Source organism: Rhinopithecus bieti, unplaced genomic scaffold (genome assembly GCF_001698545.2).
Source record: "Rhinopithecus bieti isolate Rb0 unplaced genomic scaffold, ASM169854v2 scaffold_4640, whole genome shotgun sequence".
Classification (NCBI taxonomy): Eukaryota; Metazoa; Chordata; class Mammalia; order Primates; family Cercopithecidae; genus Rhinopithecus; species Rhinopithecus bieti.
This window is the reverse complement of record NW_016804643.1, coordinates 2,397,973-2,449,324: the sequence shown is the minus strand read 5'-3', so window position 1 is coordinate 2,449,324 and position 51,352 is coordinate 2,397,973. Positions and strand designations below refer to the sequence as shown.

General features: G+C 36.5%; 1 pseudogene; it reads left to right on the top strand.

Annotated features, from left to right (window-relative positions):
* Nucleotides 1-8,327: 8,327 nt before the first annotated feature.
* On the top strand, nt 8,328-37,371 carry LOC108527942 (keratin, type I cytoskeletal 18 pseudogene; annotated as a pseudogene).
* The last annotated feature ends 13,981 nt before the right edge of the window (nt 37,372-51,352 follow it).

Here is a 51,352-nt window from a genome sequence, read left to right as displayed (position 1 = left end):
TCCAAAATATGAATTGTATTTTCCCAGGTTTCATTTTTATTTATGCACATATGGAAAAATAACTAGAAGAATCTACACCAGACTTTTAACAGCTGTTATTTATGGAGATTCTATTTGCAAAAGATGGAGAAAGGGTAAAATTCCCGTTGTCCTTACTGAGAAGAGTTATCCTCAGTTCTCGCTGGAGAATTCTTAGTTCTCATTGGAACTTCTTACAATGAGAATATATTACTTGATTTTTTTTTTTTAATTTCTAAATTAGCATTATAAGCAAAATAAACACCAAAACTAATTAAAACTAAAATACCAAATAGGAAACTGTATTTTCCTTTTGCTGATTACTCAAGATCAAATTACATTGTGTGAAAACCATATTATTTACTAAATCTACCTTATTTACTAGATTTGGTTCAATAACAGAAAGATTCAAGACAACTTTGGTTAACCCAAGCCCTTAAAAAGTAAACCAACACTACTCTCAAATGTTGGGATGTATTTAATAAATTTCACTGAAGCCTAAATCTGGCTCGGGATGTGTCTATTCACTGTTCACAAGTATTTGAGCATCTATGTTTATAATAAGATTAGACATGGGTACAAGAGCCTTCATTTATTTATAAGAAATCAAGCTTTTGGCATGCTGTCCTTTTTCCGCTGTATTATTTTGGTCAAGGAAGTCAGAGGCCTAAATCTAAGGAGAAAAAATTCTCAATTATTTAATATATTTTCATAATATTATCTGTATTAGAGATGTAAATTTTTGTTGTTTTATAACTATATTAGCTTAAGTAAATAATTGTAATAAATTGAATACATAAATTCAATAAATTAATTTATTGAAAATTATTCATTTAGACTAATATAACAATATTACAACAAAATGCTCATAAATCTATATTCTGTTTGAAAGTCCAGATGTTTCACTGATAAGCATTTAATAATATAGAGAAAAATATATATGAAAGATATAAGCAGGAGAATAGAACATGAGAATCTCATTAAATGGTGATCATCCTAGTCAATTGAATTCTTTTTAGGAAAGGAATATATTTATTTAAGCAAGTGTAGTGGAAAGGGGGATCGCAGTCTAAGTGTGTGGTAGAAAGTAGGACCCCAGTAGTTTTAGGTATAGGAGGGGAAGAATTTTCTGGTTTCTGCAATAATTCAAGGTGGAAAATAGAAATGAAACTGAGGATTGAATTAGTGAGATTGGAAAGACTATAAGCTGTGTGATATAATCATATCCAAAACCACTTTACCCAGGGCAAAAAAAGATCCTTCAATAAAATTATTAAATTAATTTATTTAAGAGAATTGGTGACAAGGCTAGAATTTACACCCAGATTGATTTGTGTTGGAATAGAGGCAGCAAATGCTTACTGATGTGAGAGCACCAAGAAAGAGAAAAATAGAAATGATTTCCTAGAATTCACAGAATTTACAAGGTAGAACTCTGGATTGCTACAAGATTGTGAAATGTCAAGTCACATCAGGTTTAACCATGGCTCCAAAGGCCAGGAGATTCCCAGCCAGCATACGTATATATTATACTCATATGTAATTTTACCTCTTCCTACCACTAGAACATTCCAAAGTGATTTTTCATCAAGCACATATCTAATTAAAATAGCTGTGTGGTTCCTGACCATCCCCAAATATAAGTAGTACATTTATTTAAGTAACTGTTAGCTGTAGTCTACAAAGCCACATGAGAAGAAATGGACCCAGGTCAAAATAAGGTGTTTAACAAGATGATTTCATGTTTTCGAGTAACCTCCATAGTGTCATTCATAATGGTTGCACCAAGGTATATTTCCACTAACAGTGCATAAGGGTTCACTTTTTCTGTACACCTTACCAACACTTGTTACCTGTTGTCTTTATGTAATACTCATCCTACCAGGTATGAAACAGTACCTAGTTGTGGTTTTGATTTGCATTCCTCTGATGATTAGTGATGTCGAGCACCCTTTCATATACCTGTTGGCCATATTTGCGTCTTTTGGGAAAATACCTATTCAGGCTCATTTTAAATTGGGGTATTTGTTTTATTACTATTGATTTCTGTGAGTAACTTACATATTTTGAATGTTAAATCCTTATCAGATATATGGGTAAAAAGGATTTGTTCTCAATCCACGGACTGCCTTTTCATTTTATTGATTGTTTCCTTTGCTTTGCAGAAGTTTCTTAGTCTGACGTAGTCCCACTGGTTTATTTACTTTTCCTACTGTTGCCTGAGATTTTGATGTAATATCCAAAAAAATCATTACCAAGACCAACATCAAGAAACTTTCTCACTATTTTCTTCTGCATTTTATTATTTCAGGTCTTATGTTTAAGTCCTTAATTCATTCTGAGTTGGTTTTTGTTTATGGTGTAAGATAAGGGTTCTATTTCATAATTTTGCATGTAAATATCCCTTTTTTTTCAGGAAAAATATCACTTATTGAAGAGACTATTCTTTCCCCATTGTGTCACTTTAATGACTTTCTTGAAAGTTAGTGGATCATATATACTTGGGTTTATTTCCAGGCTCTCTATTTTATTCCATTGTTCTATTTGTCTTTTTGCCAGTACCATACTGTTTTAATTAATATAGCTGTGTAATATAATTTGAAAGCAGGACATGTGATGCCCCCAACTGTGTTTACTTTTCTTAATATTGCTTTAGCTATTCAGGGTCTTTTGCTTTTCTATATGAAATTTAGAATTATTTTTTAATTTCTGTGAAAAATGCCATTGGGTTGTTTTAGGAATTGAGTTGATTCAGTATATTGCTTTAAGTAGAATAGACATTTTAACAATATTGATTCTTCCAATCCATGAGCATGAAATATCTTTCCATTTATTTGTGTTCCCTTCAATTTCCTTCAATGTTTTATAGATTTCAGTGTAAAGAGGTTTCACTTCCTTGGTTAAATATGACCCAGTAGTCCCTCTGCTGGGTATATATCCGAAGGAAATGAAATCAGGACTTTAATAGAGATATATGTACTCCCATGTATATTGCAGCATTATTCACAGTAGCCAAGATATGGAAACAACCTGTGTCCATTAATAACTGGATTAAAAAATTGTGACATATATGTATATACACAAACATACACACGCACACATATACAATACAACATTATTCAGCCTTTAAAAAGGAGACTCTTTTACTTGCATTAAGATGGGCAAACTGGGAGAACATTCTGCTAAGTGAAATAAACCAGAAACAGAAAGAAAATACTGCATAATCTCATATATATGTGGAATCTAAAAAGAAAAGTTGAATACTTAGAAACTGAGAACAGAAAGGTGGTTTCCAGTGGCTAGCAGGTGAAGAAAATGGAGAGACCTAGGTCAGAGGGTAGAACTTAGCAGTTACATAAGATGAATAATTCTAAAGATCTAATGCATTGCAAGAAGACTATAGTAAATAATATTTTATTGTATATTGAAAATGTGTTGAATGTGTAGATTGTAGGTAATTTTATCAGAAAAATAAAAAGGTAGCTATAGAAGGGGATGAATAGGTTCATTTACTTACCTGCAGTAGTTATTTTATTTGTATATGTATATCAAACCTGATGCTGTATACCTTAAATATATGTAATAAGGAATAGATATATAAATGATTAAGTGTTGTTTATAACACTATTTTATGGGGAGTTGCTATCTTCATGTTTCATCCGTATCTGTTTTATCCGATGGGTAGAGTTCTACCCAAAAACCTCAAACCATCCTGGCTATGATACTGGAGTCTGGGACAACACTGAAAAGAATGAGTCATCTGCAGGGTTTAGCGCGAGTTAACAAATCTAAGGAATATGCTAGAAACATGTTTTCTCAGTCACAGGATTTTCTAGAACCATATTAATGGCTCTTGGCCTACTCCAGGGTCTCTTATAATGCTTCTAGTTCTGTGCACATCCTAGATACTCATATGCAATGAAATACAGTAACGACAGTTTTCACTTAGAGCTTCAGTCTGAATCCTACTTTGCCATGGACTATTGATGTGACCATAAACACGTTACTTTACTTCCATAAATCTGAGTTTTCTCATCTGTAAAATGAAGACAAATTACCTATGTTACAGGGATATTGCAAGATTTAAATGAAAGAAATTTAATATAACTGTTTTATAGCACCTAACACAATGTAGTCAATAAGAAATAAATATTATGTGTTTGGTCAAGTCATGGATGGTATAACCAGCATATAAACCCGTGCTTTCCTGTTCATTTATATTAGAGACAGTCAAACATTTTTAGTAGTGTCAAAATAAAAATACAGTTTATATTATATACCTATGGTCTTCTATCATTTATCTATCTAATATCTCTTTTAACCTATTATTTATACATCTACCTATTTATCATTTACTTGTTTAACTCATATAACTCAAGCATTAATCTATGCATGTCTTATTCTACTTTTTCTAGATTTCTAAGAGGTGACACTGGCTGTTCTCAGGCTCATATTTCCCTGGTCCATCAGCTTAATGCCAACATTGGTAGAAATATGAAAGGAGACCAGGAAACACATGAAACAATTTACTTGGGAAACATTTATTTTGGCTTGATTCAATTGAACTCTATCTGGAGTTAAATTTGCATTGATAACATTTATTTCAATTGCAAAGCATGCATTTTCATTTTTAATCAATTGTTACACTTAGAAAGAAAAGAGGAAAGAACATACCTCTTATTTTTTATAGACCATCAAAGCTTGAATAAAGTCTGTGCACTTCTGAGGTATAGATCTTTAGCTGGCCAGCTGTTCCTTCTATGTGGGTAGTCAGGTAATGACTCCCGAGGTTCCATCAACCCAAACACACACACATACACCACTAATTTGCTGTCATATTAACATGACACCTGCACTGTCAAATATGTCTCCAGCCATCTGGAATGCAGCATAACCAAGTCCTTGACTCAATATTTTACTTATTCCACTTTCACGATAATGAACATAAAAACTAAACTCCCCAAAAAAGATTTTTCTTTGAAAGTAGTATATATTTTCATTTTTGGAAACTATTTGATGTCATTACAGATGTCACGAATCATAAAAAAATGCATATAATAAACAGGTATCTAAATAATCTTTGTGATGTTTTTCAGAAAGAGTAAATATTTCATTTTTTCAAGAGCATTCTAGGCTCTGAAATATATTTTATTATCACTTTCTATAGTTTTAAAATTTCATGAAACATATTCTAACCATACAGTAGATAAGCTTTGTGAGCACTCAGGAAAATGTCATTTTCTGCCTATGCACAGAGCAGATATTGATAATTTATCATTGCAATAAAATATGATTTTTGAAGACATGAGGTGTGTATAGAGGCAGATAATATGCCTAAAGTTTTACCAGCTCTAGCTTATGTGTGTGTATATATATATACACACAGATACACACACACACACATATATTATATATATACATGTATATATATATATTTTATATATATACATATTTTTTTTTTAACGGAGTCTTGCTCTGATGCTTAGGCTGGAGTGCAGTGGTGCAATCTCAGCTCACCACAACCTCCACCTCCCAGGTTCAAGCAATTCTCCTCCCTCAGCCTCCTGAGTAGCTGAGATTACAGGCACGTGCCACCATACCCTGCTAATTTTTGTATTTTTAGTAGCGATGGAGTTTCACCATGCTGGCCAGGATAGTTTCGAATTCCTGACCTCATGATCTGCCCATCTTGGCCTCCCAAAGTGCTGGGATTACAGGTGAGCCACCGTGCCCGGCCCTATATTTTATCAGTCCAGTATTCAGTGAAGATATCTAGCATTTAAACAAATTAAGCAATACAAATTTCTGAAATTTTCTTTTATTTTGTAGTACAGAACATGCTAATTCATTTTAAAAAANCAGGATAGTTTCGAATTCCTGACCTCATGATCTGCCCATCTTGGCCTCCCAAAGTGCTGGGATTACAGGTGAGCCACCGTGCCCGGCCCTATATTTTATCAGTCCAGTATTCAGTGAAGATATCTAGCATTTAAACAAATTAAGCAATACAAATTTCTGAAATTTTCTTTTTATTTTTGTAGTACAGAACATGCTAATTCATTTTAAAAAAGGAAAATTTAAGGGAAGCATGGATTTTTTTAGGTTAAATAAGCAAAATAATTAGCTAATTAGTTTAATTTCTTTGTTACATTACTTGGAAAAATCCCTCAAAATTATCCTAAAGTATCTTGCATTGTGCAATATGTAATTCTTCCCTTTCAAAAAAGAAACTCAAAAATATCTTCGGATTTATTTGTGTGAGCTAATGTTTTTGAGGGGCTCAAAGGGAGTACTGGTGGTAGCATAAATATCTGAAAGTACAGTAGACATTATGATGGATGAATGATGCTACCATTGTTGATAAAATGCATGCTCATCACCTTCACTACTTAACGAAACTAGCAATGAATGGCGTAATTTTTTTTTTTTTCTTTTGAGATGGAGTCTCACTCTGTCTCCAGGCTGGAGTGCAATGGCGTGGTCTCTGCTCACTGCAACCTCCGCCTCCTGGGTTCAAGTGATTCTCCTCCCGAGTAGCTGGGACTACAGGCCAGTGCCACCATGCCCACCTAATTTTTGTATTTTGAATAGAGATGAGGTCTCACCATGTTGGCCAGGATGGTCTTGATTTCTTGACCTCGTGATCTGCTGGCCTCAGCCTCCCGAAGTGCTGGGAGTACAGGCATGAGCCACCATGCCTGGCAGAATGGCATATATTGTAACTGTAAGTGTGACATGCTAATGTCTAGAGTAGATACATACGTGCAATATAAACTGTGCGCCCCAGACAAAGAAAATACTGTGAATTATACCCACAATTTCGTTACATACCCTTGGTGATACCACAACTGAAAAACAATATGTATTTTAAAAGCTACATTCAATGAAGCACTCCTCTTTCCATCAGTTTTGTGTCAGCCAATCATCACATTCTAGCTGATGTTAGAATCCCTTTTCTTTCCATAGTCAAAATGTTTTATAGATTTTTGTCATTTTATGAATTTCCTGCTTTGGGAGTAATTTTACTGTCATTTCATGAGAATTTTGAAATGTCATGAAACTTTTGGGAAGTAGAGTACTAATAATTAAAATTTAACCAGAAGTATCTCTGACAGTATCATTTGAATGTGCAATTTCTTCATATAACATATGTGAAGGCAAATGAAAAAATTCTGCAAAATGAATAGAGTTTTGACAGCAAATACACATACTATACAGCGCATACTTATACATGTCACAGTGGCAGCTTCTATAACATAGAAATACATTAGAAAATGAAATGCGCAGGGACACGAAGCCATTAGGAGTGCAGACTGTCATTTTTCATGTTAACAAAATATTTTGTCAGTCTTATCCAGCAAAAACTCTGATGTATAAGACAACATTGCTAACTGATCTGTCACCCTCTGTCCTTTTTTTTATTTTGCCTATACAGCTCACAATTCTCTGAAGGACTTGCCTACTCATTTAGCCCTTCATGAGTCCCCGAGCTGCCTTTTTCATCTGGAGTCTCCATGCACAACGGTGAAGACTGCATCTTTTATCTCACCTGATAGGTAAGCTTTCCCCAAATCCTAAGCAACTGTTAAAGGACTTGAGGAATGCTCTGCGAGAAGGAAATCATGAGAGCAGAAGGATGTTCTGCTCTCAAGGGAGGCCAATGAAAGAGAAATCAATCACATGAATTAAGAGCTTTTGATGAATAAATAATTCATACACACTAAATTAATTAGCCGATTTCCAAGTCAGGCTTAGTATTGCATTCTAGAGTTAGCAAGCATTGCATCAATTGAAATGTAACCATTTGGCTTTGCTTCATATGAATTTCAAATCCAAAATGACTGTACCTGGTTGAAGGCTACCATTTAAGAGAATATAATGGCCAAAACCAGGTGGTTGAGCCCTCACTTCCTAGTGCACAACTAAAGACTAAAGCAAGTATTTCTTTATAAACATCTTCTGATCACTGTATTTAATAGTGTTGGCATTTACATAAATGGAATGCAGTGTAGTTGCTGAACATATACTGGGATGATTCCATAATCCTGTTTTAATTAGATGGATGTTGCGAGCATACAAAAATCACAAGCTGCACTCCCTGTGGTGATGCCATACTGGCAAGGAATCAATCACCACGGCTCTGGTTGCCATAGAAACTGATAGCTCCTGCACCACCATCTAAGTGGCAAATGATTGGTGGTGTACTCATAACACAGGGAGAGCAATGAGTTTTTCTATCCTGTCCAGCAGCTGTGCCAGAGAGTTAATTAAAAGCAGAGAACATGAAATAAATCTAAATCTGTGAAGAAATGAAATGTACAGTACAAATTGAATTCCCGTGTCGGACAGAAATTAATATGCAGCGCAAACCACAGAGCTGCCTGAACAAGCAGCAGCTGGGAATCTTGGGAAATGTTGCCTCTCAGGCGGTCAGAGCTGAAATGTGGAGAGGGCACCTCCTTATCTTATTACCTAAACAAGCACTTTGTTCAGCATTTGTGTTGACTGATGCATGCAAATTGCAGCCTCAAATATTAAGAGTTCCTGTTTTCAAGCAGGAAGGACAAAGCTTAACTAAGATTTAATTAACAAACTGTTAGCAACTGCAGTTTATCAGCTGTGAACACAATGTAAGTAAATGTTTCTACTCCTGTACTAGAATACACCAGTCAACCTCTGTGAAAGTCAATGTGTTTTTATTGATAAGCCATGAATTCAGAATTCATATTTCAAATACCACAAGTTGAGGAACAAGTACCTGAAATGCTTTCTCCAGAAATAAAAGAAGCTCAACCTAGAAATAAATATTTTTTTTTATTTCCATAGAATAAGCTACAACAGATCAGGCATGAAATATTTAACTAGAGAGAACCAAGTGTTTTTGGTTCAGTCTATCCCCACTCTGATTTCGGCTTTATCATCTAGGGAATTCAGCATTCAAGCAACTTGTTGTATGTGTGAAGCCAACCACTTTCCTAGGGCAAGTAGAACAACTCAGGGGCCACAACTATGTCTCTGCGGCTTCCAAATATGCATGAGGTTTAGGAATCAGAGGAGAGGATGACACCTTAGATCATGCAATTCACCCCCTCCCGCTCCATCACTCCACCCCTTATTTCCATCCCTAATAAGGACATATTGGGTCCAAAGACAGTGAGCATGACTGACTATAGAAGAGTGAAAAATTTTGGTGGGAGTTCAGAATTTATATCATAGTGACATATTTTTATGCACTTAATATTCATCTAATGAACTATTAGAATTTTTCTCCTATTAAAATGTATTTTCATCTGGCTAGCCCTCTACTTTTGATGGCAATTGAATCATTCATCTAAGGAGAATGTATGCAATTCCTCCAGTCATCCATTTTAAGTAGTTTTCAGTGTGATAAAACAACAAGAAAGCAAACACCAGGCTTACATATACTTGTTTATGATGATATGTCTGTATGAATCAGATTTTTATGGGTGGTTGAGAACTGCTTGATTTGAAATATCACATAGATGTCCATGACATATGGAATAAAATCCTGAAGTATCTTTTACAAAGAGAGTTTTTTACACTTTGCAGACCATGAGTAGACTTCTAGTGACTGGTAGAATTAATACTGTTGTAACAGAAAAAGGCTTCAATTTGAAATAAGATCAGAGGGATGAATAAAAATGTTATTAAAGTCAAGGGAGGAGAATTTTCAGTATTATTCTAAGTGCACTATGTTAGACTTTAAATACACTCCAGTTAATTATACTACACTTATTATCTCTGAGTAGAAATATTGATAATCGTTAGTGGGAAAACTGCTTGATGATTTTATGGGAGTAAGTATCTGAATGCATAAAAAGAATAATTGTTTAAAAGTATATAAAATGTTCAGCATTAGTGAAATAACTCATGAATGTTCAAAATAAATTTGTTTAGTTAGTGTGTAAGAGTAAACATTATCATGTTAAATATATCTAAGTGGGCCTTTCAGAATGGAAAAGTTCAGGATATCACTGATTTTTTAAATGCCTTTCAAAAATGTCCCTTTAAATTCACAGACATAAGAGCTTTTGAGGTCAATGTTAATTTTCAAATATTCTATCTAATTTGAATGTATTATCTCTGGCACTAGGGTTATATAGTGGGATGTTACAGATATTGAAAATTTAATTTCTAAGATTAATAACACTGTAAATAAAATCTTGAATAATCATCCTTTCTTTCCCATTCTCATTGCCTTACGTCCCTATATACTCTGATTTAAAATCTTATTATTGGCCCTTAACTGATCTTCTTAGAGTGCCTTTTTCATCTGTTGGTAGAGTAAGGGGATTGATGGGTATAATTTTAAAAGTTATCGTGGTATTTCAGTAATTCTGTTGCTTTTCTTTTACCTACTCTATACAATTGAGAAATAGGACTCTAAAAGAGTAGTTCTTAAACCTATTTATTTATCAAAATCAACTAGAATATTTGAGAGAGAGAGAAAGAAGTGATTCCTAGGACATAGTAAATATTGATTTAAGGTTTCTGCTTAGCAACTGAGCATTCAAAGTTGTAATAACTTTCACAAGTAAGTCAAAAGTGCAAACTCACTTTTACAAGAAGAGGCAGAAATTTAGCTCCAATCACTTCTGACATCTATTGATCTTTTGACTATTTTTATTGATGACCATTTCATCTACTAAGAATTATAGTGAGGCTCCATAATTTATATAAGCAATGCTGATCCTGACATCTTTTATTCGAGGTTTTATCTATTTTATCCAAAGCAAAAGGCCCTTTACTCAGAAAATACACATAAACATTTATACACAAAATTTGTAAAGAAATTCCAGGGCTTTACTGACTTCCCATACCATCACCTTTCATGAACTAACTCCTGTTTTTACACAACAGGGTATACATTTGGACTTCTAAAAATTTCTTCTGATTTGTACTTTTACAAAATGTATTTGGCTAAATGTTAGCTGCTATTATTAAAATCACTGTCATTTTTACTGACTGTACAATCCCTTGTATGAAAAACTGTGTTCTATTTTTAGACTTTAGGGTCAGAAAACAATGTTTGTTTCTCCTGAAAAATCAGCCTCATGCATTTTTAAAAGAAAAAAAACTTAAATGCAATTATTTCATTCTCAATTTCAAGTGAAATCCCAATACAATATATATCCCATATTAAATTGAAGTTCAAGATCACAAGGGATGACTTACAGAATAAATTTTTTAAAGTCTGTTTCACAACTCTTAACTCCCTCATCACATTGAGGATATGAAGAGGTTGGGAAGTTAAATGGTAAAGGATAATTCTTTTGAGAGAGTTTGTAAGAAACCCTATTCCATTAGTGAGTTTTCCCTTCATCTCAATTCAAAAAAGAAAACTTTAAGGAGACCTCTGGGAGAAATAAATGTTTCTCCGGAAATGTGGAAGCAAAAGTCTACTGGAGTTTTACCTAGCCAAGGAAATCTGAAGGACAAGAGACTGAAAGGCTAATTATTCTGTCTTGAAACAGCAGAGAGATGGCCATGTTAATCCAGATGTTGTCAGAGCAAAATACATATGAAAGTTTACTGTGGACCAGATGTGGACCACCTATAACAGAGAGCTAGTATGGAGCTGTATTAGAGATTGACCAAGAACATCTAGAGGGGCAAAGTAACCCAATTATTTCTTAACTGGAAATATGCATATACTGTTCATCACATATCTGTCCTTTACCCAGTGATGCAAAGGTTCTGAGAACTCACAAATTGTCCCACAAGAAAATCTGTCATTTTGAAACACCTGTGAGAAAGAATCACAGAGCTTGATATAAAATTACCGTTTTAGTCAAGTAAGAAACTCTTCGTTGTTTTTCCTTTTCTCTAGTACACCTATTTCAACTGACCTTGGAGCCAGACTCACTCCTACTGTTTGAGGGACCCAAGCAACATCCTATGTCTAAAGATTTAGCTATGAATTAAACACTCTCTCTCTCTTTCTCTTTAAAAAAACAATGCTCTATTCTCTTACATTACAAATAATGCCTTCCTAAATATCTGCAAGGCTAGAGTTGAATTTAAAATTTTTAGATCCTTTTTAGTCCAATGCTGGAAATTAACAGCATATGGAGAGCTCACTGTTGGCCTCCTGACCTTTGGAAGAGCTTGTAGTCTGTCTCCCTTCTTTTCTTACTCCAGCTTCCTTCAGCACCACGTGATGTCCAAGTTTCATACACAGTGCCAGCAACAGCTGGCCCTTGGCCACCCATCAAGCCAAAGGTGTTCACACCAACAGAGCAGCCCTGTACTTGGGAGGGCAAACCCCAGAGAGGAGCACTGTATAGAACATGGAATCAGGGCTGGCATCACTTGGGCAAAGAATGCCAGGGTCCTAGGTATTCCAATTATAGTGGTGTTAGAAGACAGTCAATTCTGAAAATGTGTGTTTTTCCTTGATCTGCATGATTTCTCTGTCCCATGTGACAGAGCAGGATAAGAAGACAGCCAACACGAGCCTCTCAAAAGCATGGGGTCAAGGGTAAGAGCTCTCATACCTGAGTCTAAGGGTAACACGGTCTGGAAGAATCAATGACCATTATTAGCATGATTGAGAAGAGAGAAAAACACCATACAGGTGAAGAAAGAGAGCAGAAGGCAACTGTGACCTCCTTCCCACTGCATGGGGTTAGCCTATGGTTTGTGCAGAATGGTGAGGGGCATAGCTATAACTTTGAGAAGGTTTAGCATATTAACTCCTTTAGGCATTTAAATTACTAGACTAGACATTTAAATTACTGACTGGAGGACCTTTTATCACCTAGTTGTGTTTCAAAATTAATGAGACATGTCCTAATTTCCATTCAGGGGAAAATAAATAATTTTCCTCACAGAAAAACAAAACAAAACAAAACAACATATTGCTTATAAGTAAACCTACAAGTCCTGTTTATTTAATACATTTACTACAACTTTATTTCTATAAACAATAAAAGTTTTAGCTAATAATAACTTTCTTTGTTTTGCTTTTGGGAATCTCAGAGCCAATTTTATGTATTAGTTTATTTGCCATATTGGATCTAACAGACTGCATTCCTGCATATTACCTTTTTCTCTGGTCTTATATTTTCTTCTCTATTGTCCTAATTCTAAAGTTGTTAGTGTTTCTGTTTTTTTGTAGTTCATCTATTTTATAAAAAAAAATGGACTATGTATCAAGTATAATACATACACATGTAATTGTGTGATATATTCTGAATTGGCTACAAAATACGGATGGAAAATGAGAGAAAAGTAAGATCAGAATAGACTGGTACTAGGACAACTTGAAAGCCCCCAGTCTAAAGAATAATGGAAAATTCAGGCTTCATTATTCAGATGATGCCATCTAAACATCCTCTCCCCCACTTCATTAGTAAGTTGTATGTGATAGGTAAAGTATAAATTATAGTCAGCATATTTATTTATTTAGCAGATATTTGCTGAGTGCCTGTTCTGTGTCAGTCCCCATGTGTTTAGACAAAATAGACTTGGTTTTTCCACTAATGGATGGGAAGGACAGTGGCAGTGCAGCTTCCCAAGCTTATGGCTCCATACTTAGGACTCTGCACTTGGTTTAATGCTCTCCTATTGACATCTTGAAATTCTTAACCATTTTTGAACAAAGGTGTCCACATTTACATTTTGTGATGTCCCCGCAATTTATGTAGCTAGTTCTAAATAGTGGGTTGTATAATCTAAATCTTCGTCTATTTACAGATTTACCAAACGCTGTCATGCCTCATCTGGATCTGGCATTCAAATTTTTTATGCCTATGAATGGATTTAGATTTCTTTGTCAGGACACAATGCTGGCACATTATCTTGTCCCTATCAGAAACAAAAAAGAACAGTTTGAAAATGTACATAAATCCTCTCCTGTGTCAGCAAGACATCAGAGTGACTTATTTAAATGACTAGTTTGTAATGTGCTTCTGTTTTAGGAGAACAAGGTCTGTGGGAAAAAGAATTGTACAGATTGAAAAAATTGGGACGTCTCTTCCTAGTAATCTGCAGAGATGGTACTATGTATTGCTTTTGTTATCGTTTCTTGATTTCTGTGGGGTAGTGCTCTCTAGCTATATCCTTGAGCACAGAAACTTGAAACCTTAGGGGATATGAAACCCTCCTTTACATTTCTCTGCCTTTCAGTTCTAAATAATACGTCTTGGGCACACATAGATGTTAGTCTTGTTACTTCTCTATGCATTCATTCCTTGCTTGCTGTGCCTGACATTTATCTTTGCATCCTCAATACTGACTGCAGGCCGGACGTGTAACCTGGAAATTATTTACTCAGTGATTGAAATAACCTTCCATGTTCAGGCACTCAGAAGAGTGCTTTACATGTGCTATTTTGTGGAATTAGGAATTATTTATTTCAGCCCATTTGTAAGCTTTTATAAAATTCAGAGAGCTGTATTTCATCCATGTAATACTCTTTAATATCTGCAATGGGTATTTTCTTAGAGATGCAAATCTAGTATATCAAGACACTTTAGATACTTCAGAAACTACCCCCTCTAGTATGGAGTTTAAGACATTTACCTTAGACAGCTGCAGCAAGTTCTCCCTTGAAATGAAATCTGGATAACAAATCTCCATGTCTCCCTCAGAAGATTTTCAACTTAATACCTTCTGATCTAACTTACTATGTTAAACAATCAGAAATATTTAATCCTGAAAAAATATTCTATTTGTATAGTGAAGTGAGGTGCTTAAAACCGGTGCTCCACACGAAAAAGCAGCCTGGAGGGAAGTTGTAACTTGCAAAGCCACAGGGCCAGAGCTGCCCAAGACCATGGGAACCCAATTCCTGCATCAGTGTGACCAAGGTGCGAGACATGGAGTCGAAGGAGATCATTTTGGAGTTTTAAGATTTGACTGCCCTGCTGTATTTTGGACTTGCATGGGGCCTTTAGCCCCTTTGTTCTGGCCAATTTCTACCATTTGGAATGGCTGTAATATACCCAATGCCTGCACCCCCATTGTGTCTAGGAAGTAACTAACTTGTTTTTGATTTTACATGTGCATAGGCGGAAGGGACTAGCCTTGTCTCAGATAAGATGTTGGACTATGGACTTTTGAGTTAATGCTAAAATGAATTAAGACTTTGGGAGACTGTTGCGAAACCATGATTGATTTTGATATGTGAGGACATGATATTTGGGAGGGGCCGGGGTGGAATGATATGGTGTGGCTGTGTCCCCACTCAAATCTTATCTTGAATTGTAACTTTCACAATTCCCATGTGTCCTGGGTCATGGGAGAAATTCAGTGGGAAGTGATTGAATTATGGGGGTGGGTCTTTCTTGTGCTATTTTCATGATAGTGAATGTGTCTCATGAGACCTGATGGTTTTGAAAACAGGAGTTTCCCTGCATAAGCTCTTTCTCTGCCTGCTGCCATCCAGGTAAGAGGTGAATTGTTTCTCCTTGCCTTCTGCCATGCTTGTGAGGCCTCCCCAGCCATGTAGAACTATAAGTCCATTAAACCTCTTTCTTTCGTAAATTGCCCAGTCTCAGGTATGTCTTTATCAGCAGCGTGAAAAATGGACTAATACACCATTAAACCTCTTTTTCTTTATAAATTACCCAGTCTCGGGTATGTCTGTATTAACAGCATGAGAATGGACTAATACACTAGCCTTATAGACTCGTCATAATCTTTCTGTTTCAAATTAGACCTGTTTCTGGCTTTGTTAGTGACAAGGAGATGTAATATTTAATCACACTAATTTTATTATTGTTCCCATTATTTTATTCTGTTTTTTAAATATTCTCCAAAGGGCATTGTTATTTTCTATAATTATTTTAAAATTGCTCTTTGAGTACGTTTTATACAAAACTTTCAAACTCTTTCACATAATTGACTGTTTGTTTATTTATTTTTCACAACTGTAGCCAAGTACATATAAAAGATACTGGTACATGTTAGGAGGTAAATAAGTATTTGTTAAATGACCAAAAGAAGAATAAGTGATTGAATGAGCTGACAACACTCTGGGACATTGTGAAGTAGGGTGTGAAATAGGCACAAAACTGCTGCTACCATACAAAACTGAACATTTAAAAAACACTCATTCCTGAATGAACCTTAAATTCTCCAGCTCTCTAATTAAAGAAGGCACTCAATAAAACACTGGGCAATGCATATGAAAAAGGGCTCTGCATTTGTTGGGAAATGTTGATCTTATGCTAAATATAATTTATCAATACGCTATTATAAGAACAAATGCTGGCACAATCCAGTAAGTTGGTAAAGCATAGTATTCCAAAAAGCAATAAGGGCATCACCATGTTTCTCTTCATTATTTCAATAATGTCTCAGGGCAGTAGATGTTAGACCTTGACAAATGGAAATCCATTCTGAGGATAGGAGAGTGATAAGACAATGAGAGGTATGTGAAAAGATATTTCATCTGGAAAATTTTCTTCATAAAACTCCATATGCTTTGGCTGTATAATTCCAAAAGAAGTCCAAAGGAAATAAAACAAGATTTAGGCAACATTCAGGTATATCATTATACATAGGCTTAATCATGTTTTGATGATTAAGACGGCATAAATGGACAATAGTTAGGAGAGTAGTCAATAAACTAGGGTGAGGTGCAGCCACTAAGAGCCGTGTTTTATGAAGTTTTACAGACTTCGGTGCAAAGTTATCTGGTTGCAAACTGTTATTAATAATATACATTCAATACATATATCTCCTTCTTCTTCCATATAACAGAAAGAAATACGCTGAAAGCATTGGCAATAGTACATATTAATTTCCTTTCTTTTTCTTACGTTTCCACAATAATGATGTTTTCTTTTGTTCTTATAATTAGGAAAACAAAGCTTTTGTATAAGTATATAATTTATATATTTTCTCCCTCCCATGGTGGCAAACCTAAAACTCCTAACTTATTTTCTGACAAGGAAAAAAAAAAAAAAGACATGCTTGGGGATAAAACACTGTATACCATTTTTTGTTTTCTACTCTCTGTGATTCCTAAATAATATTATTGATTTGAACTTGTCTCTTTTCAACAATTATTTAATTCTGCTTACTTAAAACATGAAGAAAGACTAAGGCCAAAACCAAATAATATAAGACGGAAAAAAATATCAAGAAGTAAATGGAGTGAGAGAAACAAAAAGCCTGAAAGTCTTATTAGGCAAATTGCAGCTGTTGAACCAAAATGCCAATGTAAGCTTCCTGATAGCATATACGAAAAAGACGACATATTATTCTAATTAATTAACCGTGGGAAAAGTATTAGCTTATTAGGAAAGACTGGACATAAGCTTTGTCATTATTTCACATTAATTTATTCATGTATTTAACAAAAGTTCATTGACGATATACTGTATATAAGGAACTAAACTAGTGGCTTAGGCAGAGGGAATAAAAAGTATAGAGAATGTAATTGCAAGTGAAGGTCAGGTTACTGTGGATGAAGAGCTTTCCAGCGCGACAAGCCTCATCAACTTTGAGGTGCTACCCTTTGTTGCTAACAATGTGGGTCTTCGTAAGACTTGTGTTGTTATATGGTTGTTGAAGGCTGCTTGATATATGCTCCTTGATTATGAAGCTAATATTGACCATCCTACTTATTATAAAGAAAGCTTGGTTAGTGTCTGCCTTACGTACTTCCCAATTTTCTGCCTGCTGTCCCCACACAATCTAAATTCTATGAAGTTAGGAGTTCTATATTTGCTCATGTCCATTCCCTAGAGTGTAGAATGGCACCTTATTTCACATTAAGTGCTCAGTAAGTGTTCCTTTGATATTGATGAATTGACTGAATGGATGCCTACAATCTTCTCTCTAAGGCTCAGATTTTAGCATGATGACTTTAATTTAGGGTTATAACTACTGTTTTCTTTTAATCACATTGATTTCAAAAAAATAAAATAAAAAAATAAATAACATTGATTTCCTGAAGCACAGTTGGATGGATACTAACGTGTAGAGAGCTTTAGGGGATTCTTCTCCATTGGCTGCTCAAATTTAAAATTTGTGTAGGTCATCAATGTATCTGTTAGTACAAATTTAAAAGCAGCATTGTGTGTTTTCATAAGAAACCCTCTGTTACAAAATCTTTTTTATTATAATCTGCAGATTGAATTCTCCCTTGATCCCCATAGTCTCTAGATCTATAAAAATGATATGAAAGTTTCAAGACGTCAGCATAAAAGGTAAAAGATATTGTAGCTCAGTGTGCATTTGTAGTTTGCAAGCATTTTCTTGGCATAGGAGCTCTTTATCAAAAGAGTTCCCATGGGAAACTCCCTTACTTACTTTAACAGCACCACTCATTAAAAAGGTGTAAGGAGAGGATAGTAACCTCTCATCCCTTACTCTCATCTCCTTTTATTCCTTCCTCTTCCTTCTCTTGCACCGTTTAGTAGCCCCTAATGTGGAAACTCATGCCTTCTAAAATTAGAAAACATTGTAGAGTGTAAGTTTTATAGTTAATATAAAGTGTTTCTTCTGAGATTTCACCAGTATGTCTGGCATCTTCCTCATCATCATGTTAAAAATCTATCCCATGAGAACACAGCAGGTTCTAACTCTGCTACTGTTACCTATAGAAATATGTGGAAAACTAATTTCAGATTTTAAAAGAGAAGCAGTTTGACTCAGCACATTAAGCAACTGGATGGCAATTTATGGACTCAGGGTTTTCAAGGTGTCCTTTGGCTGATGTGTTTGACATTGGGAAAGTCACTGCTTCTCTTTACCTTGGCTTACTAAGCGATAAAGTGGCATAGCACATGATTATGCTGACTCATCTCATTCTCACAGAGTGTTGATTCACTAGCAATGATACTGCACTATTCTATTTAAGTAATCAATAAAAATAGGAAAGGGTAAAATTAGTCACATTTGTAGCTAAATAAGAATTTGAAGGAAGCTTCTATGCTTCAGGGCTTCATGTATATATAAAAAAATTGGTGAATTTAGGTAAGATTTTACAATGAAAATAAAAATAAATTTCAGTGGAGATGTACAAGGTAGCTCTAAGCGATTTTAATTTTAGTGCAAATTGGAGAGAATGCCAGCATTCAAGTTTCTGGGGGAAGGTGTGAGCAGCAGTTGGGATATGTGTCGTAATTCTATCAAGACAAGTATACACTGCTTTCAGGACCTTTACCAGTAAAAGAATGTTTTTAATTTGTTGAAAGTTTGGGGAAAAAAAAAGTCTAGCTAGTTCTGGCTACTAGAATATGAAACGAATAGAAAAATGTTTATCGTTGTAAATCTGATGTTAGAATGTTGCCTTTGATTATTAGTAAATTGAATCCCTTAATTCTCTGCTGGAGTATGAATAGCTGTGCCAGCTAACAGAAAATACTAAAAATAATAATTTTTTTACAAACTTAGTAACAAAATGGTCATTCTTTATCTCTTTTTCAAGGTAATCACATCATATGCCCTAAGTGACAGTTCTGTGCCTTGTTCTTAATCACGTGTGAAACAATCTTAGATTAATCACTGAATTTTCTTAGAGAACTTGAACTTCATGGAAGGTCACTTCCTTTAGTTCAGCATGTTTTCTTACATTTTGATCCGTTTGCATTTTACCAATTGTCCTTCATAATGGTTCAAATCATTTTATCAATGATCTTGCCAGAGAGATGAGTCAGCCATATTTGGGAAGTTAATTACATTGGAGGCCACAGGTGCACCATTTGCTCAGCTGAAGTACTATTCACACAGGCCCAACCAACTAATGTGCTTCCTAAATTATTCACAAAATAGTTTATTCACCCAGAAAACTCTGCACAAAACCCATTAATCCCTTAAACATGCTTGCAGAGCCCGTCTATTAAAAATATTTGAATCCTGATCCACTGGACGAATTACAGGTTATTCAAGAGAACATTTTACTACAGTAAGGGCTAGGTTTGGAAAGACATTGATTGGGAGGGGAAAATAGAAAGATCTTGAAAGCAGGCGAGCTGGATTGAAGTCTTGACCTAGGTCAACTTCAGGCTATACATTGACTGTTATGTGCTAGGACAAGAATATAAAGGTGCCAACACAGAGTTCTTGCCTCAAACTACTCCACAAGCGAGTGGGAAAGACATTTTAAACTTGAACAAGTAGATCGATTTCCTTCTTCATAAAATGGAGAGAATGATACATGCTTCTGAGTTACTGTAGTCTAATCATAACGAATGAAAGTGCTAGCTAGCATCAGGTAGTTCTGAACTTGAATCCAGATTCTACACACATCTTGGTTCAGTATGATCATAAGCAAGTTGCATAACTCATCTAAGCATGAGTTCTTCTGTCTTAAAACTTAGTTATAGCATTACTTAAGTGAAATGATTATTGTATAGCTCTAATGTGCTAATACACAAAGTGCTTAACTCTGTTTCCAGAACACACAGGAAGGTATCTCATCACTCACCCAGAAAAGTATACATAGGTATGCACTGATTGCACACACACACACACACACACACACACACACACGTATATGTATAGAACTACTCAAACTACCAATGGGAATTACATGAAACACTTATAAAAAACGCCTTGAAAGAAAATTTTATGCAGAATGAAACTTTCATAATATGGACAAAAAGAGCTATGCTATTTAAAATGGACATCAGTTAATTCAATTATGTACTTCAGTTATTTCAAAAGCCTTATGCAATGGGAGAGAAATCAAAGATCATTTTGCCATTGCTCTATTAAGTTTCACACACAAGCTCTAATCTTTTACAAGATAAGACAATTACGATTATTTTCCCCTATAAGACAACAGAACTTCTGTTAATGGATCAATAAGGGGCACTATTCTAACATACAAATGAAATGAAAATAGTTCTCATGGCAAATAAACCCTGTGTTCCTTAGTGAACCCTAATTTCCACTTTCTGGTGTTCACATCTTTATCTACTTCCCTCCCTTTAGCTGAAAATAGAATAGAATATGACAAAGGTTAAGGGATATTGCAGTTATAGTTAAGGCCCTGAAGTATGTGCTTTTGAATTAATCAAAAGGGAAAGTATCTTAGGTAGGCATGAACTAATTAGCTGAAAGTTCTTCAAACTGGGACCAGGCTTCCATTGAAGTAAGAGACTCTTTCTGTTACTGAGTTTGGAGAAGTAACCTGTCATGTTGTGGGCAGGTGTGTGGAAGAGCCATGTGACAAGGAACTGCAGATGGCCTCTAGGAGCTTAGAGCAGTCTGGCAACAGCCAGGAAAAAAAAAAAAAAAAAAAATCTTAAAAAAGGACTCGCAGTCCTACAACCACAAGGAGATAAATTCTCCAATAACTAAAGTGAGGTTGGAAACAGATCTCTTCACAGTTAAACCCCAATGAGACTGCAACCCTAGGAAATACCTAGTTTGCAACTTTGCAAGACCCTGGAGCAGAGAACTGAGGTAAGCTGCACCTGGACTTCTGAACTACAGAAACTGAAGTTGTAAGCCACTGAGATTGTGGCTTTTTTTTATACAACATAGAAAACAAATATACTCCTCTTGACAGAAATGTTTTTAATTTAGAGTACAGAAAGATAAAATACAATAAGTAATTTTTTTATGTAACAAAAATGGTATTCTTTTATAAACATTTGCTCCCTAGTGGGAGTCTTTGCAGTATAAGACATGAGATACACTGGGGTGGGAGTCATCTCTCTGAAATTTCCTGGACAAAGAAATTATCCACTTGAGATAAAAGTCAATGGTGTAGCCAAGTGTTTCCTATGTACTATACCCACTAACTATTAGCTGAAAAGGTTGTCACTAATTTTGGAGAAAGTGTTTTTTTACTGGCTAGTTTGATAGTGAAGAATAAAATTGTGAGTAATTTCTCCCTCAGTAACAAAAGAGGGCAGAAAGATAATTTTAATTACATATAGAAATGCATAGCAAAAATTATGTTTCAAGGACATGACTACAAAAGAAAAATAAGTCTATGAGCATTGTATGTAGGTACTTGGAATGAGAGACAGGACAGAAAGTCCTTTACAGTAGATAGAAATGGAGTTGGCCCTAAGAAAAGGAAGTAAAATGATTTCTGTAGGTCGATGGGAAGGACTAAAGAGGCACAGTTAGAGTGTCAGATAAATCTAGGGACCTAACTGCCAAGACGCCACATTGGATCACTTTTAAATTTGTAGAACATAGGGAAATACCACTGTTTCTCTTGCAATTGATATGTGGACAATTTAACTGTTTACATAAAGCATAGGCCCATGATCGATTAGAGCTGAAAGAGAGTTTTAGGGTCCTTGAGTCTAATTCTTTCTTTTGCTAGTTTTTAGAGAAAACTAAGGGAAATAGCTGGTAAATGATTTCCATATTGTCACTCAGCAAGTTATCATTAGAGTTGAGAGTGGAAAAAAAGTACTCCAGATTCCTGACTCAATAGTCTTTTGTTTAAAGCTTACTAAACAGATGTAAAATGATAAATAGGAATAGATAGATAAATAGACAATAATCAATGTATATCAACAATATATATATAGCTATATATATTTAATATTTCATAGATGGGGTGTGTGTGTGTATATATACACACATATACACATAATTTAAAAGGTAGATTAAAACATGATCTAGTAAAATAGTCCAATGCTCCAGGTTTATAGATTGGGAAGACTGAGAGCCTAAGGGGTTACCTGATATACCTCCAACCCCAAACTTACAAAACAAAGAGTTTTACAGAATGAGTCAGATATAATTTGTTTGGACTGCTATTTCATTTTACCATTTTATCCCTATTAGTATTTATCACTACACATTCAAAGGAATTCATACATGTAGACACATCTGAGGTGCTCCTGATTTCTCCTGTTCAACTTGTGGTAAAACTCCTGTGGCACTATAGCACCCCCTAGCTTATCAGCCTTCTTCCCCTCACCTCATAGATCAGAACTTATCAGCCCCCTCTCCTGTTCCTTCTGAATCTTTTGTCAAGTCATTGCTTTCCAATCTCTGATATGTTGAAGGATTACCATTATGGCTGTCAGAGATACATACAGTCATGTGCCACATAACTATGTTTCAGTCAGTGAGTGACCATATGTATGATGATGGTATCATAAAATTACAATACTCTTTTTTTACCATACCTGTTCTATATTTAGATATGTTTAGATACATACATACTTACCATTGCATTACAATTGCCTGCAATGTTCAGTATAATAACATGCTGTACAGGTTTGCAGCCTGGGAACAAATAGGCTATACCATATAGCCTTAGTATCCTTATATAATGTCCCAAACATATAGCTTATGATGTCTCCACAATGATAAATTTACCTAATAACACATTTTTCAGAATGCTTATCTGTCGTTAAGAGATATATGACTCTACGTTTTAAAAGTAATCATGAACATGCCAAGTCTCAACCCCCTGAAATAATGTCCAGCATTAGAAATATTACACTGATGGAAAAGCGTTTCTGGAGAATGTACTAGAAGCTTTTGGACAATGCCATAAAACCACTTAAAATTTTAGATAACTCTAGCTGCTGGGAAGTTACTTCAAAAGATTAACTAGAAGTAAATTGAGTAGATGGCAATAAAATCTTTTTTTAAAAAACAATCCAATGCCTTATATGTCACAGGTGGAAATACTTTTCGGATCTTTCTATTTTTAATGTAGGACCTAAATGAAATCTAAAGTATCTAGCCTGAAAATAAAAAATCCCAGGATACATGTTGTTTAAACTGTTTGGTTGGTCCCCACTATTTTAATGATATTTTTTCCTTACCTGAACAACCCAGAGGTTGAGCAAATGCAACCCAAAGCCTGTGGTTCTTTTTAAACTCAGTTCGATTCTCACCTCTCTTTCTCTGCTTCTTCCCGCCCCCTACTCAGTTGCCATGTTCAACAACACTTCAAAGGTGTGGCTGGCTTCATTTCTGGGCTTAGATTCTGTTTAAAGAAGAAGCTAAATTGGAATCAGTTTATCACCCTTGGCTAGAATTTTTTACAAAATTTAAAACCGTAGAGGACCCCCAGTCACATCTAAAATGATGCTGAGTGTATCAGCTGGATACTTGATCTTCAAAGCAAGCCATAGCCCTGGATAAATCTCACTGTCACTGCTAGCATTGCATCTTGAGCCTTCAGACACACGACTTCATGGATACCCAGGGCACTTTCAGTATTTTTATTTTTTCTTAAAAAAGAAGAAATTAGTGAAGTGTGATTTTACACATTTTTCTTTACATGATGGTACTTTCATTGAAATGAAAGCAAATGAGAAATAAGTACGGGAAGATAGGCAAACACAAAAGAAAAATCCTAAGATTAATTTTCTCTATTGTATTTGAAATCAGGTCAGCAGAGTTAGATCTGAGAGCATAAACACTAACCATCAAATAATGTTATAGGGTAGAGAAAGCACAAACAACTACAGAGCTTCTTCACTTAATTGGCTGTGCTGTGAAGAATGCAGTCGGTTGAAAGCAGAACGACTGCCTTGAAAAAGTAAAAGTTCTTATCTGTATCTTATGTTTATCTATGATATCAAGCTTTTTCTAGCACATAACTTATATTTAGCAACGCCTTTATACAAATTATAAACAGTGGCTGGACTGAAGTGTTTTGTACTCTATAAGGGTCATGCTATGTTTTAAAGAACTTTTCACTTGAGATGAATGTTGAATGATGGGCAGGTGTTCTCCATAAGAAATGAAATACTCCTAGCAAAGATGATAACATGAACAAAGTCAAAGTTAGATAAAATAGTCTGGCATACTTGTGAAACTATGTGCATTTCAGAGTGGCTGTTGTGTAGGAAAGGGGCAGAGGTAACCCACAAAGAGATGAGGCTAAGGTGCAGGGAGAAAGATCTTATTACTCAGTTTAGATTGACTGAGTGTGATGAGTTACTACAGGTGAGGGCAGGATACAGAAAAGGGAGATCCAAGGATCATGAGGACGTTTTAGGAGTGCAATAGGCCAGAAGCATATGCACTTGGTGTCCACTGGGTGGATAGTGGACACCAAGCCAGGAGAGACTTAAAAGCAAATCAAGTTGATGGTATGATTGAAGGATATAAAGATACAGTGGACAGGGATGTCAGTATTTAGGGATATGAGAAAGTAAAACGAAGAGTGAAGTCCTGAATAGGTGACGAACACCATTTTATGAAACTGAATTTGAAAATGTAAAACTTGTAGTAGGGTGATTTATTTATTTTGAGCCTAATACATGGAAAATGAGAAGGTTCCTCCAATATGTACTTGATAGACAACATGGTTCAGTGGAAAGCTATGGTTTTTGAGGCCTGAAGATCTACACTGATATTTTATCTGCATCTCTGTATCTGTGGGAACTTGAGAAGCTGCTTAACCTCTCCAAGCATTGGTTTTCACATATATAAAACGAATAATAATAATAATACTTATTCTATGAAATATTGTGAATTTTTATTTTTTATTATTATTTCTTTTTTTAGAGACTAGGTCTAACTTTGTTGCCCAGGCCAGAGTGCAGTGGCATGATCAAAGCTTACTACAACCTCAAACTCTTGAGTTCAAGTGATCCTCCTGCCTCAGCCTCCAGGTTGAAAATATTGTTAATTTTAATTAAATTTATGTATAACATCTGGCACAATCGGTGGCACATATCATATGTAAAATAAATGTTAATTTTCTTTCAAGTAGAAAATCTACTTGAGATACATTTGCATTCTGCATAATTTAAAAAAGGGTTTTGCAGTAAAACAATATTTGACATGATGGGGAGAAACATATAAACACCACAAGAGGAAAAGGAGCCAGGGACTGCATTAATGGTAAAGCCAATTATGGCAGAGCAGGAGAGAATTCTGTAGCATTATTCCCTAGAACATGAATGAAGGAGCTGTTTCCTTAATAATTAGGGCCCATGGTCCTTATAGGTTAGTACATAAAAAAATATTTTTTATTAACTTATCCTCCTATCTTTATGACATGTTGCGGTTTGATAAAAAATTTTCTGCTTAATCCAGTTATGAACAATTTCAACCACCAAGATACTGTACTGAAATGCTTTGTAACACGTTTTGCAGAGCTCAATCTGCAGTTAGTAAAACAGCTTTATTTCAATGTAATTCAATTAAATCTAGCCCTCATTATTTGTGTTCCTACTATGTATCCAGTGTTATGCTAGTGCTGTCAATAAAGAATGTCTACAATATATCCCATTCCCTCAAAGGTCTCATATTTGAGTAGCTTATTCCTATTCATGTGAATTTTTTTCATCATGGACCCATGGGATATATAACTTTGCATACCAGCGTGGATCATACCAGGGCAAAGGAACACTTGGTAAAGTTGGATGAAGTGTCCTACTACTTCACATCATTTTTACAAACTGGTCAATGTCCTTTTCTACTGAAATTTTATCTTGTCTTAATATATATCTGAGTGTCAACAACAAGATAGAATGTCAACTTCCAGAATTGCTAACTTATTTTCAGTGTAAAAAATTTAGTTTATTTGGCCCCAAACAGCCTAGTTTCAAGAAAACCTTCTAGCTATATACTATAGTCTTCAAAAGCCAGAATTATTTCTTGTACTTTCTCAGAACACGACTAGACTTCCCAAGGTAGCTTGCAAACTTAGCTCAGTAATGCTTCTTTAAGTCTAGTGGGTAAAGTGAGAAACCCCTTTCTTCCACCTCTAAATGTCTGTTTCTCCTCCTGGAAAATATCCTTGACTTCTTATTTTTACTCTCTCATTTCCCACATCCAAATCAATGTCTAATGATGCTAATTTCTAAATATTTATTGAATCTAAATGCCTTCTATCTGTATTCTTCTCCCTGACCTATATCAGACTCTCATTTTTCACCCCAACCAACTTTTCTTCCCTCTGTCCTGATCTTTTGGCAAAGTGAGCTTTCGAACAAGAAATTCTGATGAGGAGCTCATTTGCTAAAAGTCTTCAAGTTTCTTTGTTTAGAATAAAATGTCTTCTATAAAATGACCCCTGCCCACATCTCTGGCCTTTCTTCATGGCACTTCTTGGTTCATTATTTTAACCGACGTGCTGAAAAACTGTATGCCCCAAGTCATTTTACTCCATTCTATCTGTGCTTACTCTGAAAAATCTGCTTGAGATACTGTCTTCCTGCCTTCTGCTTTTTCACTTTATGACCTCCTACTCATATTTCAAGAATAAGTTCACATGTCATTTCTTCTAGGAAGTGTTCTCTGATAACCTTCCTTCGGGCAGGGTCACATCCTATTTCTCTGAGCTTAAATAATTCTCTATGTATCCTTTTTTAACAATACTTATTAATGAAGTTACCTGTATAGATTCTCAGCTCCTTTATGTAAAATACCATATGTCCTTAGTCTTTGTGTCATAATTACCTTCTATCATGCTTGAAACACAATCATCAATAAATATTTCATGAAACATACCAATTTTCCCTTGTTTTCCAAAATAAGTAAGATATGCCTACCATGGTTGCCATTTTCCTATGAATGCTGCTCATTTCCACTCAATTTTACTATATCAAGTTGAGAATTCTAACCCCGCCCAACACACATGATGTTTTATGAGACCTGGTGTTAGCTCTTCCAGGTGCGCAGATTTGGTCACTTATAAATATCCTGTATTTTCTTGTCCTTAATTACTTTTATAATTTATTAGGGAATTTAACTCCTGAGTTATCAGATTTCTTTGGTAGCCTGTGGAGAGATACTTAACAAAAGCCATTCAGGATCTAAATTAATTACAGTCTGTGTCTTAATTACAAACACTCTATGTATTTTATTAACTCCTTCATATAATCTTAACCATATGGAAAAAGTAAAATTTTCTGTTATAATAATTACACTAATGTGATCTTGCTAAATTTATCTACTCTACTCTGGCCTCTGATGGCTAAAATCTTTGTTTCAAACTCCTGAGGAATCTGATGTTTACTGCTTTGCTATTGATTTACCTCTCTTGAAATTGTTAAATTGTTTCTGAACATGAACTTAAGTATAAACACATATGAACAAATTCATACTGTAAAACGTTCTTAACTTCAACTGCACATCAGCTCTCTAAGCTCAGTGTATCCTATACCAGTTACTTATTAAATCCCTAGCATACCTTTTGTGGATTAAAGAAGGACAGGGAGTACCAATAAATACTGTCTAATAGGTTTTAGTTTTCATATACAATGATTTTGAGCATCAAAGTGTAAAGTAAGCTTCATTTGAAATGCAATAGCCTGGCTTCTCCAATAGCTTAATCAAAATATATTAAGAAAATTGATACTTGTGGATAGATCTCATGGGGAATTCCTTAATTGAGGGAATAAGTGAATGGACCTTAATTTAAGAGTGAGCTTAGAGGAGGACGTGTGGGAGAACTATCCCCATACTGCTTTTTTTCTTTCTTTTCTTTCCTCTTTTTTTTTTTTTTTGAGATGGAGTCTCGCTCTGTTGCCCAGGCTAGAGTGCAGTGGTGCAGTCTCGGCTCATTGCAACCTCTGCCTCCTGCGTTCAAGTGATTTTCCTGCTTCAGTCTCCCAAGTAGCTGGGATTACAGGTGCCTGCCACCATGCCCGGCTAATTTTTTTTGTATTTTTAGTAGAGACAGGGTTTCACAACATTGGCCAGGCTGGTCTTGAATTCCTGACCTCAGGTGATCCACCCACCTCAGCCTCCCAAAGTGCTGGGATTACAGGTGTGAGCCACCGGACCTGGCCCCCAATACTGCTTTCTAACACATGGAATGAAGGTATGTTTAGAAGTATTCTTGTTTTACCAATAATTCTGCTAGAAAAAGCATAAAATATTATGATTCATATCATTTAGATAATTTGAATATATTATACTTACTACCTCCATAACAAGAAGAATTGCCCTTTAAGATGACCAAGGACACCAGAAGTGGCATTTATGCATCTACTTTCCTGGCAACAATAATAATATATTTTTTTCAATTTAAAGTTGATCCATCTGGCCTAACTTTTTAATTCATTCTTTCCTATGGGACAAAAATGTTAGGAATATTCTACTAGCAATGTAGTATTTTGCAAGCATTTCTTCTCTTAAAAAAGATAATCATCTGATCAAAGAGGATGCTTCCATATTAGATACTGACAATGAAAAATAGTTCTTAAAACTACTATAAGGCAGGGTAAGTAGAACTTATCATGTGTTTGGTAATTAAATTCACAGGGAGACAGTGATTTTACCCTCAAACTCATGGCCTTCATCTGCAGATCTAATTATAATCTACGAAGAAACCAATGTGTCCCTGGCTTTACAACAATGCACATTTCAACAATGACCTCACAGAAAAGGGAGACAGTAAGGTAAATACAAGGAGATATAAGTTTCTAAGGAAGGAAACTTTAAGGAAAATTAAGAATTTTAGCCAGCATGTGCATTAGAAGAAAAATATACTCCCAAGAAACCAAATAATTTGTATGGAGTTTTGACAGAAAATAGAATAAATAACCTCCACATTGATGACAGTAACACCTATTAGTTAGCTTGCTTCGCTGAGGTTTTGTGATTTGGGATTTAACATATCATATTCTACTGCTGCATAGTTATGGGACACTAATGTTTCTTTGGTAACACTGATAGGAGGACAAGAAAACTCAGAAGATGATAGCTGCCCCTACTGTATTATTTATTAGAACTTACCATAAATTTTGATTCTGTAGGCTGATGTATCTGGACACAAGCAAAGAACCTGAAACCTCCAAAGGATACCTCAAATCAGTTAAACACAAGTTGGACATGTATTAGGATTGCTTTTATATGGATTGACATGTACTATTCACCCTTGAACATCATGGGTTTGAACTGTGCAGGTCCACTTATATGAGAATATTTTTCAACCAAACATGAATTGAAAGTACAGTTTTGGTCAGATACAAAACCCTTGTATATAGAGGATCAGCTTTTTGAGCACAGAGTTTACTGCAGGGGCTTGAGTACACACAGATTTTGGTACACACAGGGGGCCCTGGAACCAATTCCCTGTAAACACCAAGGGACAGCTCTATCAACAAACAAATTTGGGCTAACTTCATTTTTAATGTCCATAGATTTCAGAGAAAGACATTACACTGTTGATAATCTTTGCTAAAATACATGTACATTTTTGCCTAGGAGGGGAGATTTTGTGATTTGGGATAGGTCGATATTGATTCATGAGATATAGGTCTATACTGATTTGTGAGATGTGGCTAATGGTTCAGCTGGATGGTCAGGAACTTGGAGAAAACAAAATTGGAAAGTTGGTGACAAGGATATCTAGGAAAAATGTGGATATGATGGCAGTGGTGGGTCATCCGGAGCAGCTACTGCCATCGTGCCAGCTGCCGCAGGGAGGTGCAAGCAATGTGGCAGCAGGAGTGGCTGCAGGAGCAGCAATGGCTGTGCTGGGTCCCTTGTGCCCAACATCCCCAAGCCAGTTGATTTTGCTGCCCCCACCCTTGGTCCACCAGGCAGGACCTGCTTTGGACCCTGGCCCTGTTTTGCTGCTGTCACCCACCACTGCTGTGGGGAGGGCATGGGGAGATGGTGGAGCTGGGCATGGGGCGATACCATGCTCACAGAGCCAGTGGGAGCCAGGGACAAGCAGGAGCCCGACTTCCCCCCATGGGAGCCCACCACCTTGGAGGCCATCCGAATGGGACTGGGTCAAGCCACCCACCAGTGGAGAAGCAGTGTCGTCGGGCATGGGAGGCAGGTAGAGAGCGGTCCAGTGAGGACCTGGAGCCCCTACCCCAGGTTGAGAGGAAGCATGGCTGGTGTTGCCTGCACACTCCATAGAGTGAGCAGGACCCCTGCCCTGCCAGTCACAGGACCCCAGCATCTCTGCACTCTGCACCCTGGGGAGCTGAGAAGGCCCCCTTTACCCCTGCAGGCTCAGGGGTGTCTGCTTATACTTCCTGGCCTCTCCCAGCTGTCTGCACCTACTCCCATCATGGAGAGGAGTCTGTCACAGCCCGGCCAGGTGTGAACACGCTCAGGACAGTGCAACATGCCAGTCCCCTGCCACCTCCGAAATTTAGACACCAACAAGCCTGGGAGAGAGGCTGAAGGAGGGCTGAGGACAGCTCGTTGCTGCCCTGCAGGCAATCCTTGGCATGAACAGCCTGGATGCCATAAAGAACCGCAGGAGGCAGACATGCTCCTGGGCGGAAGGTGGTGGGTCCCAGGTAAAGCCCCACCTTCAAACCAGGTAGGGCTTGAAGCCGGGGAGCTGAGCCACCAGTCCTGTGGATCACAGGATAACTCGTGGAGCTTTTCACTGGTCCCACCCTTGGCCTCCCATGGACCAGTCAGAGTGTTCTTCCTCCCCTCTGAGGCGCATAAAAGCCTGGGACTCAGCCACAGCTGGACAGATAATGGCATGACCAGGTGCAGAGAGGAGCTACCTCTCTGCTAGGAGCCATATACCTGATGAGACATCCTGGCTGCAGAAAGGAGCTGCTCACTGTAGGTCTCCTCTGAGCTGTTCAATTGCTCAATAAAGCTCCTCTTTGTCTTGCTCACCCTTCACTTGTCTGCATACCTCATTCTTTCTTGTTGCAGGACAAGCACTCTGGACCTGCCAAATGGCAAGGCTAAATGAGCTGTAACACAAACAGCTGAAACATGCCCTTTGCTCACCACATTGCAGGTGAAGAGAAGGAAAATTGCAGCCCTTTGGGGATCCCATACCTGAACCAGGGCTGTGGCTCCCTGTTTGGGGACCTGCAGTTCCTGGCATCTCCAGGCTTTTTCTGGGTGCCACCACAATCCCAGTGCCAGCCAGGAAAGCTGCTTATGGTGCACCTGGCCCTGCCACAACCTCACAGACAGCTGGCACCCATGCCAGCACTTGGAGCTGCCCGCCCCACAGCAGCAGCCGGGGTGTCTCTTTGCACACTGGCTGGACCCCACACTTGTTGATACACCCCTCACCATTCCACGCCTGACTTGCAGTCTCTCTTGGAGGTGTGAGGTCCAGGCTGGTGGTGTGAGCTGAATGCAGCCTGCCAGGCTGAGTAGGTAAAATGAGCCCAGTGGGCCTGAGCAGATCTTGGACAAGAGTCTCTGGCCATGGGTTTCTGGCCAGAAAAGTGACACCCCAAAGATCCTGTAATAGGAAGGCCTCCCTGAAAGAGCACTGATTGTGAAAAGATATTTGTGTCATAGGTAAAATTTCACCAGATTCTATACAGGATTTTTTTTTTTTTTTAATGGAGTCTTGTTCTGTTGCCAGGCTGGAGTGCAGTGGCATGATCTCAGTACAGGAGAATTTTAATATTCATGATGATTTATCCTGGAGGAGTAAATCAGTCCCCTTCCTCAGTCACTGTGATTTTTCTCCAATTAGCTCATGGACAAAGTGGCCATGTTAGCAGGGATGAGATTATGTATATTCTCAGGAATGACGACTTCCACTTGTCAGCACCCATCTAGTTACAGCTATTGTTGTGTGTCCAGTCTTCCAAGAGCAAAGACCAACACTGCATCCCCCAAACTGCACTATTCCCCAGGGTTATTAGCCATCTACCCACTGGTGGATTAAGTTGGACTACTTCTATTATGGAAGTGGCAGATTTTACTGTAGTAGACATATATTCTGGATGTAGCTTTGCCTTTCCAGTATTTATGACATCCTTGGACATATAGAATATCTTATCATTTTTCCCAGAAGCATCACTTGCGACCAAGGATCTCACTTTACAGCAAATGAAGTGTGGCCACAGATTTATGCTCATGGTTTTCATTGATCTCACTGTGTTCCCCATGAACTAGAGGCAACTGTCTGAATGGAAAAGTGAAATTGTTTCTGAAGACTCAGATACAGTGCAAAGTAGGTGGTAACACTTTGCAGGGCTTGAACAATGTCCCCCAGATGTACTACTATATACACTAAATCAGAGTTCAATTTATGATGCTATTCTTTCATATTTATGAATCTCATGACGATGTGTAAATAAATAGATCCTTTCATTATTATCCCTGGTGATCTATTAAAAACATTTTTTCTTCTGTCTCTGTGACTTTAGGCTCTGCTGCTTTAGAGACTGTACTTTAAAAAATATATATATTTCTACCAATGGACACACAATGATCCCATTAAACTAAAACTTGAGACTTTTAGTGTCTATCTACTTTATTATAGCATACTTTCCTAATTACTGAAATAATTATCAGCACTTTACTAAATTCCCAGACAATTCAATGTGATATTATTATTTCTATTTACCTTCCTTTGTATTCTATGATTGCCATACATTTTATTATGTATAAAAATAATTTGTATTTTATACTTATGATTCATTTGCACTTTCTGACTTTAATTCCACTGATTTTACATTTCAATTCCACAAATTTTGTATCTCTGAATTTTATTGTAGATACTTTTCTTAATGTATCACTTACAACAGATAGGTAACAAAATCTCTCAATTTTGTCTGAATATCTCTATTTTACTTTTATAATTGAAATATAATTTCAAAGAAAATATAATGCAATGTTATTATTTTATTTCAAAACTTTGAAGATACCCATCCATCATCTTCTGGCTTCATATTTTCTGTTGAGAACTTAGCTTTCGAACTACACGTTGTTTTTCTGGAGGTTGTATGTCTTTATCTTGGTCAGCTTTTAACATATTTCATAGTTTTTGTTTGTTTGTTTGTTTTGGTTTTATTGTGATAGAGTCTCACTCTGTCAACCAGGCTAGAGTGTAGTGGCGTGATCTTAACTCACTGCAACCGTTGCCTCCCCAGTTCAAGCAATTCTCTAGCCTCATCCTCCCAAGTAGCTGGGATTGCAGGCACCCGCTAATTTTTCTTTTTTCTTTCTTTTCTTTTTTGTTTTTTAAGAGGGAGTCTCGCTCTGTCACCCAGGCTGGAGTGCAGTGGCCTGATCTCGGCTCACTGCAAGCTCCGCCTCCCGGGCTCACGCCATTCTCCTGCCTCAGCCTCTTGAGTAGCTGGTACTACAGTTGCCCACCATCACGCCCGGCTAATTTTTTGTATTTTTAGTGGATAAGGGGTTTCACCGTGTTAGCCAGGATGGTCTAGATCTCCTGACCTCGGATCTGCCCGCCTCAACCTCCCAAAGTGCTGGGATTACAGACCTGAGCCACCGTGCCTGGCCTTTTTTTGGTATTTTTAGTAGAGATGGGGTTTCACCATATTGGCCAGGCTGATCTCAAACTCCTGACCTCAAGTGATCTGCCTGTCTTGGCCTCTCACAGTGCTGGGATTACAGTCATGAGAACATTGTAGAGTTTCTAAAAACTACTTATTTTAAAATAATTCTAGAGTCACATTAAATTGTAAAACATAGTTCAATGTGATTCTATCTATCTGCCCTTCACTGAGTTTCCTCCAGTGATTATATCTTACATAACTATAGTATCATACCAAAACCATGTATTTCCTTTTTTAATATTTTATATGAAAATGGCTTCAGATTGACACGAATTTTACAAAAAGGTGCAAAGTATCTGTGTCTTTCAAACACAAATCTTCAAATCTTTCAAATCTTCCCAAGTGTTAACACGTATTAAATCATAATATAATTATCACATCCAGAAAATTAAAGATACAATTTTACTAATTAAACAGAGACCACATTTAAATTACAGCATATACCCACTAATGCTCTTTGTCCGATCCAGGATCTGATCCTGATTCACATAATTTATTTAATTGTCATGTACAGTTAGTCTCCTTAGATCTGGGACAGTTTCTGTTTTTATTGTTTCTTATGACCTTAATATGTTTGAAGACTGCAAGACAGTTTTTATGTCAAATATTTCTCAATTTTCATTTATATAATGTTCCCTCATGGTTTTGTTCATGTTATTGATATTTGGCAATGATACAACAGAAGTGATACTGCGTGCTTCCCATATCAGAGGCACCTTATGTCTATGTTTCTTTTTCTTCATGAATTTACCTTTGGTTACTTGCTTAATGTCAGTAATGTGATATGTGCCATATTTCTTAAGTGTAAGATTATTGTTTTTCCCTGATGGAATTAAGTATATGTAGAAAACATCTTAAAATTATGCATATATCTTCTTTCTCATCATAAGTTTGCTCTTTAATTTTAACATTCATTGATGATTCTTGCTTGCAAGGAGTGTTACTATGAAAAATTGTATTTTTTCATATTTCTATTGTTTCCATTGTATTTATTCTAATTCAGCTAATAGTACGAATTTCTGTCTCTCCTTCATTTATTTATTATTATGAAGACATAGCTGTTTGTCTTAGTCTTTGGCTTGAATCCTTTGCTCTTACTTTTTAAATTGTGCTCAAGTTGCCCCGTATGTGTCCCCTGGGAGATTTTTCCTATTGTCTCCTGAATTCTTTCAACATATTTTAATCAATTTTGGGCAACTCCTCTCTTTCTGGCACCAAAATAATTTCCAGGTACATCTCACACTTTCCCTGCCCATCCCTGAAATCAGTCATTTTCCAAGGAGTTCTGGTTCACTTTATTAAAGAAGCATAGAGAAATCACTATCTAGGAACTAAGTGAGCTCATTGCTACTGTGATGCCATTGCTTCTAGCCCTCTCAGTAGAGAGCTAGGAAACATATATACACACATCTTTCTCTTTATCATTAAAATCTTTAGTTCATATGAAACCTCTAGTTCTAATTTTATACTAAAGCATTAAATCTCTCCTTTCCACTTTCTTGTTGGTAACTAAATCTTTTTTGAAAGTAAGAAAATTGACTCTCAGCTGGGCACTATAGTTTGTGCCTGTAATCCCAGTACTGTGAGAGGCTGAGGCAGGAGGATTGCTTCAACTCAGGAGTTTGTGGTTGCATTGAGCTCTGATCACTCCATTCTACTCCAGCCTGGGCAACAGAGCAAGACCTTGTCTCTAACCAAGAAAAAGAAATAAAATAAGAAAGTTGACTCTCATCCATCCATATTTATTGAAATAAATACAATATGTACTTAAAATATTTATTCAGTCCTACAATACATGTAGAGCAGTTTCAGAATTAACTTATATTCTTGTGATAAACACATATATTAGTAGAGTACAATATTTCTATGTAGTTCCTTTTGTCAGTAGCCTTAAAATACATAGCCAAAATACTGATTTCCAGACACTTAAACAAGTTAGTTTTTCTTCTGCACTCACTGTAGTGCAGCAATTTTATCAATATTACTGTTATTGTTCATTCACTGTTACTGTTTATATTCATTTTGGTTTCTCCCCCATTCTAGTTATTTAAATTATATAGTAGAGTAAGTTGGGAAAATTTGAGCTGCCTGGGTTCACATTTCCTAATATTTCCTCCAAAAACAATGCCAGACAACAAGAGCAAGTGACACCATACAAAAATGTATGCCCTCAGTTAAGTCGACGATGGAGAATGGCAAACCCAAAATGGCTAAGTAAAAGAAAGAGAAAGAGAGAGAGAGAAAGACAGAGGGAGAGAGGAATGGTTTCTCCTCTGCCATAAGCCCTTCTATAATCAAGGGCAGGAAGAAGTAGAAAAGTGAGGGGAAAAAAAGCTAGAAATGAGTCTAAGCTTGATCCATAAGCACCATCAGAAAGAATAACTCCACTTTCAATGTGAACATAATGAAAAACAAATCATAGTAGATAAAAGCAAAATATTTGGTAAATGACTTAGAAGTACACACAGTTTGGATTGGAAAAGCCTGGGTCCTGTCCTCTCATTCTCCTTCCTGGACAGCATGAGCTTCACCACTTACTCCACCTTCTCCACCAACTACCAGTCCCTGGGCTCCGTCCAGGGGCCCAGCTAAGGTGCTGGCCAGTCAGCAGTGCAGCCAGCATCTTTGCAGGTGCCGGGGGTTCTAGTTCCCAGATCTCCATGTTCTGCTCCACCAGTTTCTGGGGTGGCTTGAGGCCCGGGGACCGGGCTGTGGGGATGGCCATGGGTCTGGCAGAAATGGGAGGCATCCAGAATGAGAAGGAGACCATGCAAAGCCTGAATAACTGCCTGGCCCCTACCTGGACAGAGTGAGGAGCCTGGAGACCAAGAACTGGAGGTTGGAGAGCAAAATCCGGGAGCACCTGGAGAAGAAGGGACCCCAGGTCAGAGACTGGGGCCATTACTTGAAGGCTATCCAGGACCTGAGGGCTCAGATCTTCGCAAATACTATGAATAATACCCGCATCGTTCTGCAGATCGACAATGCCTGTCTTGCTGCTGATGACTTTAGAGTGAAGTATGAGACAGAGCTGGTCATCCACCAGTCTGTGGAGAACGACATCCATGGACTCCGCAAGGTCACTGATGACACCACTGTCACTCGGCTGCAGCTGGAGACAGATATCAAGGCTCTCAAGGAGGAGCTACTCTTCATGAAGAAGAATCACGAAGGGGAAGTAAAAGGCCTACAAACCCAGATTGCAGCTCTGGGTTAACTGTGGAGGTAGATACCCCCAAATCTCAGGATCTTGGCAAGATCATGGCAGACATCCGGGTCCAATATGATGAGTTGCCTCAGAAGAACTGAGAGGATCTAGAAAAACACTGGTCTCAGCAGATTGAGGAGAGCACCACAGTGGTCACCACGCAGCCCACTGAGGTTGGAGCTCCTGAGGGAACACTCAACGGAGATGAGACATACAGTCCAGTCCTTGGAGATCGAACTGGACTGGATAAGAAATCTGAAGTCCAGCTTGGAGAACAGCCTGAGGGAGATGGAGGCAGCTTACAAATGGAGCAGCTCAACGGTATCCTGCTGCACCTGGAGTCAGAGCTGGCACAGACCTGGGCAGAGGGGTAGCGCCAGGCCCAGAGTACGAGGTCCTGCTGAACATCAAGGTCAAGCTGGAGGCAGAGTTTGCCACCTACCGCCACCTGCTGGAAGATGGCAAGGACTTCAATCTTGGTAATACCCTGGACTGTAGCATCTCCATGCAAACCATCCCAAAGACCACCACCCGACTAATAGTGGGTTGCAAAGTGGTGTCTGACCGACAGTGGATTGCAAAGTGGTGTCTGAAACCAATGACACCAAAGTTCTGAGATACTAAGCCAGCAGAAGCAGGGTACCCTTGGAGGAGCAGGAGGCCAATAAAAAGTTCAGAAGTTAAAAAAAAAAAGTATACACAGTTTGAGGCAGCCGTCTCAGAAAGGCTAATATCTTTGCCCATTTGGGCTTCTGTAATAAAATACCATAAACTGAGAGGTTTATAAAAATAGAAGTTTATTCCTCACAGTTATTGAGGCTAGAAAGACCAAGATCAAGGTGTTGGCAGATTTAGCATCTCATTTCCTTATAGACAGCACCTTCTTGCTGTGTCCTCACATGATGGAAGGGACAAGCCGCCTTTCTCAAGGCTCATTTGTAAGGGCACTAATTCCATTCATGAGGACTCTACCCTCATGGCCTAATCACCTCTCCAATCAGCTGTCCACTTTCTAACATCACTAACTATGGGAGTTATAATTTCAGCATATGAATCTTGGATGAACACTAACATTAACTTCATTGCACTAGTTACAGGGAGAGAATTAGTCAAAAAAGAAGAGAAATATACTCTTTAACAATTGAGTAGTAAAGGGTAAAAGAATCCAGAAAGATAATTTAGGATACTGTAAGACAAAATAATAAAATTTCATAGAACACACAACTCTTCCTGTCACCAAAAATAAAATGAAAATATTTGGACTTTGATACATCAATATAAGATATTGCTGTTGAACTAGTAATCTTGTAGTCTGCCTCAATACCTCAAAATAGATTAGCAAATCTGTCCTTCTCTACAAATGCAATAAATTAAAACTTGAAATAATTTTAGTAATATAAAACAACAATTATTTTTTTTAAACCCTTATAACTAAGCATATAAAAGTCTTTTTAAACTTGATAAACAGTACCCACCAAAAGTACAGAGCAAATATGTCTAATGTGAAATATCAGCCTGGACATGGTGGCACATACACGTAATCCCAGCTACTCAGGAGGCGGAGGCAGCAGGATTGCTTGAGCCCAGAAGGCTGCAGTGAACTATGATTATGCCACTGCACTCCAGCCTGGGTGAGAGTGAGATCTTGTCTCTTAAAACAAAAAAAAGTTACATTGTGAGAGTAATTCCTTAAAAGAGAGAAATATCAAAACTACTCAAATTAAAATTAAAATATACAGTGCAAATGTCTATTATTTTCATAATTCACCATGAAATTCAACTTCCAAAATTATACAATAAGACCATAAACAGTAATAAGAAATATAACATTTGGAAAAAATAGAAAATATGGCTAATTTCTTCAAGCAATACGATTTTCTCCTAATTAACTCCAATGATGAACCATTAAAATCAGTAAAGAAGGTGGCTGGATATAAACACTAATATCAGTACTTTTCAGCATATGAGAACATCTGGATAAATCAATTGGTAATCCATTTTCATGTGAAGGAATGTTCAATTTTCTTTTAAATGTCAGTCTTTCTAAATTCTAAAAGTGCAATCTAATACCTATAAAATATTAATATTTTCTATGACTCTTAATCAAATTCTAAAATTCACAAATAAATATAAATGTCACCAGGTGTGCTGGCTCACGCCTATAATCCCAGCACTTTGGGATGATGAGGCAGGCGGATCACCTGAGGTCAGGAGTTCGAGACCAGCCTGACCAACATGGCAAATCCCCGTCTCTACTAAAAATATAAAAATAAATAAACAAATACACTTTGGGAGGCCGAGGCGGGCAGATCACGAGGTCAGGAGATCAAGACCATCCTGGCTAACACGGTGAAACCCCCGTCTCTACTAAAAATACAAAAAAAAAATTAGCTGGGCGTGGTGGCAGGTGCCTGTAGTCCCAGCTACTCAGGAGGAGAATGGCATGAACCTGGGAGGCGGAGTTTACAGTGAGCCCAGATCACGCCACTGCACTCCAGCCTGGGTGACAGAGCGAGACTCCATCTCAAAAAAATAAATAAAATAAAACAAATAAATATAAATGTACAAGAATGATCAAGGGCATTCTGAAAAAGGACAAAGAAATTGTCCTTGACTTAGTAGACATTAAACACATTATAAAGTTGTAATGAGCAATATATCAAACTGGGTACTAGATGTCTACACAGAATGTCATATCTATATATCAGAGCCTTGAGATTGAACTATTCATTTCTCTTCACCTCACCTCCTGCCTCAAGACTGCCTTTCAGTAGTGTCAGCATTTTAGTATAATGTAATAATATGAGGCATTTTATGACAAATTTGTCAACTTAGATGAAGTGAACAATTTCCTAAAATAAATGAGCTTATTAAAATTCACATAAGAAGAAATAGAAATCTGAATAGTCCTGTATCTGTTAAAGTGTTTGTGTTCATAAATAAAAAACTTTCCCAAAGGAAACTTTAGGTATGTAGAATTTAAGCAATAAATTTTACATATATTTTTTAAAATTTTATAACTTTTAGAAAATACAGAAATAACACTTTTCCAATGAATAATCTTTGTAAAATTAAAACCAAAACCTGATTAGGCCACTGAAAGAAAAATTACAGATAAATCACTCTCATGACTATAATGTAAGGTATGCAAAATACTAAATACACATATTAGTTAATATAATCCACTGATGGATATAAAATATTATTAAATTGGGTTTTCAATAGAAATAGTAAGGTTAGCCTAGTATTTAAAAATTAAGTAATGTAAATTATCATATTAAGAAAATAAGGGGAAAAACAATTTCCTCACTAGAAATAGAATAGCAGTGGCTTGATTCCAGGATATGGCTTAGTCACATGTATCATATATTAGTCAGGATATGAAATATCTTGACTCATGTTCCAAGGATATCTAATTTGAAAAAACAAAAGCCTCTAAAAATGGGCCACGTAATGTTAAGCTATTTATCCAGTATTTGTAACTTTGAGCAAGTTACTTTATTTCTTTGTCTCTTAGTTCCCCACATATAAAAGTGGCACCCACAAAATTTGCATTGCCTTGTTTAACTCACAGCAAAATATTGTTGTAAAGATCCAAATTTTATTAAAATATGTTAAGACTTTTTAAAGTATATACCTGCATATACCTTTAGTGCTACAATCTATTTTTAATAAAGTCTTGATTATAATGCATAGAAACTGATAATACCATATACAAAATATGGTATGAGATAGTCCAATATTATATGAAGAAGAGGTTTAGGTGGAAATACAGTTGTTCAGTTCTCAAGTTGCTATAAGCACTTAAAAGGCTAGACCAGAATTCTAATCTAAGTAAATAAGGCCCATCATTATTAGTGTCTTAAGTTTCTTCCTTTGTTAGCTTGAAGAAAGCTAGAGGAAGCTGGCTAAAAATGAGTCAGTGAAAGCACCATGCAGTTTACAATGTCTTATTTAGTTCTCCTTTGTGGTTGATACAATAAATCCTAAGGGTATTGTGGTGTGCTAAAATACCATGTAACCCAAACAATTAGACTCCCCATAGGTTAAGTTAGTCTACTGAGGTGAAAAGACTTGAAGTTTTTCTCTTTGTTTTAAAACATGTTTAAAATAAAACTCATAATTAACAAATCTGCAATCATTATTTGCAGATCTTTTAAGTTTTTCGCTCTGTGGTTGAGATAAAGAGGCATAAACATAAGCACAATACCATTCATCAGGCAGTGTTATTTATCTTCTTGATGTTTCACAGTATTCTAGCCATATGCCAATAACACTGCACATCCACTGTACTTCATTCATCTGTTGATATGCTATCTTCCCTTTAACCTGTTAGTACTTTGCGGATATAGTGGATTAGTTTCTTGCTGTCACTGTTCTTGACTCCCAACATGGCATAGAATAAGTATCAATACATTATTTTAAGTGAATAAATGAAACATGAATTTCCTTATAAAAATACTAAGGTATTCTTCTTTTTTCTCAATGCAATGGAGCCAATGTTGTATTTGGTTAGAATCCAGATTTCCAATACGTTTAATTAAAAAAAAAAAAAAAAAACTGTATCTTCTTCTCCCAATAAGAAGTACAACTAAAGCAAAACAAGAACAGTGGAAAACTTGGTTTTCTTTTGTTTTCATATTGTGTATCATTAAGAAAATTTCAAGAAATAAAAAATATTGATAAATTAAATTTAAGTAACCAATCTTGCAACTTGTTTGAATACTTCAGGTAATAGAATGATAAATGTGTGTTCAGTTAAGGTTGTTTTACAAATATAAACTATGTCTAAAATATACATGAAAATATAGATTGGGTCTTTTGTATTTTCATTTTCATTTTAAATTATATGAATACATAGTAGGTATACATATTTATGGGGGTAGGTGTGATATTTTAATACAAGCATACAATATGTAATGATGCAATCAGAATAACTGGGGTATCCATCAGTTCAAGCATTTATCATTTCTTTGTGTTAGGAACATTCCAATTATACTCTTTTAGTTATTTTGAAATATACAATAAATTATTGTTAACTGTAGTCACTCTATTGCATTACTAAACACTAGATATTATTTCTTCTATCTGACTGTACTTTTGTACCAATTAACCACCCCCTCCTTTGCTCCTCTTCTCCACTATACTTCCCAGCATCTGGAAACAATCACTCTACGCTCTATCTCCATCCGTTCAATTTTTTGAATGTTATTAGAGGAAATGACAAAAGCATGAAGACAATTTTAGTGGGAAAGTGATGCATATAAAGCTGAACTTAATAACATCAATCTGGAGAATGCATAAGATTAGTAGAACACAAAGAGACTGAGAGCAGAAAGGAACATTCTATTTAAACCATAAGGTGATATTACATTTGTTTAGAATTATGACTATTGCAACAACAGTGAAGAAATAATACAGACAAGAGCAAAAAGAAAAAAACTGAAAGAAAAGAAAAAACTGGCTAGGCATGGTCAATGAGGTACAAAAAAATAGATGTACTATCTACTGTATTAAAACAATTAGTGAAAACATAAAATACTCTTTTTAAGATTCAACACATAATTAACTTTTATATTTTCATATGATTTGGTGCATTATTGACTGTATATTATCTATCAGGGGATTCTCTTTTCCCTTTAGAACTTTTTAATAAAAATATATCTTATAATGTTTTATTATTAAAGTGTTCAGGTATGCTGTGTACTCTAAATAGCTCTAGTTGGTGTCATCATCTGTTGCAATCTTTTTTTACCTAGTTACTATGAAGAAGAAAACTTTTGGGGAAAGAGGAAAGCCTTGGGAGTCTCCTGGCCTTTAGAATTGCTCAACCCAGGCCATTATTTCCAGTGTTCTCCTCTTTTATAGCCTACTTTGGAAGTAATTTCCTAAAGGTTTCTTTCCTTTTTGAGCTCTGCTTACCATTTCATTTCCTGCTTTCTTATGTGCCAGGCAAAGCATCCTCTGCTTTTAAAAACAGCTATAACACCTTAATTTATATAAAGATATGTGCTGCACATATAAGTTGTTTTTTAAAGAAAAGGCTAGCAAATTATTGTTGAAGAGCCTCTGTTCCTCTAGTCTGTGTAACCTGTGCACCAGAAAGTTAGCATAAGTTTCAGCTGCATTCACCATATCAACAATTCATTCAGTCTGTTCTTATTCCCCCGTCCCATGCAAAACAAAAGGAAGCAGACCTTATTGCTGAACACATAATGCCCCATGAGCCCTGGATATTGAAGCCTGCCTCAGGAAGGGAAGGGTGAGCACTCAGGCAGCCTGAGTTCTGCCACTTCTCCACTGGTATCCCTCTGATTTTCAAACTTTGCCTGAGAACATAATGCTTTATTATAGCTAAAACGGCAGTAAAAATTTTTGTAAACATTATGTATGGGATAAGAAAATGTATGTATAACAACCTTCCAATACCTCTCAGTTAATATGTTGTTGAAGTCTTAACCAAGGGAAAAGCCTCCTGGAGATCTTCTTTGCTCTGTATCATTTACCTAGCTCTGTGTTGTGCCTTTAATCCTTACGGCCCATGCCACAACAGGACCTTATCTGTGCTATAACAATCATATCTGGGTTTCATAGCATTTTCACTTATTTTTGTGCATTCTCACCTCTGGCTGCAATTTAGCAAAGTTTATGCTATATATAAAACTTTTTCACCAAATGTATTTCTAGAACTTTAGCTATTTCTGTTGCAATTTTCTTATTTGACAGATGTACAATGATTATGGAGGCTTGTCTGCCCTTTCTGGCTGCTTTACATTGTATCACTTGCCCATAATTTTTTCTGACCTCCATTGTCTTTTATTTTTTCTTGCAACAGTCATGAATTTTTAGCAACATATCTAATTTTCTCATGACAAAGAACAACTTAGATGAGAACTACTTGAAAAAAAAAAAGAGTTCAGAAATAATTGACTCTCTGATTACTCCTGTGCCTTGCTTTGTTTTCCTCTTAGATTATGAACTCTTTGAGAACAAAGTGTATGACTTCCTCTCTAATTCTGGTACCTAATGCAGTGCCTAGCAAGTAATCGGTGTTTTCAATGAAAGTGTGTTGAGTCAATGAATAAATGTTAGCATTAAATATCTCCTCGATTTTATGGACTTCACAGTCACCCAGCTAGAAAACAGATAGTTGGATCAGGTAACCTTTTGGATTTCTTTTTCTAGTTGATTCCATGATACCCCACACATCTTAAGCATCAATATGCATTAAAATGTTCTTCTCAGCTTCAATCAAGCTCATTCAAAAGGTTATGCCTTTCTGAATCATAAAACTTGGTATTTTGCTTCAGAATGACCTTTTTGGCAACTATACACAGTTTTGGATATGGTCTTAAATGCCTCCATTGGCAAATGATATAATAAATGTTTTGGTTATTTTTTCCTTCAAAAACCATAATTCTACTAATGGTTGCAGAATCACAAATAGGTTAAATTTATAGTTCAGGTATAATGGTATTTTTAATGTGAATGGATTCTAAAATAGCCATGGTTGGCCAGTTTGGTATTTACAGTCTGTGGCATTTCCAGAGAGACAAATCTTTGTTTACTGACTGTCTGACAGTATGGTTTCTTCAGATGGGGTAAACATCATCTGTGGTTCAGCAGAAAGTGCACACCATATACAATGCCTGAACAACTGCTATTAGATGATCATTGATTATACTTTTAGTTTTTTCAAGGTCAGGAAAAAGTCTGGCTAGGATTATATAGCAGATAGCAAGCTTCCTTAGCAGAAAGGTCTTTTAAAACCTTTTCTGGCTTTGGCAGTGATGTACTATATGCTGCAGGCTTACTATGTCTCTCCAGCAGGTCATATATTTTCTTTTATGCTCAGCTGAGTAGAGCTAGGATCAATTTTTAAATCACATTGCTATATTATCCATCTCCACTATTCGACACTAGGTGGATAATTGTTTGCTATTTTTAAAAAAGCCTTTAAGTTATACAACTTCGAAGGCAACGAAAGGTAGGACATAGTTAATTCCCCTGAAATGTTAGGTTATAAATTAAAATTAAATCAAATCAGGTGTGTAAAAATTCCACACTCCAGAGAAAAAGAACTATTTCATATTTGCGGGGTATTTAAAACAAGAAGAAAATAGAATAACAATAAAGAATGTTACTGAAAATCAACTCTAGAGGAACAATCTTTTTTCTATTTTAACACAAACACTAAAATGGCATAAAATCATTTGGGACACATAGAAAATGAGGAAAGAATATAATTAGAAGAATAACATTTGCTATCATGATTAAAAGTTTTCCTAGTTGAGATGGTTTTTGTTGTTTGTAAAGTGTAGCCAGTAGCGGAAGCTGAGTGAAGTACACGTGAAACTTCTCTGCACTAGTTTTGCAACTTCCAATGAATAATATATTTTTTTCAAATAAAATTAAAACAAAAGTCACATATGTGTATATCAAAAGGGAATATATGACATTGATTATATAATGGATTTTGCTCATTAAAATTATGTTATCAGGCTTCTCAGAAATATTTTTTCCATATAATAAAACTGAATTTTTTAAGGATTGATTGAAAAGCCAGGAGATAGTCAACATAAATTGGTAATTATGGTAATTCAATAAGTTAAAGCCATATTCTTGTCTTCTTAACAATAATGAAAAATGTTCTACTAAGTAGTCTGCTTTGAATAAACTCGTGAAAGAAAGTAAACACTTTTTGCAATCCCTAAAACCATGGGCAACATATATATAAAGTAAAACTTAGGAATATCATGAAGCATTAACAGAGAGTTTTCCAAAAATTCAGAACTTAATGTAGAACAGTCAGAAATTGTCAGACGGTTCAGTAAATATGGCTAGAAAAACTATCCTTAATATATCTTCAAATTTATTTCATAGTCTTAATGTTGAAGTTATCAAACAAGAAAAAAATAATTACGTATTAAATTTAAAATGATAGTCAAAGGATGACGATGTGAAACTAAGGAAAGCAAAAAAATGAATTTATAAAGGAAAGGAAAATAAAATGTATACTTTTGAATGCAGAAATTCCTCCAGGTATAATTCCTCTAGGTGTGGTGGCTTACACCTGTAATCCCAGCACTTTGGGAGGCCAAAGTGGGCAGATCAACCTGAAGCCAGGCATTCCAGACAAGCCTGGCCAACATGGTGAGACCCTGTATCTACTAAAAATACAAAACAATTAACCAGGCATGGTGGCACAAGCTTGTAATCCCAAATACTCAGTAGGCTAAGGCATGAGAGTTACTTGAACCCGGAAGGTGGAGGTTGCAGTGAGCCGAGATCATGCCACTGCACTCCAACCTGGGTGACAGAGCAAGACCATTACTGGGTATATACCCAAAGGATTATAAATCATGCTACTATAAAGTCAGATGCACATGTATGTTTGTTATGGCACTATTCACAATAGCAAAGACTTGGAACCAACCCAAATGTCCATCAATAATAGACTGGATAAAGAAAATGTGGTACATATACACCATGGAATACTATGCAGCCATAAAAAAGGATGAGTTCACGTCCTTTGCAGAGACATAGATGAAGCTGGAAACCATCATTCTCAGCAAAATATCANATCTACTAAAATACAAAACAATTAACCAGGCATGGTGGCACAAGCTTGTAATCCCAAATACTCAGTAGGCTAAGGCATGAGAGTTACTTGAACCCGGAAGGTGGAGGTTGCAGTGAGCCGAGATCATGCCACTGCACTCCAACCTGGGTGACAGAGCAAGACCATTACTGGGTATATACCCAAAGGATTATAAATCATGCTACTATAAAGTCAGATGCACATGTATGTTTGTTATGGCACTATTCACAATAGCAAAGACTTGGAACCAACCCAAATGTCCATCAATAATAGACTGGATAAAGAAAATGTGGTACATATACACCATGGAATACTATGCAGCCATAAAAAAGGATGAGTTCACGTCCTTTGCAGAGACATAGATGAAGCTGGAAACCATCATTCTCAGCAAAATATCACAAGGACAGAAAACCAAACACCGCATGTTCTCACTCATAAGTGGTAGTTGAACAATGAGAACATATGGACACAGGGAGGGAAACATCACACACTGGGGTCTGTTGGGGAGTGGGTGGCTGGAGAAGGGACCGCGTAAGGAGAAATACCTAATGTAAATGACGAGTTGATGGGTGCAGCAAACCAACATGGCACATGTACACCTTTGTAACAAGCCTGCACATTGTGCACATGTACCCTAGAACTTAAAGTTTAATAATAATAAAAAAGTTACAGTATAATAAAATACAGTGTAATTTGTAATTAAAACCAAAAACTTGTTATTAAAATAACCATACAGCTAAATGGTTTAGCTGTATGGTTATTTTAATAACAAGCTTTTAGTTTTACTTACTTGTTAAATTAAAAGTTTAAAAAAAAAAACACCATTTTTAAACTAGATATGGTGCTTGTAAAGATCATTTGGAGAAATAACAAGGAAAATGGGCAGAAAATTCTAAAAAAGAATGATGAGAATTGACCATGCAGTAGCCATGGAGCTTCTGTGAACCTGTGAACCTATTTTGGTTTGGAGGCTGCCCAATTTGCAAATCGTTTTTTGTTCAATTAAACTCTGTTAAATTTAATTTGTCTAAGGTTTCTCTAAAGTGACATCAGAAGTGGGATCTGAAGTAGAGCTTCAGCAACAGTCAGGAGCGCTGCATGATCAAGCAAAGTACCTGCCGGGCCCATTGTGTCCATTGCTCTCTCAGAGCTCCTTCTCAGATTCTGAAGCTCCATGGATTTATGTTTTGAGCTGTCCAAGTTTCAGCAAATTTCTGATCCAAACTGAGTTTGGAAATTTCAGTAGAAACTGGACTGGGTCCAGGATCAGATTGAATCCAATAATTGGCCTGAGTACAATTAGAGATCTCATATGTTTGACCGGGTCTGACAGAAAACGATTGTAATGGTAACACTGTAGGGGGTGCAAACTTCAGCTTCCAAAAGTTTGCAGAGGTTTTCGTGTTCTACCTTCTTTGTTTCGTTTTCTTGCACACATAGGTAGGGAAAAATAATTGACTAAGTTGGTCAGGAAATCTAAGAGCCAAAGTCAAGATTCAAGGTAACAATGGAATCCTTAATTTCTGAAGAACTGAGTAATGTACCTTCTGACTATGCCTACAAAACATGTATAAGTATCAGGTCCAGGAGCAGCAAATTCTTATTGAAGTGACAAAATTTTACCGAAGATAATTTTAAATGACAATGAAATGTTCCAAATGCACAATATTGCACCTTAAGAAATGCATTTGAAAATGAGGCTCCTGAATTAGTCTCATCCACGGATGCCTAGTGATGTGCAGAAGCTTCTAAGAATATTTCCATATTTGTAGGTTGGTTTAACTTCTCATAAAAGGCAAATAAAAAGCTTAAACAAACTAATTGTTAAGAAAATTAAATCTGCTAACCCTTTGGAATAGTTACTATCCTACCCCAAAGGCGAAAAGAAAGCTATCCTAGATAAAGTGTGTATAAGGTAAATTAGGTTTGCTTATTGTTCAGATCTATCCATGCTGAGTTCAGGCATGGAGAACACTTTCTTTGTCTTATTCCTTAATGGCCTCCACCCTGAATTCAACGATTTAAGCTAAGAACCAGCCCCTAAATTAAATGACCACCTATCTAAGATACACCTTTCTGACATTATAACTGGCTCTGCTGAAACCCTTTGGAAAAGAGGTTTACATCTATAAAGGACATTTTCATTTGTAAGGGCATCTGCCTGTGTACATTGGGAACACTTACCATCATTTTAAACTTACATAACAAGTCATACATTTGTTTTTCCTCAACTGAACTTTTATATACCATTTTTTCCTTGGTTTGAACAAATAATGTTATATTGAAGCCTAACATCTTAGCTCTGTGCTTTTGAGATATAAATTTTCTACCTTGTTTCACCTAAGAGTTGTCCCTTTAGAAATGCAAATTTAGGGTTGCCTAGCCAATTGTTTAGGGTAATGAACTAAGTATTTGGGAGACTGATAGTCTGAAAGGGGGAAAATAATATTTAAAATATTTAAAAACCAGCCAGGCCAGCAAATGAGAATCCTTAATGAAAGCTATAACATCTGTTTCTGTCTGTCTGTATGTCTATATGTGTTATGTGTGTGTGATAACATTTGCTAAATAAAGCTAGCTTATGAATTGTTATTAAAATAAGAATGGCTTCAAAATTGACAAGTGAAAAAACTTGATACTGATAGAGACAGGAGGCAGGGAAAGTCTGGGCACAAGAGGGCAAGTCCTTGGCGAGGGTCCCACCCTCAAGTCGAAAAGCCTGAAACCATGGCCTAAGGTGAGAACTTACATTCCTGGTTTTCCCGCTGGGAACAATGCCTTTTCCTAAATCACCCATGGCCCTGCCCTGCCCCATCCTGTACCTATAAAGACCCCAGAATCACCTGGCATAGAAGAGAAGCAGCTGGACCTTGGGGATTTTGGCTGGACATCGGAAGAGAAGCGACTTGACTTCGGAGGGGCAGCTTGACGGCGTAACTTCGGAGAATCTGGCCAGAGACAATTGGACTTTAAGACATTACCTGCCCACCCCCACCATCCCATTTCAGCTCCCCTTCATGCGGAGAGTCACTTTATTAGCAATAAAATCCTCTGCATTTACCATCCTTCAATTCATTTGTGCAACCTCATTTTTCCTGGACACCAGACGAACCTGGGAGCCATGAGTGTGGATACAAAAGCTGTCACACTGGCCCTTTGCGCTTACTGGCGGAGGGCAGTTGCAGGCCTACCGAGCTGTTAACACTTAAGCCCTCTGAGGATGGCAGAGCTAACAGACCGCTGTAGCAAGCCCTCTAGGGATTCAGGGGTGGCACGCACCCTACCCAGACGCTGGTGCGGGTCCTCATGGAGTTCGCTCCTGCTGGCGCCAAAGCCGTTCCAGTGCTCCTGTACTCCAGTTCCCACCTCATTTGCTCACGCTCTTCCTCCCACGAAGAGTTGAAAGTGGCGGGCTAAGTAAACGGCATTCTTGTTGCAAGTCCTGCAAAGACTTCAGGGAAATACCCTACTTCAATACTTGCTTGATCTAACTGTGAGCTTATGTTTTGGCTTTGAGCCTCTGAATTCTGGGTCTGGATAGGTGACCGTGGTGAGGCATGGGGACAAGTTCTCAATGCCTAGACCAGCAGCTACAAGGTAGAATCAAGCCCAACAGGGCCACTTCTTCCCTGCCCCAGCTTTCCCTCCTAGGAGTTCTGTCCTTCAGGCATCTTCTTCATGGCTCTGTCTTTTGTCCTGAACTCTATGCCTGGTATGTAAATTCAGGACACAGGCCTGCCCTTCATATTCCCTGTGAGTGCCACATGGCTACTTAAGACCCAGGATGACTGGGGAAAACATTAGGGAGGGTACCTGTGTCATAGTTTTAAAAGTTTTTCCAGTAATTTAAAATGTTAAAGTCATATTATGTTAAATAATAGACAATCATGAAATTTCTGAGTCATATATAAGCAAATTACAATACTAAAACATTTATTATTAAACATAAGATTAAATTTATGTACTGGAGTTTTATTTTTATGTGGCATAGAAAAGCTAAATATATTTAGATCAGTTAAAAAACAATTTTAATTCTAAAATATTATAAAATGGTTTTCATCTACAAATACTGATAGAATGCAGCTCAAAATCCTTCGTAGAGTATTCACTAGAAGTTAAGGTTATTAAGAGTTAAAATTATAGTTAACACATGTAATTAAAACTACTAGATATGAGAGAAAAAATTATATATATAAAATGTGTAAATAAAGAAAAGATATGCTTTTAATGAGGAAAGTTGTAAAGGCATAAAAATGTACATTAAATATAATTTTGACCATTTAAAATTTACTTAAAGGTAGTTACAAATTGAAAGGATGCAAAATAGATATAAAATTAAATAAATACAGAAAGTTAGGAAGAGAAATAATTTTTTAAAATAAGTAGATT